At 34.8% G+C, this 71,163-nt stretch overlaps 1 protein-coding gene and 1 long non-coding RNA gene across 2 annotated transcripts; one reads left to right on the forward strand and one right to left on the reverse strand.

The window, feature by feature from the left end:
* Nucleotides 1-9,174: 9,174 nt before the first annotated feature.
* LOC131805902 (monocarboxylate transporter 14-like) lies at nucleotides 9,175-60,030 on the forward strand. The gene is made up of 7 exons (XM_059129666.1): nucleotides 9,175-9,793; nucleotides 46,562-47,026; nucleotides 58,446-58,565; nucleotides 58,706-58,809; nucleotides 58,881-59,333; nucleotides 59,403-59,582; nucleotides 59,643-60,030. Exons 2-7 carry the CDS (start codon nucleotides 46,864-46,866, stop codon nucleotides 59,787-59,789), a joined length of 1,167 nt encoding a protein of 388 aa, XP_058985649.1. The 5' UTR covers nucleotides 9,175-9,793; nucleotides 46,562-46,863; the 3' UTR covers nucleotides 59,790-60,030.
* On the reverse strand, nucleotides 59,335-59,772 carry LOC131805903 (uncharacterized). The gene is made up of 2 exons (XR_009343874.1): nucleotides 59,662-59,772; nucleotides 59,335-59,603 (listed from the first exon to the last, which is right to left on the reverse strand). It is a non-coding gene; the product is annotated as an uncharacterized LOC131805903 (long non-coding RNA).
* Nucleotides 60,031-71,163: the final 11,133 nt, after the last annotated feature.

Consider the following 71,163-nt stretch of genomic DNA (forward strand, 5'->3'; position numbering starts at 1 on the left):
TTGGGTGAAGGGATAGAGCTGGAATCCTCAAATTTAATATTGGGATCTCTGTTGGTGTCTGGAATTAAGATATAGAGGTGGTTTTGGAAATATGTACTACAAGTGAACTAAATAGTACTATAATTGGTACAATTTGACATTAGGTGAACATATAGAGCTTGAAATCTGAAATTTAGTATTAGAGTCGCTGTTCATGTTTAGCCTGGACACATGGAGATGGTTCCGTAAATGTGTACTATAATTGTACGAAAAGTACCGAATGGTAAAAAAAATGTTTTTGTTTGAAGAGATAGAGTAATTCGCTATTTTCATTAGTGACGGTATCTTTGATCGAGATTTGGTTGTGGTTTGGAAATGTGTCCTATGTTTGTACCAAAATGTACTAAATGATACTAAATTTGGCACTGGGTGAAGGGATGGGACTGAAATCCTGATATTTGATATCATTGTGGGTGTCTATGTTATTGGAAATGTGTACTATTATTGTTCGAAAAGTATTAAGTGGTACTAAATTGTTTATTGGGTGAGAGGGTATAGTTGGCATCCCGAAATTTGATGTTGAGGTCTCTGCTGGTATCTGGGATTGAGATATGGAGTTGGTTTTGGAAATGTGTACTTTAATTGTGCAATAAAGTACTAAATTTGGTACTGGGTGAAGGGATAGGTCTGAGATCATCAAATTTGATATTGAGCTGTCTGCTGGTATCTGACAACGAGGTAAGGAGGTGGTTTTGGAAATATGTACTAGGGTTGTACGAAAAGTACTAAATGGAACTAAAATTTGATGCAGAAGTCATTATTGTTGTCGGTGGTTAAGAATTACAGCAGGTTTCGGAAATGTGTACAATAATTGTACAAAAAGTACTAACTTGGTACAAATTTTAGAACAATTTGGTTTAGGGTGAACGGATGAAGCTAGAATTTTGATATTATATATTGGGGTTCCTCTTGGTGGTATATATGTAATAAACAGGTGGTTCTGCAAATGTGTACTACAAGTGCATGAAAAGTACTAAATTGAAATAAAATTTGGAATGGGATGAAGGAATATATATAATATATGATATCCTTATAGTATAATTGGGTATTGGGTGAACAGATAGTGCTTGAAATCTGAAATTTGGTGTAAGAGTCAATGTTAATGTGGAGCCTGGACATATGGAGGCCGTTTAGCAATGTGTACTATAATGGTACGAAAAGTACGGAATAGTACTTAATTTGGTATTGAATAGGGATAAAACTCTAAAATTTGATATTCAAATGACTGTTAGTATCTGAGGTTGCAATTTGGAAGTGGTTGAGGAAATGCGTACTATAATTATACGAAAAGTACTAAATTGAACTAAATTAATTATTTGGTGAAGGGATAGAGTTAAGACCGTGAAATTTTCGGTTGGGATAACTGTTGGTGCCAAGGATTGAGATGTGGAACGGTTTTGCAAATGTGTACTAAAATCGTATAAAAAGCGCCGGAAGATAATTTTGTGATATTAACTCAAACAGATAAATATGGCCAAAAAATTTTAACAGAAAAGTTCAACTATAGCGAAACTCTCTTTCATTTTTTATACCCTTCACCATTTTATGGAGGGAATATTAGCTTTGTCATTCCATTTATAACTCCTCGAAATATTCATAATAGATCCTGCAGATTCTATATATCCTTGATCAGCGTAAAATTCTAAGGCGATCTAGCGATGTCCGTCTGTCTGTGTATCCGCCTGTCTGTATGTTATGGCTAAAATTTTCATGATTTTAGCGGTATTATTTACCCGAATTATTTTAAATTTCATATTTGAAGTTCGTAATTGGTACTATGACAAAAAATGTATGCAGGTCCACGTCTTGGTATAGCCCTCATGAAACGGAACCTCCCGATATTCGGTATTTTGATGATTTTAGCAACATCATTTCCCGGATTCGTTTCAAATTTCGCATTGGAAGATCCTAATGGGTACTACAACCTATGGCAAAAAATTTCGTATGCAGGTGCATGTCTTCGTATAGACCCCATATGGCGGTACCTCCCTTCCAAATGGTGGAGGGTATTACAATTTCGGCCCGGCCGAACATACCTGCTTTTTTGACTTCTTTGTTACTGACTTATTGCTCTCTAAAATTGAAATAAATATTGTCAAATTCTATGATTGTGGCGCCCAATTAAAATTTATTTTTAAATCGGACTTCATTATTTACTTTACTTTATTAATATATGTATTACGATCGCATTATTTATATCACTTGTTGTAAAAATAAATTAATCATCTCAAAACCTCCTGCCCTTAGTTCTCATCATAATTTAGTTTTAACTTGTGAAATCGCTAACAAGCGTCTGCTTCTAAAAATAACGCAATAAAAAAAACTATAAAGACAAATCTTGTCCTGGTGGCATGCTATTCGTTCAAAGTTCAGTGCAGGCACTGGGCATGAAACTTCAATCGCCAAGAAATAGCGAAATCAAATCAAGAATTAATTGAAATAGAAAAAAGAGCGAAATGAAATTTATATATTGAATAATTCAATTAGATTAGATTAAATTGTTGCGCACATTTATTTATGTTCAATAACGTCGGAGTAATAAATTCGGTGAATATGTGTCGTTCAGATCACCATCTTGGATTGCGAGGGTAGTCATGGAAGTTATTGTGATTTTGAGATTAAATTCAGATTAATCATCTTAAAAATGAAGTCCAACTAGAGAAATTCTATTATTACTTAATCCAGTAACAGTGTAAATGTACTATTACTTTTTTGGTTCCCACCATATGCTACAGTTAGGAACTATCAGTCAATTTAATATTTCACCACTAATGACCACCAGCAGAGTGCTCTGCCAATTCTATCGAATCTATGATGATAAGACCCACAAGCACATGTGTGCATGTAGCTCAAAAAAATATGAAAACATATTGATGAACTGCGATGAACTTTAATTTGACTACAATCGCTGATATCACAAGAATATAAACACTATATGGGTGCCATATACTAAAGTGTCGGTAAATTTTGGCAGAGAGGCATATAGAGAGATTGACAACAATTCATAGAGCAAACAACTAAATGCATGAATGTATGTAGGTATGTACGAATAAAGATACGTCGCAGATACCAAATTCTAAGTAAAATATTAACCCTCAAATCACATACGAAAAACAATTGAAAATAAGTCAGATAGTCGGTTAGTAGTACTAAATAAAAGTTGAAAATTGAATGAAATCGCCGTTTATTAATCTGATAGACTTCGAAAAATGTTCTTAAAAAACGCGTTTATTAGTCTGATAATCCTTTAAAAAATATAATTTAAAAATCCAGGTTTATGGCTCTTTTGGTCCTTGGAAAAATATTCTTAAAAAAAATCGAGTTTATTAGACTGATTGTCCTTGAAAAAATATTCTTGAAAAAAATCGAGTTTATTGCTCTGATAGTCCTTGGAAAAATATTCTTAAAAAAAATCGAGTTTATTAGACTGATTGTCCTTGAAAAAATATTCTTGAAAAAAATCGAGTTTATTGCTCTGATAGTCCTTGAAAAATAATCTTTGAAAAATCCATGTTTATTGCTCTGATAGTCCTTGAAAAATATTCTTTAAAAAAATCGAGTTTATTGCTCTGATAGTCCTTGAAAAATATTCTTTAAAAAATCCACGTTTATTGCTCTGATAGTCCTTGAAAATTATTCTTTAAAAAATCCACGTTTAGTGCTCTGATAGTCCTTGAAAAATATTCTTTAAAAAATCCACGTTTATTGCTCTGATAGTCCTTGAAAAATATTCTTTAAAAATCCACGTTTATTGCTCTGATAGTCCTTGAAAAATATTCTTTAAAAAATCCACGTTTATTGCTCTGATAGTCCTTGAAAAAATATTCTTTAAAAAATCCACGTTTATTGCTCTGATAGTCCTTGAAAAATATTCTTTAAAAAATCCACGTTTATTGCTCTGATAGTCCTTGAAAATTATTCTTTAAAAAATCCACGTTTAGTACTCTGATAGTCCTTGAAAAATATTCTTTAAAAAATCCACGTTTATTGCTCTGATAGTCCTTGAAAAATATTCTTTGAAAAATCCACGTTTATTGCTCTGATAGTCCTTGAAAAATATTCTCTAAAAAATCTACGTTTATTGCTTTGATAGTCCTTGAAAAATATTCTTTAAAAAATCCACGTTTATTGCTCTGATAGTCCTTGAAAAATATTCTTTAAAAAATCCTGGTCTATTGCTCTGATATTTCATTATATCAGATTTCTGGTTAAGAGAAATATTTAGATATAGCAAGTTGTAAAGAATCGCCGACTTGTTTCACAAGTTATGACGGATATAAATATTGGAAATTCTGACCCTTTGTGGCGAGGTACCAGAAGGGCTTGGCAGATATCTTCATAACAGATCTTGTGTTATATGATGTATGTTCGAATTTGAGGAGATTGATCGCTTTCTTTGAGCATTTTGTTTTTCAAAATCTTGAACCCTATGTGGGGCAGATAGCAAAAGAAACGATTCGAACTCTACCATCTTTATAAAAGATCTTGTGTTGATGGAAATATTGATATGTACCATGTCAGGAATGGAATCGTATGTTAATTTCGCATTTTATGAGCTCCATGTGTTCAAAATTTAGAGCCTTTGTGGGGAGGAGAGGACCGATATATTCCATCTTCGCAACAGATCTTGTGTTAGTAGAAATAATGGGATGTGTGAAATATAAAGAGAACCTGATGCTTATTTCGGATTTGAGGTCGTTTTGGTTATTCAAAACTTTGACCCTTGTGGGGGAGGTACCAGAAGGAATGGTCGAATCTCTACCGTTTTTATAAAACATCTTGTGTTGATAGAAATTTTCAGATGTGCCAAGTCTAAATTGAATCGGATATTAATTTCGTGTTTTATGAGCTTAATGGGTATTCAAAATTTCGACTTTCTGTGGCGTGCCAGAAGGTGTGGACCGATATATACCATCTTAACACCAGATCTTGGGTTTATAAAAATATTGGGATGTGTGAAATTTGAAGACATTCGGGCTCTTACATCACATTTTATAAGAGTTGTAATTATTCAAAATTTTGACCCTTTGTGGGGGAGGTACTTGATGGAGTGGACAGATATTGACCATTTTCACACCTAGCCTAGCATTGATGCAAATATTAGGGATTGCATAGTTAGAACAAAATTGGATTATCGTTTCTCTTTCTGTGCAGAAAATATATTTTTTGAAAATTTCGACCTTTTGTGGGGGAGGTACCAGAAGGAATGGACCGATATATTCTATTTTCACATCAAACCTTGGATTAATAAAAATATTGTGATGTGTGTAAACTGAGGACAATCGGACTCTTACGTAACATTTTATAAGAGTTACAATTATTCCAAATTTTGACCGTTTGTGTTGGAGCCAAATCGGATTATCCTTTCTCTTTTTGTGTAGTAAAATATTTTTTGTGGGGAGGTACCAGAAGGTGTGGACCGATATTGTCCATATCCGAACTCGATCTAACAATATTACGATGTACCATGTTTGAACCATGTCGGATACTCCCATCAAGAGTCATCGTGTGTACTAGCCAGACAGACGCTCGGACATCGCTAGATCGACTCCAAATGTCCTGATTTGGTCCAAAGAGATGTAGGGTATAAAATAGTTATTTCGATGAGACACGTTTTGGCCGTATAAAATGATATATACCCTCTTTAGCCATATGGCTGAGGGTATAACAAATTTTTGTGATATTCACATAATATTCTCGAAATCATAAACTTAAATATAATTTCCCTATTACTGGGTACTGTTGATTAAACACTATTTATTGAATTGCGGATTTTCACCTAGTTTCTAGGTCAATTAAGGGTTAATATGTAATACACATGTTAAATACCCATACTATGTATCTTCGATATTGATTTAGCACCTACAAGCGCCTCCGGCTTTACCACAAAGACTATAGCAAACCAAAAAAACACATACAAAATATCTTTTTGAGACGATAAACCCAGCATTTATTTATCTTTCGGTTACTTGTTGGCCCCGTTGATAAAACAACAAAGCAAAGCCAAGCGGTCGGTTGGTCGGTCGTACGCAGTGCAAACAATGAACGGCACCATATACCCACCCAGCTGATGCGAGACAACAAAGACAGCGGAGTGTCATCGCTGCAACAAAACAAAGTGTTAACAATAACAACAATAGGCGCTGAGGTGGCTAAATAACAACTATTGACTGCACCAAAGGCGAAGAGTAAAAAAAAACAAAAAACTAAAAAATGCATTTCATTAAAATGCATTTCTGTCAACAAAATAACAACAACAGCAACAAAAACATCATTAACTCATAACAAAAACAAAGAGAGCGGGCAAGCGAGCGAATGAGTTCGGCGGCAAAGTATCTGAGAAATATACAAAGAAATTAAATATCAAGAATAGCAACAACAAGAACTGCGGCGTCAACGTAGCAAATGAAGAGCGAAAGTGCTCATACACGTAGCCATGTGTGTTCGCTGCCCATATTTCTCGAAGTGATAAGAAAATGTGTTTTGCTGTTTTTGTTGTAGGTACTGGTACTGTAGAGTTTAGTAATCGGTAGGAGTCGAATCGAATTTGTGGTCTTGTTATCATATTTTGTGGGACCTTCGACAGAGTGAGAGAGTTTGCAATTGAATGAACATATAATACATATGCTTAAATAGACAGCTGTGTTCGAGTTGGTAGCATTGAAATATACCGCTGCCGATAGTAGTACCCTCGGAAGACCTATTGGGCATCTATTGGTCTTTTGTGAGAATAATTTGTTAAATTATGTATAAGAGGACCTTTTGCTCCTTTATAAGAGGACCTTTTGTTCCTTTATAAGAGGACCTTTTGCTCCTCTATAAGAGGACCTTTAGCTCCTCTATAAGAGGACCTTTTGCTCCTCTATAAGATGACCTTTTGCTCCTCTATAAGAAGACCTTTCGCTCCTCTATAAGAGGACCTTTAGCTCCTCTATAAAAGGTCCTTTTGCTCCTCTATAAAAGGACCTTTTGCTCCTCTATAAAAGGACCTTTTGCTCCTCTATGGGAGGACCATTTGCTCCTCTATGGGAGGACCATTTGCTCCTCTATGGGAGGACCATTTGCTCCTCTATGGGAGGACCATTTGCTCCTCTATGGGAGGACCATTTGCTCCTCTATGGGAGGACCATTTGCTCCTCTATGGGAGGACCATTTGCTCCTCTATGGGAGGACCATTTGCTCCTCTATGGGAGGACCATTTGCTCCTCTATGGGGGGACCATTTGCTCCTCTATGGGGGACCATTTGCTCCTCTATGGGAGGACCATTTGCTCCTCTATGGGAGGACCATTTGCTCCTCTATGGGAGGACCATTTGCTCCTCTATGGGAGGACCATTTGCTCCTCTATGGGAGGACCATTTGCTCCTCTATGGGAGGACCATTTGCTCCTCTATGGGAGGACCATTTGCTCCTCTATGGGGGGACCATTTGCTCCTCTATGGGAGGACCATTGGCTCCTCTATGGGAGGACCATTTGCTCCTCTGTGAGTGGACCTTTTGCTTCGCTATTAGAAATCCTTCGGCTCTTCTATGAGAAGACCTTTACCTCTTCTCTGAGAAGACTTTCTACTCTTCTCTGACAACGCTTTTTTATTAGAGAAGACCTCCGGCTCCTCTATGAGCGAAGACCTTCCGTTCTTCTATGAGAAGACCTTCGGTTCTTCTGTGAGGGAAGATCTTCGGCTCTTCTGTGAGAGAAGACCATTGGCTCTTCTGTGAGAGAAGACCTTCGACTCTCCTATGAAAACACCTTCGGCACTTTATGAGAAGACCTTCGGCTCTTCTATGAGAAGACCTATCGCTCTTATTTGGAAAGAACTATACTTCGTTGCTGAAAAGACCATAAGCTCTTCTCTGAGAAGACCTTCTGCTCTTCTATGAGAAGACCTCCAGCTATTTTATGAAGAAGACCTCCTGGTCTTCTATGAAAAAAGACCTCCTGGTCTTCTATGGAAGAAGACCTCCTGGTCTTTTATGAAAGAAGACCTTCTGCTCTTCTATGAGAGAAGACATTCGTATCTTCTTTGAGAAGACCTTCGTATCTTCTTTGAGAAGACCTTCGTCTCTTCTCTGAGAAGATCTTTGGCTCTTCTATGAAAAGATTTTCGAATCTTCGATGAGTAGACTTTCGGCTCTTCTATGGGAACACCTTCAGCTCTTCTATGAGAAGACCTTCGGCTCTTCTATGAGCGAAGACCTTCTGTTTTTCTATGAGGGAAGACCTTCGGCTCTTCTCTGTCAAGACCTTAAGCTCTGCTCTGAGAAAACTTTCTACTCTTCTGAGAAGACTTTCTACTATTCTCTGAGAAGACTTTCTATTCTTCTCTGAGAAGACTTTCTGCTCTTTAATGAGAGAGGACCTTCTACTCTTCTCAGAGTAGACTTTCTCCTCTTATATTAGAGAAGACCTTCGCCTTTTCTATGAGAGAAAATCTTCGGCTCTTCTATGAGAAGTATTTTCGCTTTTCTATGAGAAAACCTATCACTCTTCTTTGAGAAGATCTTATTCTCTTTTTTTTTTTGCTTCTTTAATTTTTTAAGATCATATATTTCTATTTTATTCTCCACGACTGTATTTCCTAATCAAACAACTTGTTATCAACATAATGAGTATTAATTCGACATGACCACTTATGGGAGTAAATAATTATTGTTACCGATAATCGTGTTAGAGGAAAAACTTTCTGGGGGCATACATTGAGTTGCTGTTTGGATACATGTGTGCTTGGCTCTTCCTCAGTTAACAAATATCGAAAAGTTGTTGTTGAAGATCACGTTGGAAGTTCAATACGATTCCTAATGGATTAGTGGTAGCATGTCGATCGATAGGAATGACAAGTCATGAGACACACGTAAATCTTCATATCATCGCGAGAGAGAAAGAGAGAATTTGGGCATGACTGTGTGTGTTTGGCAATGCGTGAGAGAGAGCGAATGAGTGATTGGTCTCATCATTGCTCTCCAAAGAAATCCAACTCATACATCGAAACGCTTTACAAACAAAACAACAATTGAAATAAAGAATAATTCCTTTTTTCATCGATTCAAAATATTGCCCTGTATTCAGTTCTTAATCAGCGTTTAATCGCGCTGCACATGACAGGAAAAAATACTATTTAAAAATTTATTCATTTTCTTTGAATAAAGAAAAAAAATGTTTTGTTTATTCTTTTTAAAAAAAACGCGTGAATAAAATCGAAAAGCAAAAGAACAATCAAGTGTTAAACTTACATTATCAATACAAATAGCCTACTTAAAGTTTGAAATTTTGATCCACATTGGATTTGTGTTACACATTGTGGTAAAGTGTTAATTTATTAAATCATTGTTAAGTGTTAACTATTAAAAAATATTCAATGGAAAAAAATAAATTCGATTTATAAATGTGGCATTTATTTTTAATAAATGTTAGTTTATGGAAAAAGTGGGTTGAAAATAAATTTTTATGTTAATATTTGCTCAACTAATTAACGTGGATTTCGAAAAATATAATTAAAGAAAAAAATTTAATGTGTTATAAACTAATGTGATTTGAAATGATATTATGTCAATATTGAAAATACGAAAATACAATAAATTAAAAAAAGCCAATATAATATTAAATAATATTAAGAAAACAAAACAATAACAAAACGTCACACAACCAAGATAACCCCGCCACAGAAAAGGTCCACAACAGCAACAACAACACCTACTAAATATTTGTTGTTTTCAATAACTGTTGCTGGTGTTTTTTCCTCATTAATGCAAAAAGGTACGTTTTTTTTTTATCAAATTAAACGGTATGTTATTAAAAATATACAAAATGTGCATTCTTTAATTGTAGCTGCCTATGGATTTATGTAAATATTTGTGGAAGTAAAAATTACACTATGTTTTTTTTGTTTTAACGGAACCTGGTGTTAAAATTTCGTAGGGTCATAAATAAATAACATGGGTAGGGGTAGATTATATGCAAATTGACAAAACTTTAAATAATTCTAAAACACTTTGTCCCATTTGATATAAAGGAAGATTTTTTAACAAAAAAAAAAAAAAAACAAGTAAGCAAAGGCTACAGTCGAGCGGGGCCGACCGTTGAATACCCTACAACACTATAATAAACCATACAGTTTATATAGGCGAGATACTCGAAAGAATTCCACAAGATATTGTGACAAATAATAAAAGAAAACCATCAGGTTCCGTTCTCTAATTTTCGAATAATAGCAACTTAAACTAATTTGCTCATTTCCAATTTATTGGTAGATGTTCCACGTAAATAGTCTTCCTAGATCTGGAACCAATATTTCCCAAAGACCTATAATCTCTCAGAAGTGGCAAAAGATTAACATTTATTATTGGTTTTTGACTGAAACGCATCTATATGAGATACAGACATTTGACTATATTCTTCAACGAAGTCAGCGTTAACGATAGTCAGAAGTGCGTCTTTCCTGTATTTGTGAATTCTCCAAAAAGTCACTGTATTTTGTCTATAAAAGTTGGCAAACTATTTCACACATTGAATATTTTTGGATGGCCATCCAAAACTGCTTGGCTTTTGTAATGTCCGGTAACCCCCATTCAAATGTGCTAGAGAATCGGGCGATAATTACGACCTGCAGACAATTTTGCAGTTTTTTGGTCCATTTTAACCCCTAAATATATGGCGATCATCTCCAAAAAGAGTAAGCTTCTATTCTGACCCTCATCTTATCTCCATGCAAAATTTCGTAAGGATCGAACCATAAATGCGATCTGTATATGATATCCTGATATCCTAACTACTTAGTTTTGTTAGCTGTAGAAATATTACCAAATGTTTAATTCAAAATGAAAATATGCCAAAAATATGACAAAATTGAAAAATTATGAGAAAATTTTACAAAATCCATATTTTCATCTTTAGAGAGATATTTTTATGCGATTTTTTTAGACGTTTTTTCTTTCCTGTCAAGAGGCCATTCGGAATTAATGAGAACTGTGGAAATCAGTTCAGCCGTTCTCGACATATAAGAGATTTTCCAAGCATATCTTCTTTGATAAACGTATATATCGCACATATTTTGCCATATATCCGTTTTGTTGGATGTTAACATCAATGTAAAGATCAGAAGTAACCTTGTCATGGCTTTGTGATTTCGCCGGGATTTAAAATATTCGCGGTTTAATGAAAAATTTTGAATTTTTTCAACACAAAAGATATGGTCTATTTTACCCGCTAAATATTATCCGATGACCACCCAAATTGGTCTCTTCCCCGCCCTAAACTCTAGCTACATGCGAAATTCCGCGTCGATTGGTCTATAATTGCGACCTGTATAGCTACTGCAAAATCCGAAATTTTTTCAGTATTTGGTCCATTTCAACCCCTAAACATTTGACGATCATCTCCAAAAGAAATAGGGTTCTATTCTGACCCCAGACCCACCTCCATTCTAAATTTCGTGAAGATCGGGCCATAATTGCGACCTGTAGAGTGATTACAAATTAACATGGACAGACGGACAGACGGACAGACGGACGGACGGACATACATAGCTAGATCGACTCAGCTCGGCGAGCTAGGAAGATCCATATATACTTTCCTATGTGGGAAACCAATATTTCGAGGTGTTACATAATTTTTGGGCCAATCAAACTTATAATACCCCCAACACATAGTGTTGTAGGGTATAAAAAAATCAGTAAGTTCGACCGGACCGAACTTTGAATACTCTCCACCATTTGGTACGAATTTGGAAATTTAAAAAAAAAAAAATCAAATTCGTTAAAAATTCTGTTAAAATCTTAAAAATACTGTCGCCGTTATATTGAGGTTTATACGGAGACGTGGATTAGCAGAGGCAACTTTTGTCATAGGCTATTACAATATTCAAATACGAAACAAAAAACAAAAAAAAAGAAATTAATAAATAATAAATAAAATCATCAAAATACCGAATATAGGGAGGTATCGTTATAATTTGTGCCGTAATTGTTTCAAATTTGGTATTTGAAGTTCGTAATGGATACTACAGCCTATGACAAAAAATTTTGTAAGCAGGCCCATGTGTTCGTATAGTCTCCATATAACAGTTTTCATTTAAGTGGTAGTTTCCGGAAGTTTTTTGAAATAGTTCAAGTTCTTTCCAAATGGTGGAGGGCATTAGAAGTTCAAAATTTGAAACAATTACGGTGAATAATGTCCCTAAAATCATCAAAATACCAAATAGCGAGGGTGCCGTTGTATGGGGGCTATATGATAGCGTGGGCCGATATAGCCCATCTTCGAACTTGACCTGTCTGCAGACAAAGGACTGATCTGTGCAAGATTTTAGCTTCCTATGTTTATTCGTTTTAACTCTAGCGTGATTACAACAGACGGAAAGACGGGCGGAATGACAGGGCTAAATCGCTGGTCACGAAAATATATACTTTTTTAGGTCTAAAATTATTATTTGCGGAATGACGAACTTAATATACCCTCCATACCATGTATGGTGGAGGGTATAAAAAACAGCAAAGAAAGGTCAATATCCGGGAGGGCTACACCACTATGGTTTTTTAGTTAAGAGTAGATCGAAGCTCCTACTGTGAAATGGTCCATTAAATTAAATGGCGAACAATAGAATTTGAATCGGACGAATATATATATGGAAGCAATATCCCAATCTGAACCGATCTCGATTAAATTTGGCGAAGGCATTTCTGTGTTTGATGAGATATCTGGTACCAAATTTGAAATACATACTTCTTGACTGAATTTGGTCGAAGGTGTCTAAATTCACTTCTATTGGATTGATATTAACACAATAAGGTTAACACAATCGAAGGCTGATATGGAAGCTATTATATGGGTGTTATACAAATCTGAACCAATATTGATAAAATTTAAAACAGGTATTGCTGGCCTATATCTGATGTCTGGTGCCAAATATCATTCTTGTGGAGTGCATATTACCAGATCGGATGAAGCATATACATGGGAGCTAAAGCTATATCGAAACCGATTTTTATCAAATTTTAAATACATGCTTCCAGGCTGAATTTGGTTGAAAGTGCCAAAATTCACTCTATTTGAACTGATATGAATCATCTGGTGCACAAACAATACCTGAAATCGGTCGAAGATATAAAATAGAGCCATGTTGGACCATAAATGTTCTTTGGAAAAATTGGATCACGAATTTATCTTTATTTGAATTGAAAATTTAAAATTACTTCACGCAAATATTGACCGCGACTGCACCTCAAATGGTCCATCCGCTTAGCACAATTTTGGCATAGCTTTCCCAATATTTCGTCTAGTATTTCGTGAATAAATGTTTCAATGTTGCCTTCCAATATATAAGCTTTAACATGAGCTTTATCATAACTCGCCAAAATAGCCTAATGTCGTTAAATCTCACTAACTAGGCGGAAAATTGTCCGGCTCCGAACGTGAAATAAAAAGTTCAAGGGACTCTCCTTCTTCTCTCCTTCTTCTAGAAGGATCTCATGACAATATTTTTAATAAAGGACCAAAAAGACAAATTTGTTGACTCGTATGAGGGTTAAAATTTGGGACCGAAATATTCTTCGTATTTTGGTCTGCAGTATTGCCGAGGAATTAGTACCTGGTACACATTGATTCCCAGGAACTTTAATCTGAAAATTTCCAAAAGTTTGGAAGAGGGGGGAAATTTTGGGTTCATTTCCGATGCAAACTTTCAAAACGCTAATACATGTGTCGTCATTTTTAGCTCTACTTTCATAATCTGCAGGATATCATTAAAAAAAATTAAATTTGTCGCTCAGACCAAGCTGAAGTTGTTTGACAGTGAAACAAAACACGAGGATGTTTGGTGGTCAAAGGGCGGCTAATGTTACTTGATTATAATTCTTTATATACGGTTCTTGTTGTTGTAATTTATTGTGTGTGAGGCACACTCAAACATTTACCAAATAAATTTTAACAATGAAGTGTATTGCACATTATATCTGAAAAACATTACAAAACGTTTTAAGAAATATATTCTAACGATTGATGGAAAAGGTCATGCACTAATTTTCAAATATAAACAATAACACATCAAATAGTTCTCAACGAAATGTAAAACATAATTTGTTGAAATGAAAAAATGATTTTCATTTTGAAAATAAATGAGTATTTTTTAGTATTAATATACTGAATGAATAAAAAATATGTGATTTTTTCTGAGAGTGTTTTTAAAATCCACTCATTTCATGTTATCTCAATGTTTTCTGTTGCATTAAGTCGTTGAACCCAAATGGAAATGTTCTTAAAAATTTTTCTCGTTAACTTCCATGTTAAAATAATGATGCAATAATGTTAAATGCCATACAACAATTCAATGGAAATTAATTTAAATTTGCGGGAATACCAAATTTTATGTCAGTTATTGTTGGTGGAAATTTCTTTGATTTATAGTCCATCAATCTTCGTTGATATGAAGACCAAGATAAGGTTATAAGCCGTATTTTTAATTCCCTTATATACTACACTTAAGCGGGAAGTAAACTTTATAAAAGGATGAATAGGAAAGTTAAATTTAAATCAAGAATTTGGACTCGAATAAAAAATTCTTTTTTGTCTCTCTGGTTGGAGTGCGATAACTCTTTAGAGGGAAAATCCAATAAAGTAATAATCCTTGTCACATCTCAATATTTTAGATAAAGTTTATTTAAAAAAGTTTAACATTTTTAAACAAATATGAATACTTGTCTGGCTAGTTTGAAATCTGTTTTAATTTTTCTTTACTAGCCCACTAATGTTCAAAAATTAGAAAAAAAAAAACTGCAGAAAATCCCAAACATCGAATATCCCACTATTTCGAATCGAATTGGATGCGTTGTAATACTAGAATGTATACGTACTGCAAAGATGCTAAATTTGTCCAATTAAGTTGTTTCGCCCGATTTTATATTAAAGTATTCTGAAAATCATAATAATAACAATTCACTCCATAGCAATGATATTTGGTTCGAAAGGTCACATAAATCCAAAATTTGCTTCAGTCAAATGAAACTCGAGTTAGATATAGCTTTCATAGATTACTTTCAGCCGATCAGCAGGTGACTCTAAAAAATACTTATAATGGTGTTGGGTATCATAAAGTCGGCATCGCCCGATGTTTGTCTTTCCATACTGGGTATCAATGGCTTCTGGTTCAAGAATTGTGAGTTAGAAAACATTTTTCAACGTCTTCCCGGCTATAATAATTTAGATTTTTTTAAATTTTCAATTATCTTCCGGCTTCTATAATTTTGATATTTTTAATAATATTTTTAAAAAGTTTTATTTGGGCAAAAATGTCATGAATCGAGAATTTTTTATAAAATATTGTAAAGGTCAAAAATCTTTGGTTTTTTTCTATTTTATTTCTTTTTGTTTGGTCAAGAATCGGCTTAAACTATTGAATTTGAGTATTAGTAAGAAAACATCTTGTTTAAAATTTTTGGATTTTGGAAAAAATCGAAGATGATTCGTTGATTTCTAAAAAAATTCAAAAGCTTAGAAGAATCTTGTTTTTATAATATTTTTCACAAACTTCTGAAGGCATTTTTTGGCTTAAAAACTAAAAAAAGTGGATATTTTAAAAATATTTTTCAGAAACTATATAATAAATTGGGGACTTTTAAAATATATTTTTTGCTTGCTATTAATAAATTTTTGAATTTTTAAATATATTGTAACTATGTCTTCCTGTATAAAATTGTTGATTTCTTGAAAAAAATCGTATAAGATATGCTAAGGATGATTTAATTTTTTTTAAGAAAATTATTGAAAGGACCTCCTAAGCAAAAATTTTGGAACTTTCAGAAGTATGCTGAAGTATATTTCAATAACAAAACGTCGATTGGAAAAAATATAAAAAAGTTGGATTTATTAAGAACAACAATTTTTTTAGCAATGGTTCCTATTGGCTAAAATCGTGGATTTTCGAAGAAAAAAATATCAAGGACCTCCTGACTAAAAATCGTGGATTTTTTAATAAAATAAATTGTTAGGATCGTGGATTTTCTAAAAAAATAAATTTTTAGGATCGTGGATTTTCTAAAAAAAAAATTTAGGATCGTGGATTTTCTAAAAAAAAAAAATGTAGGATCGTGGATTTTCTAAGAAAATAAATTGTTAGGATCGTGAATTTTCTAAAAAATAATGTTCTACGATCGTGGATTTTCTAAAAAAAAATTTAGGATCGTGGATTTTCTAAGAAAATAAATTGTTAGGATCGTGAATTTTCTAAAAAAATAATGTTCTACGATCGTGGATTTTCTAAAAAAAAATTAGGATCGTGGATTTTCTAAAAAAAATTTAGGATCGTGGATTTTCTAAGAAAATAAATTGTTAGGATCGTGAATTTTCTAAAAAATAATGTTCTACGATCGTGGATTTTCTAAAAAATTATGTTTTACGATCGTGGATTTTCTAAAAAAAAGTTAAGGAAATGTTAGGATTTTCAAAAAAATAAGGACCTCCTGACAAAAGACCATGGATGTGTTAAGAAAATACATTTTAAGGACCTCAAGAATAAAAATCATGGATTTTTTAGGAAAAGAAAATTTAAGGCCTCTTGATAAAAAAATCATGGATTGTTTAAGAATATAAAATGTAAAGACCTCCATAATAAAAATCATGAATTTTAAATATAAATAAAAAAAATAAATATTAAGGACCTTCTGACTAAAGTTTGATGGGAACTTCTGATAAAAAAATCGTAGATTTTCTATGAAAAAGATTTTAAGAATCTCTTGATTAAAAATATCATTTTCTTTAGGAGTTATATAAAAATCTGAACCGATCACGATAAAATCTCGATATTTTCGAGCCGTATCTGATGCCAGGTATTAACTACCATTGTTGTGGAGTGCATGTTACGAATGTGGGGGACTTAAAACCCCAAATCGGATGAAACGTATATATAGGAGCTATAGCTATATCTTAACCAAATTTGATGTACTTGCTTCTAGACTGAATTCGGTCGGATGTGCCAAAATTCAGTCCATTTGGGCTGATATTGGCCATTTGATTCACAATTAACCCGAAATCGGTTGAAGATATATATGGAAGCTGTATTTGAATTTGGGCCGACTCTTACCAATTTCAATAGGTTTCGTTCTTGGGTCAAAAAAATATTTATGGGCCAAAAAATTATTCATCTCAGTCGGGTAATAAATGCGTATTTTGTTCACAAAAATACGTGAAGAGACGGACTGTCGTGCAGTCGAACAGACATGAATAAATCGACACAGAAAGTGATTCTATGAAGTTCCTCAAAAGTAACTGGGTCTATCTCGTTTGCTTAGCGTTATACCGCTAAGATTTCTTTCAATAGCTGTTTTATATGATTACGGTTATGGCATGTTTAATTAAAAGTTAAACTATTAATGATTCCCATTGAAACTTCCCTTGGTCTTATATACAATGCACTAATATTTACAATTGAAAATATTAAAACAACAGCAACTTTATTCCTCCCAAAAATGATTAATATATTTTTTTTTCTATTTTTTATCATCACAACATTTTTTCCTTATTTTTATTTTTATCTTTTTTTGTTATTATCATTACAATTTAAAATGTGCATTCTAATTTCTTTGTTGCACTTTGTTCTTTGTTGTTATTCTTCCGTTTTCAAAGTTTCTGTTGTTGTTAATACGTTTTGTTATGGAATGAGATGACGTTAATATGACTCAAATAATTATCGAAACATTTTATTATTTATGCATTTTAAATCTTTGGTGTTATTCAAACCCAAATTCGAAAAACAAGCGCATGGACATATTTAATTTTTTAATTTTTCTTTATTGAAATGTAATCAATGAAACGAGGCCACTGACCCCAAAAAAAGATCTGTACACAATATTTATAAATTTCAAATCAGTACTGAATTGAAGTAAAAAGTCACAGCAAACAAGAAAGAAATGAAATGAAATCGTTTTGCACTTTTAAGAAACGTGACACCTGTTGATTGTTGGGTTGGGTTCTCTGTTTTTCAGTGTCAATATACCGATAATTGCAAACATGGACAATAAAAATATAAAGTAGAGCTCCCAGCTGAGTGCAATTTTTTTTCTAAGTGTGCCCGACTTCTGCCAATTTTGTGTAAAATAAATGATTGGCAGAAACCTAAATTGCGGGGCACGCATTAATAATATTAACCAGATTTGCCATGGAATTGAAGGATTGAACAATTAGGATCATTTTTTGAGAGAACAACCAGGCATTCCATTCATCTTTCGCGCTATTTGACTCATTTTAGAAATGAACAAAAAATATCAAATGAATGAAAACAACTTGTTGCCTATAATTTTGAATAATACTGACAGGAAGCGGGCATAGCCTCAGGGTTGTATTTCTGTAGTTTTGCGACCTCTTTATTGTACCATGATTCCAAGTACCTTTAAATGGTATATTATCTATAGATGTCCGGGGAATGGTTTTTAACGATACATGATCTGTAAAATAACTTGTGAGAGGTCTTCTACCAATAAAAGATTTCTACCCTTAAAAGACCTCTAAGAGGTCATAGTAAACCTGAAATGTTTTTCATTCCATAGCTGGACTGCCAGAAATTGTGACTTCCAAAGTATCATACATACGTCAAAAAGTTGTAAACTTTGGCAATTAATAAGAATTTTTGGCAGAATTAAGCTTCTATCAATTGAAGGTGTCTCCCTTATGTCCAAAAAATTTGTTTAATTCAAAAAATATATTTATCCATAAACAAGTAAAAAAGCAGTAAGTTCGGCTAAGCCGAACTTTGAATACCCTCCACCATTTAGAACGAGTTTGAAAATTTTCGAAAAAGATAACATTTGCCAAAAATTCTGTTAACATTTTAAAAATACCGAATATAGCCGTTATATTAGGGCCTGTACGAATTCGAAATTTGAAATAAACGGTGAAGCTAAAATCATTAAAATATGGTATATAGGGAGGTACCGTTATATCGGAACTGTGCGAAGACCTGGACCTGCATAGAAAATTTTCTGTCTTAGGCTGTAGTATCCATTGCGAACTTCAAATACCAAATTTGACACAATTCCGGTTAATAATGTACCTTAAATCATCAAAATATCGAATATCGGAAGGTACCGATATATGGTGGCTATACGAAGATGTGGACCTGTACAGACAATTTTCTGTCATAAGCTGTAGTATTCATTACGAATTTCAAGTACCACATCTCAAACAAAATCGTCAAAATACCGAATATAGGGAGGTACTGATATATGGGGCCTAAACGAAGATCTGGACCTGCATAGACAATTTTCTGTGACAGACTGTACTTCCCATAACGAAACCTAAATACGTAATTTGAAACAATTCTGGTGAATAATGACGCTAAAGTCATCAAAATACCGAATATTGGGAGATACCGTTATACGGGGGCTATACGAAGACGTGGACCTGCACAGACAATTTTCTGTCTTGGGCTGTAGTATCAATTTTGAACTTGAAATGCCAAATTTAAACAAACAATTCCGGTGAATAATGTCGCTCAAATCATCAAAATACCAAATATCGGGAGATACCGTTATATGGGGGCTATACGAAAACGTGGACCTACATGGCCCATTTACGGACTTAACCTGCCTACTGGAAAAATAAACATTTGTGCAAAATTTTAGCCTTATATCTCAATTCGTTCGAAAGATAGCGTGATTACAACAGGCAGACAGACGGACGGACATGGCTAAATCGTCTTAGAATTTTCATTGATCAAGAATATATATACTTTATATATACTATACTCATTATTTCAATGGGTTACAAACGGAATGACAAACTTAATATACCCTCCATAGTATGGTGGAGGTTATAAAAACCAGCAGTTAAGACATTTAACTATATATTGGAATAGGTCAACACCTTCCAAAGTGTTTTTTTAAATGTTTGTTTCTATTTTCTGTGTATATGTATGTGTACACTCAAAGCATGTCACTGTCAAACTGTTCACAACAGCGTCTAGCGTCTATTATTTTCTTTGTATACAAAAAATACGCAATTTTCATGCCACCTTCCGAGATGTCTGTCCGGCTGTCTTTTTGTTTGTTTACATTTTATTTTGCGTTTTTGTTTTAATTCTATTCGTCTTTTCGATGTAAACAACGGTGTTTTTTGTTTTCATTCAACAAACGGCTTCCGTTACTACATGTAAGCGCAAAGAAATTGTTTACAGTATAGGTCGCATAAATGATACACCAATGAGTCAAATGAGTTTTTGAAAGGAAAAAAACTTGGTCCATGTTTCCAAACGTTTTATTTCCCCTATAAAATGGAAATTTGAATAATTCAAAAAATTTGGTATTTTTATACTTTACACCACACTGTGGTCAGGGTATTATGTCTTTGTGCATCTGTTTGTAACTTCCGGAAGGAAGCAAGATAGACCCATAGTTGCTTCTGATGATCTGCATAGAATCACAATCTGAATCGTATTTTTGTAAACAAAGTACACATCACATCAATTGCCCCATCGAGATGAAAGCATTTGTTTGGCCTAAGGACGAAATGGAGATAATCGGTCAAAATGTATATATAGCTCCCATATATATCTCCGTGCCATTTTTTTTGCACCAAATGTGTAATATTAGTCTAAATAGTAAGAAATTTGGCATATACGTCCAAATTCATCATAGAAACAAGAAATAGAAATTTAGTGGAAATCGGTTTAGATGTAGGTATAAATCTCATATATATATTTATACCCTCCACCTTGAAAAGGAGGGTATATTAATTTTGTCATTCTGTTTGTAACGTCCCTAAATATTCGTCGTGGACCCCATAAAGTATATATATTCATAATTAGCATAAAATTCTACGTCGATTTAAAGATGTCGGTCTGTCTGTCCGTCTGTTGAAATCACGATACAGCCCACATTATTTGACGTACAGCTTCAAAATTTGGCAGAACAGTTTGTATTGTGCCTAGGATGGTTGGTATTGAAAATGAGATATACCGTTTTGGTATAGCCGCCATATAATCCGATATTCGGATGATTTGGATGATTTTTTCAACATATTTCTACGGATTTTTGTAAAAATTGATATTTTGTAGTTCATAATGGGCTCTAGGACCGGTGGTGATACATTGTATGTATAGGTCCACGTTTTTGTATATATACGGTACCTACGGATATTCGGTATTTTGGCGATTTTCGCCACATTTTTTTTTATAGATTTCTCTAAAAAATTGTTATTTGTAAGTCATAATGGGTTCTAGGTCCGGTGGCAAAATATTGAATGTATAGGCCCCGTTGTTGTATAGCCCTCGTATAACTTTACCTTCCGATATTCCGTATTTTGAAAATTTATGCCATATTTTTTATGGCAATTTTGTCCAAAAATGGGTTCTAGCTCCGGGGGCGGAACATTGTATGTATAGGTCTACGTTTTTGTACAGCCCCATATAACGGTATCTCATGATATTCCGTTTTTTGATAAATTTTGTCACATTTTTACACGGATTTTTCAAAAAATTGCTATATGTGGGTCATAATGGCTTCTAGCTCCGTTGGTGAAACATTGTATGTATAGGTCCACGTTTTCATAAAGTCCCCATAACACGGTACTTTCCGATATTCGGTATATCGATGATTTATGCCACAATTTTCCACGGATTTGTCTAAAAAGTGGTATTTGTGGTTCATAATGGGTTCTAGCTCCGGTGGCTAGAATATACCTTCCGATATTCGGTATTTTGATTGTTTCAAATTTGGTATTTAAGAAGATTTGGTAGATGACAATCCTTGGAATATTAAATTGTCTATGGAGGTACCCGTTTTTGTATGCCCCCGTATAACTGCCTCACCCACTTTATGTTTTTTTTTTTTTTTTTTTTTTTTTTTGAAAAGCTTAAAAGCATTATCCAACGTTTGAACTCAGATTCTTTTATATAAAAATGTTTTCATTAGCCAATGGTGGAAGGTATTGAAAGTTTGTCCCGGCCGAACTTAATGTTTTTTAATTGTTTTATATGATATTCTATTTTGTTTGTTCACAGCCGTAATATGTACTTCGTAACAACGATATTCGGGGAAATATATCAAATACAGCTCAAAAATATTTTCTCCAAATTTTATTAAGATCGGTTCAGATTTGTAAATAACTCACATTTATATTTTTTTCGATTTACCGATTTCAGATTTATTCATGGTACAATAAAATGGTAGTGTAGAGATATAAGGTGATAACAATTTTTTTCTAAGTGTGCCCGACTTCTGCCAATTTTGTGTATGTATTTGTTGTTTTGAAAAATAAAAACAAAATATTTTCAAAATCAATGATTGAAAGAAACTTAAATTATGGGGCGCGCATTTATGATGAACACTTAGGATCATATTTTTGAGAGAAAATTCGGTATTTCATTATTCGCGCTTCTTGACTCATTTTAAAAATGGACAAAAAATATTAAATAAATGAAAACAATTTGTTGCCTATAATTTAAAATAATTCTGACAGGAAGCGGGCATAGCCTCAGGGCTGCAATTCTGTAGTTTTACGAAGCTGTTCTTCCTCCTTATTGTACCATGGGTTTATTGTACTCCAAACGTCTAATATCATGCCAAATGGAGTGAATTGTGGCACTTCCGTTTGGAAGCAAGTATTTCAAATTTGGTTAAAATCGGTTCATCCGATTGGTGTTTAAATACCTCACCTACATACTATGCACTGCACAACATTGATTTTTGGTATCAGATATTTGATATTTGGTACAAGATATTAAATACAGCCCTGAAATGCCACTGCCAAATTTTATCGAAATCGGATCAAATTTGGATATAGCTTCCATATATATCTTCATTCGATGATCTATTGGATGGATTGTTCTGTATTCAACATAATTTTTCCATTTGATGAATCTGATAAATATGGTTTTATAGTTATTCCTACTCCAAGTGATAACATGCACTTTATAGCAATGTTATTTGGTATGAGAAGTATAAATGACTCAGTCAAATTTGGTGGAAATCGGTCCGTCCATATATTGTAATTCCAAATCATAACAGATATAAAGCCATGATACACATTCAAATAAGGTTCGCAGTTGGTATGATCTAAATTCGAAATATACCTATATTTTTTTGTTACGAGAGCTCGACTAAATATGCACAGTGGTGGGGGGTATCATATAGTCGGCATTGCTCGACTTTTAAACTTTCTTTACTGGTTTTTATTTACAATTTTTGGGTTTTCTACTACTCTATGTATTGCCCTTACTTTACATAATTACATTTATGGCGGCGAATATTACAAAAAAACATCCTACGAAAAATTCTAATTTCCCTCAAATATTTTAACAATTTTTGCAAACTTTTTTTGTGAATTATTAAAAAAACACCATAACATCGTGTTTTTCATCTGCTTCTTATCTAAAAACAAATACTATCCAAATTAGCCGGCACAAATTGTGTGTTTGCAGTAGATATATCTCTGCGGGTACACATGCCGCCACCACCTGTCTGTGCGTCTTTTTTTTCTTTTGATATCATTGTTTTTCCGTCGCACCAAAATAAAATAGCCCAACAAGAAAATAAAGAAGAACAAATAAAGAATTAAGAGTTCATTGGCAGCGATGTGCGGTGAAACGTTTTCTGGGGCAAGTTCAATGTCGTCGATATGAGATAACAAAATCGAATCTAGGTGAATCAGCAAAATATATCTTTCTTTATCGAAGAGTTCATTAAATTAAAATTGTTATTCTGCATGTGAGTGAAATATTGAAAAGGCCCTATTTAGCTTGTCAACGAAAATGTCGCTCGATTTTTCAAAGAGTTTCATATATTCAAAATGTTAATTCTGCAAAAAACTCATTTTTAGCTGGATTGGAAACCCGAGATTTTGCGTTAAAAAGGAAAATATCTCATAAACTATTTAATGATCTTGTTTTAAATTTTGCACTGAGACTTCAAAATATACAAAAGATTAAACATTATAAAAAAATATGTATAGTCATTCAAAAATGTTGAATGTAATTTTCATAAGAACTATTCTACCTAAATATATGGTTTGAGAGTTATAGTTAAATTTTGTGTAAAATATTTCTCTTTTAACACCTTCCGCCTAAAACGAAGTTGTGTGTTATTTTCAGGCGTCATCTTGAAAGATGTCCGAGAAAAAAGTATTGAAAACCCAAAACGTGTAGGCCAATATCTATCATTTTCACACCGAAACTGGCGTCAGTAAATATATTGGGATACTTGAAATGTGAAGAGAATCTGATGCTTATTTCGCATTTTATGAGAGATATAATTATTCAAAATTTTAGCCCGTGTTGGGAGCAGTTGACCGATATATCCTACATTCATACCAGATCTTGTGTTAATAAAAAGATTGGGATGTGTGAAATTCAAAGACAATCGGACATTTTATAAGAGTTAAAAATATTCCAAATGTTGAACATTTATGGTGGAGGTACCAGAAGGAGTGGACTGATATATTCCGTCTTTACGCCAGATCTGGACTTGGCAGAAATATTTAGATGTACGAAAATTAAAGACAATCGGACTCTTATTTCACATTTTAAAAGGGTTTAAAATATTTCACATTTTTACCCTTTGTGGGGGAGGTACTTGATGGATGGGCCGATCTTAGTCATTTTCGCACCTGCTCAAGCTCTGACAAAAATGTGAGGATTTGCAAAGTTTGCACAAAATGGAATGATGCTTTCTCTTTCCATTAAGTGAATTAGATTCTTTGAAAATTTTGATTTTTGAGAGAAATGTACTAGAAGGAGTGGACCAGTGCTGCCCATCTTCGAACTCGATCTAAGTTTGGCATTAATATTACTATGTACCAAGTTTGGACCAAATCGGAACGGACGGGTGGACCCCGAGTCCAACTGTCCTGAAACGGATTTGGTTCGCGCTTTGGCCGTATGAAATGATATATACCATCTGTAGTTAATGACTGAGGGTTTAAAAAAGGACCAGACAGCTTTAATGACTCGCATGGGGGTAACATTTTTGAACAAAATATTCCTCGTATTTTTGTCTGCAATATTGCCGAAGACAGAATATACTTTAAAGTCACGGATTCCAAACAATCTTAATCCGAATATTTCCAAAGAGTTTTGGTTACTTTTCGTTGTAAACTTTCGAAACATCATTTTTATAACCTTCATATTATGGCGTAGAGCTTTAAAATTTGGCACAGTAGTTTGCACTGTGTCTAGGATGCTCTTTATTGAAAATGATTTGTCGGTCCAAGTTTTGGGATAGCCCCCATATAACGGTACCTCCCGGTATTTGGTTAGTTTTATCCACATAATTCCTCCAATTTGTCTAAAAATTGGTATCAGTACTACGTAATGGGTTCTAGCTCCATATTGTACATATGGGTCCATGTTCTCGTATAGCCACCGTATAGAATTACCTCCCGATATTCGGTATTTTGATGATTTTTGCCACATTTGTCCACGGGTTTGTATAAAAAATGGTAATTGTTGTTTGTAATGGGTTTCATCTTCGGCGACAAAACAATGTTTATATGGGTCCACGTTTTCGGATAGCCCCAATATAACTGTACCTCCCAATATTCGGTATTTTTATAGTTTTAGCCACATATTACCACCAATTTGTCTAAAAATTGGTATTTGTAGTTCGTAATGGGTGCTAGCTCCAGTGGCAGAATATTGTACATATAGGTCAGCAGTTCCGTATAACCCCCGTACAAGGGTACCTCCCGATATTCCGTATTTTGATGATTTTTGCCACATTTTTTTCAAGGGTTTGTCCAAAAAATGGTATTTGTTATTTGTATTGCTTCGATTACAGAACATTGGTGATGTAGGTCCATATTTTCGTATAGCCCCAATATAATTGTACCTCCCGATATTTGGTATATCGATGATTTTTGCCACATTTTTCAACAAATTTATACAAAAATTGGTATTTGTATTCCGTAGCTCTGGTGGTAGAATATTGAACATCTAGGTCCACATTTTCCCATAGCACACATATAACGAACGGTTATTCGGTATTTTGTAGATTTAAGCCACATTTTCTAATAGATTTGTGTAAAATTTAGTATTTGTACTTCATAATGGGTTCTACAAGCGGTGTCTAAACATAGTCCTTGTTGGTCCAAATTATCCTAGTTACATTTACTTACGAAATTATGTAAAATTTGGTTTTTAAGACTCACAATAGATAACAATCGTTGTAGCATAAAATGTTCTACATAGGCTCCCGTTTTAGTATGGCCCACATATAACAGCTCCAACCATTCTCCTACCGATCTCACTGGAGTTTGTAGTTTAAAGAGGAAAATTTTGAAATTCATATACGTTTGCATAAATATTTTTTCTTTACCCAATGGTGGAAGGTATTAGAAGTTCGGCCCTGCCAAACTTAATGTCTTTTTACTTGTTAGCCTTACTTTCATAATTTTTTGAGTATTTCCTTTAATTATTTTATGTGTTGTATAGTATTATTGTTAGGTCCATTAATTTTGGAACTATATTGAAAATGAGAAAAAAAAAATTTTCTGATGAGATCCTTCAGTTCATTAATAATTCGAAGTGTCAAAGTCCAGTTATTTAGTTTTGTTCAAGTTTCTAAATGAGGTGGTACTTTATAGGGCTGTGCCAAAGCCTTGTCCAACTTGAATATTTTTATCCACTAAGAAGTAAAGATGACAAATGGAATACAATTCGGTAAAAAAAAATAATCTGAATCGGGCGATTCCATTGTATGGCAATCCCGTGAACTCAAGTTTTTCGTGTCTACAATAATGGATCTAATCGATCTTAAATTTTGCGTATTAAAATATATATTCTCATTTTTGTATATGAGTCTGTAAAAATATCACTAGTTTGAAAAATTGACATCAAGTCTCCAATTTTTGAGGGCACATAAAGCAGGGGATTCGCAAAAATTGAGAGACACGGTATAGGTATAAAAATTATATTCGAATAGAACCTGTTCTTTTCAAGGTTCATCGTATTAAAAAACTGAAGAGTTTTAAGAATTTTATCAAACCACAAAACAATTTTGCAACCCAGTGGTTCATTGACCTACATTTTATGGCACTGCAAAGTACTTAATTTTTACTTAACGATGTGGTTAATTTCCATTGACGTTTGTCACATGACCAAGCACTCATTTATTCGAGGTCTCACTGATTAGAGTTACGTTGAAGTGCATTTTTCAAATGAAAATTTCACTAGTCTTTATTCCCCAAACTACTGTCTTTTTATAAATTTTTATTATTTTATTTTTAAATACCCAATATATATCTTTCAATATTTCATCGATTCAATCAGTTTGTTATCATAGCAGTAGAAGAAAAATGTGAAGTGTGTACAAAAACTGGTAAAAAAATTTTTACGAATTATCATTAAGTAATAATAACAATAAAGACATTATCTAAAATTATCAGAGAGAAAAAAATGGTATTTAAAATTAAATTGAGATAAAGATAATATTCGTTGTATGTTGAGCTTAGTTCTATTTATGTAATTAGATAAGAAATATTTTGAAGTGTTATTGTTTTTCTTCTTCTTCAAATGGAATGAATGTCAATTGTTTCTTTATGGAATGGAAAATAAAATAAAAAAAATTAAACAATAACTGTCGATTCTGGAGAAAAATAAGGCAATAAAGACTATTGCCAAAAACTATCAAGGTATGGGGACAGAAACATTTAAAATAAATAAAAGCATACAGAAATATTCTTTGGATTTTTATCTCAAGATTTTCTAAGACACAGCATATCTACGATACACGGATCCCGAGGAATCTTAATTCGAAAATTTCCTAAAAATGTAGAAGAGGTTATTTTTGGTTACTTTTCGATGTAAACTATCAAAACGCCGATACACGTGCCGTCTTTTTTGTAGCTCTACTTTCATAATCTGCTCGGCTTTCCCCTTGATTATTTTTTGTGTTGCACAGTGTAATCCATGTACTATTATCAGTAATTTTGCCGAAGACACCATAACTAAAGTACACGGATATCAAGCATCTTAATTCGAATATTTCAAAAAATGTGGAAAAGTGAAGAATATGGCCCCTCAATGTGGGTTAGGATGCGATGCAAACTTTCAAAACGCCGATATACGTGTCTATTGCTAGCTCTACTTTTATAAACTACTGGACTTTTTTTAAATTATTGAATAGATTGAATTCGTGATTTCACCAGACAGACGAAAATGGTGGAATCGACATTGATTTAAAGGCTGGTCGTAAATATATACAGGGTGAGACGAAAAAACTGCAACCAATTTCAGACTGCTGTCATTTCTAAGCCACTCGTCCGACAGCTGTTAAAATTATTCTAGCGACAGCTCATTATATTGTTTAGAAGCGTAAAAAAGCATTTTGATGAGAATTTTCCAGAAAAAAAGTTATTCGTGATGGAATTCAAGCGTGACAGTGTGATTTCTTTATATTTGGCTGGAAAACCACAAATGGCTATCGGTAGAGCACTCCAGCATTTTAATGTGAATAAATCTTTTGTATTTCGTGCCATCGCTCGTTACCATGATACTGGTAGCGTAGCCCGACGTCAAGGAAGTGGACGGAAGAAAATAGCAACATTAGCAGAAATGGTTCGAAAAGTAAAGAAGCGACTTGATCGAAAGCCACTTCGCAGTTACAGTGTCGCAGTTGGCTCGGGAGCTCGGGTAAAGCCAATGTAATTCCAAAAAGTGCAAGAACTTACACCGCAACAGAAAGAAAATAGACTCAAATGAGCTAAAGAATTTTTTCGCTTGGTCGAAAGTGGTGAACTGCCGAATTTCGTTTTCTCCGATGAGTAAACATTCGTTGTCCTGCAGTTTGAAAACAAATAAAATGATCGTGTTTACTTGCCAAAGAGGTTAGCTGAAAATGTGCACCTTCGGTTGGCCACCAGAACTCAAGCGCCGGCCATGATGATTGTGGTGTTCACCATAGCAGCCGATGCTCACTCTCCGCTCGTATTAATCGTTCGTGGCATCAAAATAAATTCCGAATATCATCAAAATATTCTGGAGGGTGTATTAGAGCCTTGGGCACGCAAACATTTTAGCCGCAGACATTGGACACTCTAACAGGACTTAGCACCATCGCACTCAACACTCGCCACTCAAGAATGGTTACAAAATCAGGTTCCTCGCTTCATTTCCAGCGCACAATATCCATCAAAATCTCCGTATACCAATCCGTTGGACTATTGTGTCTGGATTATTTTGGAAAGCAAGGTTGGCACTAAAAAATACTATAGTGTCGATCACCTCAAGCAAGCGCTTCGACGGGAATGGGCCAAAATACCGCAGAGCAACATTCGGGCAGCGCGTGACGATTTCATAGGCGGTTTTAAAGCCATAATTCGTGCCAAAAGTGACCAATTCGAACAAATCTAAACTTATTCTAAAATTTGGTGCTATTTCCGACAGTTTTGCTTTCATTCAATAAAATTGAAAATCCCCCATATAATGGCTTAGCAATGAGTGGTATTTTTCGAGGGAATTAATTTTTGGAAGTTTTTCATGTTCTTTCAAAATGGTGGAGGGTATTAAAAGTTCTGTCCGGTCCAATCTAGCTGCTTTTTTAATGTTTTTTTTTTTTTTAATCTCTAGTTTAGCATTCTGCAGTTAATTCTCAATCATTGTTGCTTAACAATCGCGTGTTTATTCCGGTGCGGCATTTTCTTTTAAACCACATAATTTAATTGCCAGTCGGCACATTAAATGATAATTAAGATGTCGATTATCCGAACTAGTTCTTACACAACATGCGCAATGCTACATAAAAAAACATGAATCATACAATCGAATAAAAATTCCAGACTTTATGTCGACCATGACTGGAGTCTTCTTAAAAAAAAGATAAAAGACATATATCACTGATTTATTCAAAGAGTGTCACATCTCAAAAAATTCAATGCCGAGAAAAACGCATTCTTGGTTATGGATTGCAATTTGTCTTTCTGAGTTCAAAATATTATAACAGTAAAAACAAAGTTAAATGGAATCAGTCGGTATTGCCGACAGATGCATACCTTCAGCCAATGTTCGGTTCCTCAAATATATTTTGACTTACCTTATGATTATTCAAACTGTTGAACCGTCATAGGCATAGGTTCCAAAATGGAGAATATTGCCATTTTCTATTTGACATAATTCTGATAAAAATATTAAAAAAATATCGGAATTTATATCCATTACTTCCTTCATTTTATACGAGATATTTGAGCATTATTCGAAAAGTTCGCGTTTTATAAGAGTTATAATTATTAAAAATTTTGATCCGATATGGGGGAGGTACCAGAAGGAATAGTCCGATATTGTCCATCTTCACAACAGATCTTGATCTTGATAAATATCTGCCATAGGCTGTAAAAACGATTGTTAACTTCAAATACAAAATTTGAAGCAATTCCGGTGAATAATGTCGCTAATATCATCAAAATACAAAAAAAAAAGTTAAAAAGCAGTAAGTTCGCTTGGCCGAACTTTGAATACCCACCATTTGGAACGAATTTAGCAATTTCAAAAAAAAAAGAAAAAAAAATCCGTTAAAAAATCTGTTAAATTGGGGTCTATTACCATATTCAAATTCGAAACTTGAAATAAATGTAGCTAAAATCATGAAAATACAGAATATAGGGAGGTACTGATATATGGGGCCTATACGAAGACCTGGACCTGCATAGACAATTTTCTGTCGCAGGCTGTAGCGTCCATTACGAACTTCAAATACGACATCTCAAACAATTTCGGGGAGTATTGTTCCTAAAATCGTCAAAATACCGAATATAGGGTGGTATTGATATATAGGGCCTATACGAAGACCTGGACCATCATAGACAATTTTCTGTCACAGACTGTAGTTCCCATTACGAACTCTAAATACGTAATTTGAAACTACTCCAGTAAATAGCGACCCTAAAATCGTTAAAATGCCGAATATTGGGACCTGCACAGAAAATTTTCTGCCTTAGGCTGTAATATCCATTACAAACTGCAAATACTAAATTTGAAACAATTCCGGCGAATAATGTCGCTAAAATTATCAAAATACCAAATATCGGGAGGTAGCTTTATATGGGGGCTATACGAAGACGTGGACCTGCATAGAAAATTTTCTGCCTTAGGCTGTAGTATCCATTTCCGGCAATAATGTCGTTAAAATCATAATAATATCGAATTAAAGGGAGGTACTGTTATATGGGGGCTATGCGAAGACGTGGACCTGTATCGACATTTTTTTATTGTCGTAGGTTGTAGAACCCTTTACGAACTTCAAATACGAAATTTGATGCAATCCCGTTGAGTAATGTCGCCTAAATCATCAAAATGCCGAATATAGCGTTAAATTTACGAACTTAACCTGCCAACTGGTCCTCTATCTCAATTTTTTTGAAAGATAGCGTGATTACAATAGACAGGCGGACAGACCGATAGATCGATTGATCGTTAGAGAATTTTAGGCTGATCCAGAATATATATACTTTGTAGGGTCGAACATGGGTATTTCGAGTATTTACAAACGGAATGACGAAATTAATATACCCTCCATTGTATGGTGGAGTGTAATTTTATGAGTTATACCACTCTTTAGGTAACGAGAAATATGTGAAATTTTTTGAAGATTTTGAAAAGTTTTGGAAATTCTGCATACTAATGTAGCAATAATAATATAACGCAATAACACAATCCAATTTAATCCGCGTTACAGCTCAAGCTAATTAATGAAGATTAAGAGTGAGTGAAATGTTGTGTAATAAAATAGAAATATTTTAATAATCGTTTACGTCATAAAATCAACATTTTTTCTATTCATCATTCCGAACGTGTTTAAAATACGCACATTTCCGCTATTTAACATTTAATTGCTGGATGTTGGCCCCTTTTTGATAATCTACATACATACACACGCACGAGAACATATTTACGCACTCCCTACGTCTTGCTCAAGTGATGAGCTAACACTATCTTTAATCACTCAAAAGTTTCGCCTGGGGGTGTGTCACATTAGATAGTGATTTCATGTGACATGTGATAATCTTTGATTTTTAAAAAAAAAATTTAGAAAAATAAAGTAAATAAAAACTAACTCAAAATATATAAAAATTAATAAATGTATAAAAATATAGTGATGGCCTAGAAATCAAGGCCATGAAGACAACTACAAATTCTATGACTACTTAGCCTGATATTTGTACCCTAGTTCGTAATTTAAGTAAAATAGGTGTCCGGTCGTTGTGCAATATTTTCAATTTTTTTTTTTTTAAGTTTGTGAAATAATTTCTACAAATTTTCATATTCATTTTGAGGGTTCATTTCACTGGGAAGGTCCGCTATTTCGAATCTTTTGAAATATAAATAATCTTTGGATGCCATATAAAAGGTTATCACAGCATTTTGCTAAAAAATATTTCAAATCGTTGTGCTCTATTTTTTTTTTATGGCAACATAATTTGGAATATTTTGCTGAGAGTACTTTTTATTCCCCCCAGAGACAGAACCAACAATTTTCGAGGCATCAATACACCTTATTCTACCTGCATTTCACAAGTTAATCTTTTTTCAGGGTATATTTATTTCGATACCAAATGAGATCTCAAGAGTCGCAAAACATTGTGGGAAGAATTTGGTTTGGTTAAAGTTAATTTAAAATTAAATTTAGCCCTTGAAACCAAGAGTGGCCCAATATAAAATTTTAGGAAGAGATTTAGTAACATTTAGTATGCATATCCATCTTAAATACTAACAGTGATACAAAAATTAATACTTTAGTAATTTTCGTACATTTGAAGACCACCACCAGATCTATCACCAAAAAAATGTCTCGGGTTCAGCTTTATCCCATTATCCAACATAAAATTTAGTTCAATTTAGTACTTTTCGAAAAACTGTAGTACAAATTTCTAAATCCACCTCCATATCCCAATACCAGTTATGAACCTCAATATCAAATTTCGGGATTCCAACTCTACCCCTTTCACCAAGTTCCTTATTTAGTTTCCCTTAGTGTTTTCGAACATTTATAGTACACATTTCCAAACCACCTCCATATCCACCTCTCCCACCAACAGTAACATCTATATCAAAGGATTTCCGTTATATTCCCTCGCCCAATACCAAATTTGGCACTATTTAGTACTTTTCGTACAATTATAGTACACATTTGAGAAACTACCTTCATATCTCAATTTCAGGTACAAACAGAGTACTCAACATAATATTTAAGAATGTCACCCCTATACCTTTAGCCAATAACCAATTTAGTACCACTTAGTACTTTTTGAAAAATTATAGTACACATTTCCAAAACCACCACCATATCCTAACCACAGACAACAACAGTGACATTAATATGAAATTTCAGTTCTATCGGTTCACTCAAATCAAAGTTGTACCAAATTTAGTACACACAAGAACGAAACTAAAAAACTATTACTCAAAACACCTCCTACTTCCACTCTACTTCGCAACTTCGATTCCCATTCCAAATATCAAATTTTAAGCGCTATCCGTTCGCATAATAGGATATGGTACCACTTTTAGTACATTTTAGTACTTTTGGTACACTTACAGTACGAATTTAGTACTTTTCGTAAAAATAGTAACCCATACCTAAAATACTTTGATTAATTATGAATTTTATGGTAATTGCGTATGTATGCTCCCGTCGAGTATTGCAAACGGCATGAAAAAATAAATATACCCTTCATTATAGGGTATAGACATTAATTTATGCAAAAATGGTAAGAGGTCAAATCTAGGAGAATATAAAATAACCTTCTGCTCCAGGAAAACCTTTAAGAAATTTAACATTTTTATGCCGCCCAACTTCAGACTGCTGTCATTTCTAAGCCACTCGTCCGACAGCTGTTAAAAATATTCCAGTGACAACCTATTATATTTAAAGCGTAGAAACGCATTTTGGTGAGAATTTTCGAGAAAAACAGTTATTCGTGATGGAATTCAAGCGTGATGGTGTGATTTCTTTAAATTTGGCTGGAAAACCACAAATGGCTATCGGTAGAGCACTCCAGCATTTTAATGTGAATAAATCTTTTGTATTTCGTGCCATCGCTCGTTACCATGATACTGGTAGCGTAGCCCGACGTCAAGGAAGTGGACGGAAGAAAACAGCAACATCAGCAGAAATGGTTCGAAAATTAAAGAAGCGACTTGATCGAAACCCGCGTCGCAATGTCCGTAATATTCCATTCGGCAAATATTGAAAAATGAGCTCGGGGTAGGCCATTGAAATTTCAAAAAGTGCAAGAACTTACACCGCAACAGAATTCTTTCTAATTCTCTTTCTCTCTCTCTCTTTAGTCTCAAAAGAGCTAAAGAGTTGCTTCGCTTGGCCGAAATTGGTGAATTGTCGAATTTGGTTTTCTCCGATCAGAAAACATTCGTTGTCCAGCAGTTTGTAAACAAACATAATTATCGTGTTTACTTGCCAAAGAGGTCAGCTGAAAATGTGCACCTTCGGTTGGCCAACAGAACTCAAGCACCGGCCATGGTGATGGTGTGGGCCGCCATAATAGTCGATGGTCGCTCTACGCTCGTATAACTCGACCGTGGCATCAGAATAAATGCCGAATATTATCTGGTGGGTGTATTAAAGCCTTGGGCACGCAAACATTTTAGCCGTAGACCTTGGACATTCCAACAGGACTAGCACCATCTCACTCTGCACGCGCAACCCAAGAATGGTTACAAAATGAGGTTCCTCTCTTCATTTCCAGCGCAAAATGGCCACCAAAATCTCCGGATACCTATCCGTTGGACTATTGTGTCTGGAGTATTTTGGAAAGCAATGTTGGCACTAAAAAATACCAAAGTGTCGATGACCTCAAGCAATCATTCGGACAGAGCAACATTCGGGCAGCGTGTGACGGTTTCATTTGCCGTTTGAAGGCCATAATTCGTGCCAAATTTAATGCTATTTCCGAAAGTTTTTTTTTTCATTCAATAAAATTTAAAAAAATGTAAAAATTATGGCGTTTGACTTTGTTGCAGTTTTTTAATCTCACCCTGTACTTTGTTGGGTCTAAAATTATTATTTCGATGAGTTACAAACGGAATGACGAACTTAATATACCCTCCGTGCTATGTATCGTGGAGGGTAAAAAAAAAATAAAATAAAATAAAAAATATGGAAAAATGTTTTAGGGCAGATCGAGGAGGAAATAAGATTAATTTTGCTCGAGGGAAAACTTAAATAGCACGCCAAGAAATTTAAGATTTGTATCCCCTCCAGTACATCAAGGATGCTTTTTTATAAATTTTTTTCGAATTCGTGCGAGTGCTAAAAAAATCGAGCAAACTCTATTTTCGACGTCGCTCGAATATGTGTGAGCATATTTTTCTTGTTATTGAGTGCGAGCAAAATTCGTTCGAAATCGAGCAGATTATACTCTTGCCGATCACTCCGTTGTAGTTATCGGTAGTTTTTTAAACCATTGTTGTATTTTTATGTGTGTGTGTTTTTTCTGTGGAAGGTAGACTCACCCCTCTTCCCACATCTTCCTCCTGCGCAAATCTGTGATCTGAAAATATATTAATTTGGACGGAATAGGATACTTCGGTGAAAAAAAAACCAAAATTTGAAGGCAATAGTAAGAGATTCACATGATCGGTCCCGCCCAACTTTAGCCTTTGCTTACTGGCTTTTGTAACAACGTTGTAATCTCGAAGAATTCTACAAAAAATTATTGCAATTTAGCCATCTCCCTAATCCCGAAAGATTTCTGTTATTTACAACATTCGTTTATTATATGGCGGCCAACTGTTTATTACCCCTGAGCCTGATTTCATAATTTCACTTGAAGAGTCCGACAGTGATAACTGGTAGATTGCATACACATGCGATATAAACTATAGTCGACGACGAGACATGCTTGAATGAATGCTCAAATCGGAATGGGAGTAGCCGTGTGAATTATAGTTGGCGACGACGATTAATCCAGATAAAATTTACGATCACATGAAATTTGCTGCGACCCTGGCTGGCAACAGTGCAGAAGGGATGGTGCCTCGACGATTATTTCTTCATAATTGATTCGATTATTTTACTGATTGCTGCACTGGAGAGTCATAAAAAGCACGAAATAAAAACACGACATTGTTACTAAAATATTTGCGATAAGAATTGTAAAAACGACACAAACGACAAAAACAAAACGCAACACTTATTTATGATCTTTTCTGATAACTCTTAACTCTCGTAGCCTACCCGTGGGCTGTGCTGGCCAATTGTGAACCAGTTCCAATAAGCAATCTATTGGAATTATTTAGATTGAACAGAATAATTTTTATGATCACTTCTATTATTTACCTTTAGCTGTGTGTTCGAAAATTGTTATTTATGCTGCGCGCTTATCGGAGGAAAAATACACGTTTCTTTTTCTTTGAAGGACAAAATTAATTTCGCCTCATTTTTTGACCATGTGCTATATTTTAGAAATTAGTTGCTAGTATTTCGTGTGTTAATGCGTGACGGATTTTAATTGTAACTTGGGTAACGGAAAATTGTTAAAGATTTCGGGTCAGTTCCTTCAAAAAAGTTGCTGATATAAAAAAATAATATAAAATTATGCTATAAAAAATTGCGAAGATCATGTGAATATTAAAAAAAGATAGCCTCATGTCGGTAATAACTCGAAGTGTTCCAAATGACATTTCCACAAGTAGTGGAGATTATCAAAAATTATATAAAATCTAAAAATACGGAATTTAAGAAAGATGTCGTATTTCAAAGGAATCAAAATATGTGTATATTTGTTATAACCTTGATATGATCAATATTTTGATACTTAAAAAGAACTTTGATCTCAACTTTTTATTAACGCTCACGCATAAACTCAAACTATTACCAATGGATAAATTATGTAGTCAGAATCTTCAATAAATTTTGAATGTGGTCAAAGTGTAGTGTAAAATCTGGGAATACGTAGCGGAAGTCAAAAGTAGACTTTGAAACTCTTCAACTAATCCTATCTTAAGATAGTGGCAATATTTATACCCTACACCACAAGGTGGTCAGGGTATTATGTCTTTGTGCATTTGTTTGTAACAGGCAAAAGGAAACGAGATAGACCCATAGTTCCTTTTGATGATCTGCATAGAATCACTTTCTGAGTTGATTTATGCATGTCAGTCCGTCTGTCCATGTATTCTTGTGAACAAAATGCAGGTCGCATTTATTATCCGATTGAGATGAAATTTTCCAAACAACATTTGTTTGGCCCAAGGACGAACCCTATTGAAATTTGAGATAATCGGTAAAAATTTAGATATAGCTCCCATATATATCTTCGTCCGATTTGCCTTTTCTTGTGCACCAAACGTGTAATATCAGCCCGAATAGTATGGAATTTTGCACATACAACCAAATAAGTGTGCCAAATTTGATCGAAATCGGTTCAGATATATCCGATTTGTTATTTTTGTCCTCCGCAGCCGTAATATGCACTCTGTAACAGCATTATTTGGGGAAATATATCAAATGCTGCTCAGAAATACCTTTGCTAAATTTTATCGAGATCGGTTCAGATTTGGATATAGCTCCCATATATAACTTCGTCCGATTTACCATTTATTGTGCACCAAACGTCTAATATTTGCCCAAATGCGATGAAATTTGGCACTTACGACCGAATTGAGTCTAGAAGGTAGTATGCCAAATTTGGTGAAGATCGGTTCAGATATAGCTATAGCTCCCATATACATTGTTCATCCGATTTGTTGTATTTGTTACCCACAGCCGTAATATGCACTCCGTAACAACGATATTCAGGGAAATAAATCAAATACAGCTCAGAAATATCTTTACTAAATTTTATCGAGATCGGTTGAGATTTGGATATATCTCCCATATATATCTTTATCTGATTTCAAATTAATTTTGCACCAAATGGGCAATACAAGTCCGAATTTAAAAGACACAAATGCTTCGGCATATTTATTACTTTGAATTTTAAATAATAATTATAATCATAGCGTGTATGATTGAATTCTCCCATAAAAAGCTTTTAATTGTTATGCGCAGCTCTACTAAATTAGTAAAGTGGTGTAGGGTATCATAAAATCGGCCCCGCCCGACTTTAGGACTTTCTTTACTGGTTTTTCATTGAATTTGTCAAACATTATTGAAAGAGAAAGAACTGAAAAAAACGAAATTTTTATACCTTTGCACCATTATTATATGGGAGCTATACAAACTAGTGCAACTGTAGTGAATATTTTTGTTTCAGAAAGATAATATACCTACCAAGAACCCCAATTGTCGAGTTTCATCTAATTTGGTTGGAAATTATGGTAGAAACCTACAAAATACAGAAAATCGGAAGGTGCGTTATATGGGGATATACCAATTAATAGACCTGTAGCGAATATTTTTTGCAGGGAGAGCAGGCCTGCCTAGAACCCCACATTTAAAGTTTCAGCTGATTTGACTGGAAATTGTGGCAGATACTTTCAAAATACCAGAAAATCAGGAGGTGGCGTTTTATGGAGGCTGTGCCAACTATCGCGTCTGTAGCGAAAATTTAAAAAGTTTCAACTAATTAGCTTGGAAATTGTGGCTGAAACTTTCAAAATACTGAAGATCGGAAGGTACCGCTATATAGGGGCTATACAAATTATTGGACTTGTAGCGAAATTTTTTTTGTGTATGGAGAGAACCCTAATTGTCAATTTTCATCAAATTTGGTTGGAAATTGTGGCAGAAGACTTCAATATACCGACAACGGGGAGATACCGTTGTATGAGGGCTAATAGGTATAGCCCTCCACTATATTATAGTGGACCTTTAGCGAATATTTCTTTGCAGAGAGAGAACAAACATAACGAAAACCGCAGTTGTCAAGTTTCAGCTAATATGATTTGAAATTGTGGCAGAAAACTTCAAAATAACAAAAAAAAAACGGGAGGTACCGTTACAAACTTAGACCAATATATCCCATTTTCAATTCTGCATATAGCATAAAAATTTGTGCCAAATTTAAAAGCCCTAGATTAAAAATTGTAGACTCTATCGGGATTTCAACAGACTGGCAGACGGATATCCGTAAAACACTTCCAATCGGTGATCAAGAACATATAGGTGGAGGGTATAAATATTGACCCAGAATCTATTACCACTAACAACTTTCAAGAACTGAAGACTGGGACGTAAGCAGGTTGAGGCCCAAGTTTTCTCGGAAATGTCTATTTTTCAGAATTTTTTATACCCTCCACCATACATAGTATGAAGGGTATACTAAGTTCATCATTCCGTTTGTAACTCATCGAAATAATAATTTTAGACCCTACAGGGTATATATATACATATTATAGATCAGCGTAAAATTCTAGGACGATTCAGCCCTGACAGCCCAACCCAGACAAAACGAGTTAAGATAAGAAGCTACAATTTTGCACATAGAAGTCTTTTATCTGCAGGCATGTTCGAAAATGGGCTGTATCGGTCCACGATATCGGTCAGCCCCCATATAACTTCCAAAACCCACATAAGAAGACCCCTGGAAGAGTATTGTCTATACAGGTTTACGATATCGTATATTCCCCATATAACGGTACCTCCCTACATATTCGATATTTTGATGATTTTGGCGACGTTATTCACCGAAATGTTTTAAATTTCGTATTTGAAGTTCCTTATGAGTACTACAGTCTATGACAGAAAATTGTTTGGGCAAGTACAGGTTTTCGTATAGCCCCCATATATCGGTACCTCCCTATATTCGGTATTTTGACGATTTTAGTTACTATATTTGCCGGAATTGTTTCAAATTTTTTATCTGAAATTATTAATGTGTACTGTAGTACACAGGAAAAAACCTGTGACAGGAAATTGCTCATGCAAGTCCACGTCTTCGTATGGCCCCCATACGGTATTAGGTATTTTGTGGATTTTAGCGACATCATTTTTCACAATTGTTTCAAGTTTCGTATTTAGCCTATGTCAAAAGTTGCCTAACGTCGACTTCCTATATTCTGTATTTTTAAGATTTTAAGAGAATTTTTAACGGATTTTATTTTTTTGAAATTTTACAAATTCTCTCCAAATGGCGAAGGGAATTCAGAGTTCGGCCCGGCCGAACTTACATCTTTTTCAGTTGTTTTTTTTTTTTGTACATTTTACATAGTTTGCTCTTAAAACCAAAAATTTCGAAATGGGGAAAAATCCCCAATGCAAGAGATATATGATTGTCAACAATGTTTATCTTTGGTTCCACAAGGAGTAGATCAACATATTTAAAAAATAAATAACCAAAAGTACCTCCTTCTTTGCTCGCTTGAGGGTTACAATTTTCAACTAAAATATTCCCCGTATTTTTTATCTCGAATATTGCAGAAGACATTAAGATGCCTAAAAAACCTGGATTTTGTATCCGAATTTTCGGGTCGATCGAAGCGGGTATTTCCCCACGAAAAAATACCTTTTCGTAATCAAGTTAAAAATACGTTTCCCATAATGAGGATTATGTCCTCAACGTTTTGAGCATAGTCCCAATTTTTATGGGGTTTCGGTTCACTACTTTCTGGGGATAATGACAGATTTTTTTTGGACATTATCCCCATTCCATTATCATAGCACTGTGCCAAATCATTTAATTGTATGAGGTGTTACACTGTGTATACGTCATGACTTCCTATGAAAAATTAATAATTCTTAAAAAAAGATGATATATGTTGTATGTGTAACCCCAGCTACTGATCTTTCTATTAATTTGATAGGGTAGTAAATTATTTTTTGTAATCATCAAAATAAACAACATCAACTATGCCCCACATAGAGTTCAACAAATCGACCACATCATCATCACGCTTTATGTGAATGAAATAAAACGACAAATGAAATAATCTTGTGTCTTCTCGGTGATGCCTATAAAGAAATCGGCCGACCGGCCGCATGGTACATCATGGAATGACAGAAAGCAAAACAATAAAACCAAATGACAATAACAAATGTTATTTATTAATAAGCATTTATTCCAACATAAACATGGGTGATAAGATTTATACTTTATGAAGGCAGATCATCACTTTTTCCTAGCTCAAAGTTTAAATAGTGGAGGAAAAATTCCCCTTCCTTAACTCCAAAGAGAAAACATCATTTTAAAAAGTTCTTCTTGTGATGGCTATTGAATTGCTCTACACTTGTTTGAACATCGAAATTGAAAAATCTGCTTTTGACAGTTCGATGATTTTTATTTCATTTGACACTTGGCCTTTTTCACTCAGTTATTGGCAAAACCACTGCAAACCAGCATGCCATGACTGATGGACGGGGACAGCTATCCCCTCTAGTGTGAGCTGTGAATTGACAGCAATTGGAAGAAAATTTATGACTTTTTCATTCAATATTCCAACTGTGAACCGGATTTGTTTGGTGAACCAAATTAGCACTTTTTCTGCAGGTTGGAATTTTTCAAAAAAAAAAAAACTTTTTTGACAGATTTGAAAAACATACACGTGAACTTAAATGAAAGAGAGGGAGAGTCTCTCATATTTTCTATCTCTTGTGTATTTCATATGTGTTTCTGCCACATTATCAGTGTCCATGGCATTATCTTCATAGTGACCCCCAACGATCATCACGGTAAAACGACTATTTATTGTCGAAAATTGAAGACCATTGAACTTCTCGAAAGTGAAATCACCTAATTGCTTCGTGTCTTCTTTTATTTTTTGACTGTCAAATCACTCGAAATTTAATTGTTTGTCCAGTGACTTTTATTATCACTTGAATTCTGATTGTTTCGCATAATAAAATTCCGAGATTGCAGTTCATCCGAATGTCACAACAAACGAATTAATAAATTTGAAAGATTCAAAGCTTTACAAGTATGGGGTGGCTCTTGTATGGGATACAAAATAAAAATTCAAGGAAAAATTTAGATTCTTAATAAAAATATTTAAAAAAATTCTCAATATTATTATATTATATCTTTCGGCTATTGTAAACTATATTATTCCGAAAATTTTACTAAATGTTAGTAATCTCTTAAGAAGTCATGATAGTACACTAAAAACATTTTCCAGATGATACACCCTAAACTATATTTGTATGGTATATCCCAATATGTCGGTATCTTTTGTACTGCAAATTAAGGGGCGTATTCATATGACGCCATTTAAATGCTCACATTATGTGATTTATTTTAATTTAAAGACGAAATGATTTAAAGACGAAATGTCACAACATACAAAAAAAAAATGAAATTTAATTATCGGGACAAATAAATAAATCATAATAAGTAATATTAATTATCGGCAAAAAGCGATTCTTGTGTTACGAGCGAGATGAGATGCACAACACAAAAAAATAACTACAGGGAAAACTCAATAGATTATGACTTTGAATTTTGACCCCTTATGGAGGAGGTATCAGAAGGAGTAGTTCGGCTTACTTCAACTTTAAACTTGGTTTTGTAATGATAACAAGTTGAAAAGCAGTAAGTTCGGCCGGGCCGAACTTTTAATACCCTCCAACATTTGCAACGAATTTGGAAATTTTTAAAAAATAAACTCCTTAAAAAATTCTGTTAACATTTAAAAAATACCGAATATAGCCATTATATTGGGGTCTATACGACGTGGAGATACACAGGCATTGTTTGTCATAAGCCATTACCATATTTAAATTCGAAACTTGAAATAAACGGTGAAAAATGTAGCTAAAATCATCGAAATATCGTATATAAGGAGGTGCCGTTAAATTGGAGCTGTGCGAAGACCTGGACCAGCATAGACAATTTTCTGTCACAGGCTGTAGCATCCATTACGAACTTCAAATACCACATCTCAAACAATTTCGGTGGGTATTGTACCTAAAATCGTCAAAATGCCGAATATAGGGAGGTATTAATATATGGGGCCTATACGAAAACCTGGACCCGCACAGACAATTTTCTGTCACAGACTTTAGTTCCCATAACGAACTTCAAATACCAATTTTGAAACAATTCCGGTGAATAATGTCGCTGAAATCATCAAAATACCGAATATAGGGAGGTACCGTTATATGGGGGCTATATGAAGACGTGGACCTGCACAGACAATTTCCTGTCTTAGGGTGTAGTATCCATTTTGAACTTTAAATACCAAATTTGAAACAATTCCCGTGAATAATGTCGCTAAATTCATCAAAATACCGAATATAGGGAGGTACCGTTATATGGGGGCTATATGAAAACGTGGACCTACATGGCCCATTTACGAACTTAACCTGCCTACTGGAAAAATAAACATGTGTGCAAAATTTTAGCAATCTATCTCAATTCATTCGAAAGATAGCGTGATTAGAACAGACAGACGGACAGACAGACTGACGGACAGACAGACTGACGGACAGACAGACAGACTAAGTCGCTAAATCGACTTAGAATTTTACGCTGATCAAGAATATATATACTTTGTTGGGTCTGACATGAGTATTTCGAGGAGTTACAAACGGAATGACAAAGTTAATATACCCTCCATAGTATGGTGGAGGGTATAAAAATTGGGATGTGTGAAAAATTTGAAGAGAATCTGATGATTATTTTCAATTTTATAAAAGGTATAATTATTCAGAATTTTGACCCGTTGTGAGGAGATACCAGAAGGAGTGGTACAAATTTCATCGTCATACCTGGTTTGAAAAAATTGCGATACCCATTTCGCGTTTTATGAACTTCATGGCTATTACAAATTTTGATCTGTTGTTGGTGGGAGGGGTAAGGAAAATTAAAAAGTCGGGCGGGACTGACTGTATGATACCCTACATCACTATGCATAATTAGTAGAGCTCCCGTAAGCAAAAAATTTATTTGTAGTAGATCATATCACCTATCAACATTTGGCTTTAGAGCAGTTACGGTTTGGTTTCAGAGGGAACTAATACATGGGAGGCATATGCAATTCTGAAACGATTTTCACTAAATTTGACGGAGACATTTTAATCCTTTATACCAAATAGCATTGCTATAGAGTGGATGATATCACTTCGAGAGGAATTATATTAAAAATATATATATCGGAGCCTCCATTTGGGCTGATATTAGCCTTTACTTACACAATAAACTTGAAATTGGATTAAGTATATATATGGAAGCTATATCCAAATCTTAACCAATCACAATACAATTTGGTAAAAGTTATTTCCGAGCTCTATGAGACATCTGGTACCAATATATAATTGTTGTCGAATGCATATTACGAATGTGGGGGGCTTAATCACTTGCGAAATTCAGATTATTTGGACTGATATTGATATCCTAATTCGATGTATTTGCTTCCAGACTGAATTCGGTTGGATGTGGCAAAATTCTGGTAATTTGGACTTACATTGGCCATTTGATGCACAATTAACTCGAAATCGGTTGAAGATATATGAGAGCTATATCTAAATCTGATCCGATTATCACCAATTTCAATAGGGTTCGTCCATGGGCCAAAGAAATATTGTTTGGAAAAATTCATCTCAATCGGATAATAAATGCGGCCTGCATTTTGTTCACATGAATACATGGATGGACGGACTGACATGCATTAATCGACTCAGAAAGTGGTATTCTATCTTCTCACAACAAATACAAATACACAAAGACATAATACCCTTACCACTATGTGGTGTAGGCTATAAATATTGGAATGTGTGAAATGCACACCAGCCATAGACATAGATAGACAGTCTACTAGATCGACTCCAAATGTCCTGAAACGGTTTTTGTCCTTTGGCCCACTTTTTTGGCACTTTTCTCACAAAGCGTGAAAACTTTGAATAACCAAAACGATCATAAAATGCGAATTAAGCATCGAAGTATCGTTAAATGGGACTATAACTATTAGTGAACCCTATCGAGAACCCTAATTGTCAAGTTTCAGCTAATTTGGTTGGAAATAGTGGCAGAAATCTTAAAAATAACGAAAATAGGGAGGAACCGTTATATCTGGGCTATACCAATTAGTGAACGCGAATCGAACATTTTTTTGGAAGGAGAGAACAGACCCACTGGGAACCCCAATTGTCAAGTTCCAGCTAATTTGGTTGAAAATAGTGGCAGAAACCTTCAAAATACCGAAAATCGGGGAGACTTGGACCTGCATACCAGATTTTTTATCATAGCTGCCGTACCCATTTAGATCTTCAAATACAAAATTTGAAACAATTCCGGTGAATACGGTTGCTAATATCATAAAAATACTGAATAAAGGGAGATACCGTTATATGGGGGCTATTCGAAGACGTGAACCAGCATACGGTTTTTTTTTCATAGGCTGTACACTAAGAACTTTAAATACAAAATTTGAAAAAAATATTCCCTCTCTGGACAAATGGCTGTGGGTATAAAATCAGTGAATAATGTGGCTAAAATCATCAAAATACCGAATATAGGGAGGTACTGTTATATGGGGTTATACGAAGACCTGGACCTACAAAAACATTTTTTGTGTCAAAGATGGTTGTATCCGTTTGGAACATCAAATTTCGGTGAATAATATCGCTAAATTCATCAAAATATCGAATATAGGAAGGGACGGTTGTATGGGGGCTACACCAAGACATAGAGAATTTTCAGCGGGTACTAGAACTTACAATACGACATTTTATAGAGTTCTGGTGAATAATGCCGCTGAAATCATCCAAATACCGAATATTGTTTTATGGGGGCCATACGAAGACGTAAACCTGCACAGACAATATTCTATCCTAGGAAGTACTATCCATTTCGAACATAAAATACGAATTTGAAAAAAATCACATGAATAATGTCGCTAAAAACATTAAAATACTGAATATTTTGAGATACCGTTTTATGGGGACTATACGAAACTGTGGTCTTACATGATGTATTTTCGAACTTATTCTGCCTACTGGAAAAATACACACGTGTGCAAAATCTTATCCCAATTCATTCGAAATATGGCGTGATTGCAACAGACAGACAGACGGACATCGCTAAATTGACTTAGAATTTTATGCTGATCAAACGGAATGACGATGTTAATATGCCCTCCATAGTATGGTGGAGGGTATAAAAAAATTTTGAATGTAAAGTTATTTAAATTGGTACGAATGAAAATTGGATCCAGGAGCATTTTTCAATATTTTTTTGGAATTTGAAAAAACCCCGGTATAGCGATAATGAAAATAACCGAGATTGTCCTCTTCCACCCCATATATAATTTTGTAACTGCCTCGACGCGTTCGTCATCAAAATTAAAACGTTTGTGCATGATATTTGTGTATAGTTAATTAAATTCAATCCCAAATATCAGATGTTGGTTGTCGTCCAAATTTATAGGCAAATTATTTTTTTTTTAATTTTATTAATAATGAATAATAAATTTTTATTTTTAATAAAAAACTAGACATAACAAAATCTAAAAATGTAAAACTAGCTGCAAAGATTGTTGGGCTTACACAATGAAAACTCTCAGTTAATTTAATATTTAGCCAAAAAAAATTGAGAATTGAGAAATACTAAAATCAAAACATGTGCAAATATTTCTGGTCCATAATTACTTAATATTTTATGTATTTTAATATTAATTTGTATAAATTTATAATCTCTAATATTATCATAATCCTTATTCTTTATTTACAGGTCACGCTCTGCAACATCAATGAAAGCACACAACCACAATTACAAAACTTAACAATGAAATCAAATTAACAAATCAAATTAGAAATCAAAGAAGACACAAATGGAATTGAGTGGAATTGAAACCTGAAAACCAATTATTGTGATATAACTATTCTCCCCTAAGTTAAACTAGTTGCAGTTTTTTTTTTTTCTACTCTTTATTTTCGTCACAACTCAAACTACCTCAGCAAACATATCCTCTGGGAACTTTTCACACGTCTACACGCCTAGAAGTCGAGAACTCACAATAAAACTCTATCAAAATGGTACATGGAGCCCCTGCCAAGAAGAAGACCAATGGTGCAACCAACAACAATGACACACAACAATACGAAATGGAATTGGAGGAGACACAACAACCCGTGCCACCCGATGGTGGTTGGGGTTGGATGGTGGTGTTCGGTTCCTTTATGATACACATTATCAGTGAGTAGAGCAAGTATTGTGCATTTTTTTGTGTTGTTGTTTTTATTTAAAAATGCATTAGAGTATTGTTTTTTTATTTTTTTTATAATTCTTAGAAAAACAAAGTTTTTCTATTTTTATACAATAAATAAGCTGGAGAAATGAAAACAAAAGTATTGGAAATCACTATTGTTTTGCATTTCCATTTCGATGCATTCCATAATCAGCCTGTCCAGCGATGCATGAGCTATTTACATAAGCAGCTATTTCTGCTGTAAGATGTCAGGTCTTATCTGTCTTAAAGGAGGGTAATTTACAAACTTTTGTGTAGGAAGTGTATTTTTGTAGTATTTGTATTGTTCAACACGTGTAAATCAAACATGTGCTGGATTAGACTTCTTCAGACTGACATTTTGATAATGTGAATTATGGGGGCTTACTTGTCTGAAAGCTTAAGCCAAGTGAATAATATTTTTTACACGTCCCTTACTTAACAATTATAAAAACACGTAAAATAGTATCAGTCGGTTTTTCCGACAGATGTATACCCTCAGCCTATGCTCGATTACTTACATATATTTTGTCTTGTGTTTTAATTATTCAAACTGTTGACCATGTATGGGCTAATATTGTCCATTTCGTATGCGACCTAAATCAATGTGATATAAGTATTGAGACGTGCCAGGTGAGGACTATATCTGCTACTTCCTTCACTTTATATGAGTTATCGCTGACTTGTTTCTCAAGTTATGAGAGAAAATTGTATATTTGTATGTGTGAAATTTAAAGAGAGAGTTGGATGCTTATTTCGTTTTCTTTTGAGCGTTTTGCCTTTCAAAAAGTTGAACCCTATGTGGGGGAGGTACTAGAAAAAATGGTCCGATCCCTACCATTTTTATACCTTCCACCTTGAAAAGGAGGGCATATTAACTTTGTCATTCCGTAACATCCTTAAACATAACATCCTTGAATATTCGTCGCAGACCCCATAAAGTATATATTTCATAATCAGCATAAAATTCTAAGTCGATTTAACGATGTCCGTCTGTCTGTCCGTCTGTCTGTCTGTTGAAATCACGATACAGCCCACATTATTTGACGTAGAGCGCCAAAATTTAGCAGAGTTATTTGTATTATGTCTAGGATGGTTGGTATTGAAAATGAGATATATCGGTCTACGTTCTGGTATAGTCCCCATATAACGGTACCTCCCGATATTCGGTATTTTGCTGATTTTTGCCACATTTTTTTCACGGATTTGTCTAAAAATTGGTATTTGTTGGTCAGAATAAGTTCCAGATCCGGTGGAGAAACATTGCATGTATGGGTCCATGATTTGGTATAGCCCCCCATATAACGGTACCTTCCGATATTCGGTATTTTGATGGTTTTTGCCACATTTTTCACTGATTTGTCTAAAAATTGGTATTTGTAGGTCGTAATGGGTTCTGGCTCCTTTGACGAAACATTGCATTTGTAGGTCCACGATTTGGTATAGCCCCCATATGACGGTACCTCCCGATATTCGGCATTTTAATGGTTTTTGCCACATTTTTTCTAATGTGGAGGGTATTAAAAGTTTGGCCCGGCCGAACTTAATGTTTTTTATTTGTTATAACAGATCTTGTGTTGATGAAAATATTGACATGTCCCAAGTCTGAATGGAAACGGATGTTAATTTCGCGACTTATGAGCTTCATGGATATTGAAAATTTTGAGCCTTTGTGGTGGAGGTACCAGAAGGAGTGAACCGATATATCCCATTTTTACATCATATCTTAAGTCAGTAGAAGTAGTGGGATATGTGAAATATAAAGGGAATCAGATTTTATAAACGTTTTGCTTACTCAAAACTTTGACCCTTTGTGGGCGAGGTACCAGAAGGAATGGTCCGATCTCTATCATCTTTATAAGAGATCCTGTGTTGATAGAAATATTCAGATGTACCAAGTCTGAATGGAAACGGATGTTAATTTCGCGTTTTAAGAGATTCACGGATATTCAAAATTTTGAGGTATTGTGGGGCAGGTACCTGAAGGAGTGGGCATATATATTTTATCTTAACACCAGACCTAGGATTAATAAAAATATTGAGATTTCTGTAATTTGAAAATAATCGGACTCTTACATCACATTTTAGGAGAGTTATACTTATTCCAAATTTTGACCCTTTGTGGGGGAGGTACATGATGGAGTAGACCAATATTATCCATTTTGGCACCTGACCTAGAACTGACACAAATATTACGATTTGCAAAATTAGATTATTGCTTCCCTTTCTGTGCAAAAAAAAAATATGTCTTTTTGAAATTTTCGACCATTTGTGAGGGAGGTACCGGAAGGAGTGGACCATCTAAACACCAGACCTTGGGTCAATAAAAATATTGGGATGTGTGAAATTGGAAGACAGTGGACATCCATTGTCCTTCTCCGAACTTGATCTAAGTTTGACAAAAATATTACGATGTACCAAGTTTGGACCAAATCGGATACTCCCTTCGAGAGTTATCGTGCGCACCAGCCCGAGAGACAGACAGATGGACGGAACGACGGACATCGCTAGATCGACTCCAAATGTCCTGAAACGGATTTGGTCCAAAGAAACCTAGGGTCTAAAACCTTTATTTCGATGAGGCACGTTTTGACCGTATCAAGTGATATATACCCTCTCTAGCCATAAATCTGAGAGTATAAAAACATTTCATTTCAAAGTTGTTAAATAAATTAATGTACGGTTGAAGGTGTGCGTAATTTTAACCAAAAAACCAGATACAAATGAGTTAAACTCCAACTTCTAATATCCCACTTTGAATATATCTAATAGCAATATTATATTAACCCTCAACAGGTATTCCAGTAAAGAATAGGTTAACATGTATTTATTTTATTTCTTAATTTTCCAAAAATGTCCATTCCGCCTTCGTTTAATGCTTCATGCGAAAATTGTATGACAAAACTGAACTTTTCGATGGACAAAGTTCAATATGAAATTATAATTTTTTTCATTGACAGTAGCAGTGGACAACAGCAATGCATAGGTCTGCGACGATAATTGGCAAACAAGTTCACCACGAATTAACATCATAAAATCAAGAGAAGATTGTGAAGCTATGATTCCGATCGGCCGGAATATACGCACATACGTACATTTATCGGCAATCAACGAATGAGTCAATGATTTATGTTTTTTTTCGTTCATTGTATTGTGGCCACAGACAATGTGTTAAATGCTGCGTTCAATGAATATCACGAACACGTGGACATTGCCCAGCATGAGGGAAATGAAAACACTTACCGTTGTACGCCTACAATTTAAATGAATATAGTCCAGTCAAAATAGACATTTCAAATTTCGCAAAAGTTGTATTTTGGTGCAGACCTAATTTTTGCCGTTATAAAAAGTTCCCATGCAAAAAGAAAATATTTGGAGGTCAAAGTTCAATATTTTGATTTTATCTACGAAAATGGCTATATTGATATTCTTCCCTTAAGCTATAATTTCTAAGATATCGTTGCTATTCAAAATTTTGAAAAAAATTTTTGGGGTCAAACCTTAGACTTATGCAAATGTTACGAATTGCGAAGTTTTTACCAGGCCGGTTATTCTTTTCGCTTTCTATGCCAAATATTCATAAAGGCGATTAAATGACAGGAATGGTAACTCTAAAAGCCGATTTTTTAGAGTATTTGAGATTTTAACACTTGTTACCCTAATAACAGCAAAATTGGATTGATGGGAACTTTAACATTAAAAAAAAAAAAAAAACAAAAACAGCAAGTCAAAAGCAGTACCCTCCACCAATTGGTAGGAACTTGAAAAATTATAAAAAAAATTATTTGAGAAATGCAGTGCATACGGAACATAGCCTGTTACTTGGGCCTGTATAGCTTATTATATGCCAGAAAAGACGGTGTCTATTGCGAGCTCCAAATATCAATTTTGAGATAAATTCTCTAATTTCTTAAAAATAGCTCGTGAACTGAACATATCGCAATATTCCATTCGACAAAAAATGAGCTAGCGGTAAAGCCATTGAAATTCCCAAAAGTGCAAGAACTTACACCGCAACAGAAAAAAGTAGACTCAAAAGAGCTAAAGAGTTGCTTCGCTTGGTCGGAAGTGGTGAACTGCCGAATTTGATTTTCTCCGATGAGAAAACATTTGTTGTCCAGCAGTTTGTAAACCAACAAAATGATTGTGGTTACTCGCCAAAGAAGTCAGCTGAAATTGTGCACCTTCGGTTGGCCGCCAGAACTGAAGAGCCGGCCATGGTGATGGTGTGGGCCGTCATAACAGCTGATGGTCGCTCTCCGCTCGTATTAATTGACCGTGGCATCAGAATAAATGCCGAATATTATCGGGAAAATATTCTGGTGGGTGTATTAAAGTCTTGGGCACGCAAACATTTTGGTCGCAGAACTTGGACATTCCAACCGGACATTCCAAAATAAGGTTCCTCGATTCATTTCCAGCTCACAGTGGCCACCAAAATCTACGGATACCAATCCGTTGGCCTATTGTGTCTGGGGTATTTTAGAAAGCAAGGTTGGCACTAAAAAATACCAAAGTGTCGATCACCTCAAGCAAGCGCATCGCCGGGAATGGGACAAAATACCGCAGAGAAACATTCGGGCAGCGTGTGATGGTTTCATTGGCCGTTTGAAGGCCATTATTGGTGCCAGAGGTGACCAATTCGAACCTATATATAACCCAGTTTAGACCAAATCAGATACTTCTCTCAGACAGACGAAGGGACGGACTCCCTCAGATAGACTCCAAAAGTCCTGAAACTAATTTCGTCCATAGAGACTTAGGCTCCTAAACCATTATTTCCTTTGTCAGGTTTTGGCCGTATCACATAACATATACCCTCTGTAGCCATATGAAAAAAGCTCTCCAGCAAACTTCACAAATTGACGAAAACACCGACATAAGCAACTCCTTAATATAATGTCAAAATTAAATGTTATGTGTCATAATAACCATTGTTATACAAAATATATATTCAGTATAGGCGTTATTCCAGAGTTTATGTTTTTATAAAAGCCTCAGTCGCAATTTCCAACCAAATCAGTTGTAATTCGAAATTTGATGTTCTCAGTTTAACTACTCGCAAAAAATATTCGATGTAGGTCCACATCGGACTTAGACGACAACTAGTTTGGGCATAATAAAAGTTTTCAAACGATGGGAGCTGTGCTGAGTCCGATAGACTCACGGACTCATGCAAATTAAAGGTAAAAGGGGATTTTACCTTCAAGAGTTATCTCGCTAAACTGTCATGCAGCTCCAAATGTCTAGATATGGATTTCATCACCTATTTCGTTGAGGTAAATATTTACCATATGTACGGTCCACAATTTAGTAAAGTCTGATGCCCTGCATTAAATGTGGCATTTGCAATAAAGGAATTTTCCTATCAATGAGTAGCACATTTGACATTTATCACTCAAAACTTATATATGCAATTCAAAATAAACTCTTAGTTGCTTGTATTCCGAAGATTAATAACTTGTTGTTTAGAGTTGATTAATTGTTTTTCTTTGCTTTTGAAATCACTGAAATTATCGTTAGTCATTAAAATTGAATAAATCTCCATCAAACATGTTTAATGCGGAACTGTAAAGAAACAAAAACTTTGATAAATGTAAAACTTGTAATGCAGCTTTTGCTTGTGGAATTTGTAAACTTTGAGAAAATGAAAATTATTTGTTGATTGTGATGAATGAATCACAAATACAATTAAATACACACACATTTTTAAAATATCACAAATAGGTCATTGGTCGCCCGCCTAGACACCACGTTTCATTATCGTGTTTACAAATGTAGTTCGTTCCCGGGTCATTTAACAATCAAACATTGTTGTCTTTGTTTCTCCATAATATTTATCAATATGAGAGAAAATATTCCATGATTCCAAAAAAAAAAAAAAAAAAATAATAATAATAATAAATAAATAAATAAACATTTGTAGCACTGCCTTAACATCAGAAATATTTTTAATCAATAGCCTCCCGTTAATATTTTCTAAGATTTTTCAAAATTTTCATTATTGTAGTAGCTGTAGTAGTAGTTTATAATCCATCCCTTTTTATACTCTACACCACATAGTGGTAAGGGTATTATGTCTTTGTGCATTTTTTGTGACATGGAGAAGGAAGCGAGAAAGACCCATAGTTACTTTTGAGCATCTCCATAGAATCACTTTCTGAGTTGATTAATGCATGTCAATCCGTCTGTCCATCCGTCCGTCCGTCTGTCCATGTATTCTTGTGAACAAAATGCAGGTCGCATTTATTATCCGATTGAGATGAAATTTTCCAAACTACATTTGTTTGGCTCAAGGACGAACCCTATTCAAATTGGAGATAATCGGTAAAAATTTAGATATAGCTTCCATATATACCTTCGTGAGATTTGCCTTTTATTGTGCACAAAACGTGTAATATCAGCCCGAATAGTATGGAATTTTGCACATACAACTAAATTAGGCCTGAAAATAAGTATGCCAAATTTGATCGAAATCGGTTCAGATATAGCTATAGCTCCAATATATATTGTTCATCCGATTTGTTATTTTAGTCCTTCGCAGCCGTAATATGCACTCTGTAACAACAATATTTGGGGAAATATATCAAATACAGCTCAGAAATACCTTTGCTTAATTTTATCGAGATCGGTTCGGATTTGGATATATCTCCCATATATAACTTCGTCCGATTTATCTTTTATTGTGCACCAAACGTCTAATATTTGCCCAAATGGGATGGAATTTGACACATACGACCGAATGCATTAACATGCAAGCAAGAATTGAGTCTAGAAGGTAGTGTGCCAAATTTGGTGAAGATCGGTTCAGATATAGCTCCCATATATATTGTTCATCCGATTTGTTATATTTGTTACACACAGCCATAATATGCACTCTGTAACAACGCTTTTCAGGGAAATATATCAAATACAGCTCAGAAATATCTTTGTCAAATTTTATCAAGATCGGTTCAGATTTGGATGTAGCTCCGATATATATCAAATGGGCAATACAAATCCGAATTTAAATGATACAAATGCTGCGGCATATTTAGTCTTTTGAACTTTAAATTATAATTATAATCATAGCGTGTATGATCGAATTCTCCCATAAAAACTTTTAATTGTTATGTGCAGCTCTACTAAATTAGCAAATTGGTGTAAGGTATCGTAAAGTCGGCCCCGCCCGACTTTAAGACTTTCTTTACTGGTTACTTTTTACCTTTGCTTACTTGATTATTTTCTCCTTCAAATTTATTGATTTATTTCAACATTTTATTTACGAAACATGTCCAATACGCATTGTCCAAAACTAATCTTATCAATTATTAATTGTTTACACAGAATTGATTGGAAACAGTTTTAAAAAATAACAAAATACAAACTTGTCGATAACTCGCCGCCAAGTCAAGTGGTGGTTTTTTCGACCAATAGTCTGACATTTAATATGAACTAATTATGATAAGAAAGTAATACCAACACTTCTCTATAATGATAAATCTTTCTTTAAACTATTTTGTAGTTAAGTAAAAGTGAACAATATCTCAATTGATTTTATCTAACTTTCACCGTTAAATATCAATTTATTTGCTTGGCAACCAGCTTTGAGGAAAAAAAATCATGGATAGAAGAACGGGTGGAAATTTTATTTTTAGTGTCGCAAAAGTTTAAAATACATAACATTTATTATGTATACGAAAATTAAGATTTCCAAAAATTAAATATTATTCTATATGGTATAAACCATAGTTATAACCAAATCGGTTGAACACCATAAATATGCTTAAAATATTAGGTTATTGGAATATAAGAAATATGCCTTAACCTATGACCAGCAAACGACAACAAACAAAACGAATAACGTACTGCTCACACGAAGTGACAAACTTTCATTTTTTTTAATCGTTTTGTACTCCAAACAAAACAAAACCACAAACATTTCAATGCCAGAAATACACAAACAATACGATTGCTTTAATGTTTTTCGGCTATGAGTTACCAAGCTGTATCGTTTGCGAACGAATCGCCGGGAAACGTTTGTAAACGTTTTCTGTGCGAAATGATGACTGCTATATATAGAGTTGCAATTCAAAGCATTGTTTTGCACATTTTTCCATTGAATGATGGATATAATAAATAAATAAAAGGGCTTAAATTTACGTTAATATTATATAATAATATAGGGAAACGTTTGTAAACGTTTCCAATGAGTTTTGAACTGTTTCGTTTTCAATGATGCGTCATCCAGTCGAGTACATTTCAGTATTGTTTTTGTTTTCATTCATCTACACAAACAGTACAAAATTAAAAACAAGTCCCGTTATCTTAATATCGGTTTTGTTTAGTTTCGTACTTTGGGAAAGTACAGAACGAAACTATTGCAAACCTTTGATATTGTTTATTTTTTATTTATATTTAAATTGGTGATAATTGGGTAAGATTTGGATGTAGCTCCCATATATCTTCAACCGATTTCGGGTTAATTGTCCAACAAATGACCAATATAAGTCCAAATGACCTGAATTTTGGCACATCCAACCGAATTCAGTCTAGAAACAACACATTAAATCGGTTCAAATCTAGCTATAGCTCCCATAAACAGGATGAGATGAAAATACTGCAACCAACTTCAGACTGCTGTTATTTCTAAGCCACTCGTCCGATAGCTGTTGAAATTATACCAGTGACAGCTCATCTAATTGCCTACAAGCGTACAAAAGCATTTTGGTGAGAATATTCCAGAAAAACAGTTATTCGTGATGGAATTCAAGCGTGATAGCGTGATTTCTTTATATTTGGCTGGTAAACCACAAGTGGCTATCGTTAGAGCACTCTAGCATTTAAATGTGAATAAATATTTTACGTCTCGTACCATCGCCCGTTACCGTGTTACTGGTGGCGAAGCCCGACGTTATGGAAGTGGATGGAAGAAAACAGCAAAGCAATATCAGCAGAAATGGTTCGAAAAGTTAAGAAGCGACTTGATCGAAATCCGCATCGCAGTGGCCGAAAAATGGCTCGTGAGCTGAACATATCGCAATATTCCATTCGGCAAATATTGAAAAATGAGCTCGGGGTAAAGCATTTGAAATTCCAAAAAGTGCAAGAACTTACACCGCAATTGAAAGAAAATAGACTCAAAAGAGCTAAAGAGTTGCTTCGCTTGACCGAAAGTGGTGAACTGTCGAATTTGGTTATCTCCGCTCCGATGAGAAAACATTCGTTGTCCAGCAGTTTGTAAACAAACAAACTGATCGTGTTTACTTGCCAAAGAAGTCAGCTGAAAATGTGCACCTTCGGTTGGCCATCAGAACTCAAGCGCCGGACATGGTGATGGTGTGGGCCGTCATAACAGTCGATGGTCGCTTTCCGCTTGTATAAATCGACCGTGGCATCAAAATAAATGCCGAATATTATCACGAAAATATTCTGGAGGGTTTATTAAAGCCTTGCGCACGCAATCATTTTGACCGCAGACCTTGGACATTCCAACAGGACTCAGCACCATCGCACTTAGCACGCGCCACCCAAGAATGGTTACAAAATGAGGTTCCTCGCTTCATTTCCAGCGTTCAATGACTACAAAAATCTCCGGATACTAAATGTGTCTGGAATATTTTGGAAAGCAAGGTTGTCACTAAACAATACCAAAGTGTCGATCACCTCAAGCAAGCGCTTCGCTGGGAATTGTCCAAAACACCGCAGAGCAATATTCAGGCAGCGTGTGACGGTTTCACTGGCCGTTTGAAGGCCATAATTCGTGCCAAATCGAACAAATCTAAACTTGTTCTAAAATAAGATGCTGTTTCCGACATTTTTTGCTTTCAGTCAACAAAATTTAAAAAAAATGTAAAAATTATGGCGTTTGACTTTATTGCATTTTTTTATCTGACCCTGTATAAGTCCAAATGACCTGAATTTTGGCACATCCAACCGAATTCAGTGTAGAAGTAGGTACATCAATTTTGGTGAATGTCGGTTCAGATATAGCTATAGCTATAGCTCCCATATATATGTTTTATGGGATTTTGTGTTTAAGTCCCCAACATTTGTAATATGCACCCCACCCTGCCTCACATATCAGATACAGTCCAAAATACCTCTCATATATATTCAACCGATTTCGGGTTAATTGTCCACCAAATGGCCAATATAAGTCCAAATGACCTGAATTTTGGCACATCCAACGAATTCAGTCAAGAAGCAAATTTGAAGAAAATCGGTTCAGATATAGCTATATCTCCCATATATGGTGTTTAAGTCCCCATTATTCGTAATATGCACCCTACAAGAATGATGTTCGTTATCAGATACATCCCAGAAATACCAATGCCAAATGTTATCATAATCGGTTAGGATTGGGATATAGTTCCCATATATCTTCGTATCTTCAACTTCTTCAACCGAATTCGGGTTAATTGTGCACCAATATAAGTCAAAATTGCCTGAATTTGGGTGCATCCGACCGAATTCAGTATAAAAGCAAGTACATCAACGTTGGTGAAAATCTGTTCAGATAGCTATATCTCTCCCATATATGTGTTTTCTCCGATTTGGTGTTGAAGTCCCTCACATTCGTAATATGCATTCGAAAACAATGATATTTGGTTCCAGATATCTTATAGAGCTCGGAAATACCTTTGCCAAATTTTATCGAGATTGGCTAAAATTTGGATATAGCTCCCATATATATCCTTAATCAGGTTTATTATGCAAATAATGGCTAATATCAGCCCAAATTGAGTGAATTTTGGCACATCCAACCGAATTTGGCCTAGAAGCAAGTACAATTTGCTAAAAATCAATTCAGGATTGGATATCCCTCCCATATATAAGCTCCCTCTGAAACCAAATTATCACTGCTCTAAAGCCAAAGGATGATAGGTGGTATTATCTACTTCACATAAATTCCCAATTTAAATTCTTTTGTTACGGGAGCTCTACTAAATATGCATGGTGGTGTAGGGTATCATATAATCGGCCCGCCGGACTTTTGACTTTTGCTTACTGGGTTTTCTTTGAGGTGGAACAAATGATTTGAAGATATGTATATGATTTCCATATTATCTTCATAAAGTTCGGATTTATACTTGACGCAAATTTTTATGGTTCTCTTTTAAACTTACTCCTTGCAATTATTTTCAGAAGTTTTCTTTTTCGTCATAGACTTTTATGTAATTTTTATTCATATTTTTGTATAAAAATATGAACACAAAAAAAAATTGCCAGTACGACCAATTTTTTCCCATTTTCCTTACCCCTCTCTCCTACAATTAAAGAATTGTAGCCAGATAATTTACCATGACATGCTATATAAAATTTCACAGAATTTCCCTTTTAAAAATTCTCAAAAAAATATATATTTTTTATTCCCTGTATTAAGAAATTTCGTATTTGTCATTGCAGCCGATGGCATGACATATTCCTTTGGTCTGTTCTACGATGAATTTTTGGTGTATTTCAATGAGGGCAAAGGCTATACGGCATGGATTGTCTCAATTATGGTTGGTGTGACATTTGCATCGGGTATGTATTCAAAATTCATAGTTGAACAATAAAAAAAAATATATTTGAAAAATAAATTTGTCCCCTAGTGTGAAAAATAAAGGAATTGTTTAAAATGTAAAGCATACTTTTAGGCAAAAATTAATTTCTTTACATTTCAGGCCCAATTTCATCGTCATTTGTTAATCGCTATGGTTGTCGAGCTGTTACAATAGCGGGAGCTATTTTAACCGCAATATGCATTATTATTAGTACCTATGCTCAGGTAAGGAGGGTTGAATATGAAAATGTGAATGATTAGTCAAAAATAATTTTCTATATTTTCCATTTCCACAGAATGTCCTCACATTGATTATCACCATTGGTTTTGGTACCGGTCTTGGTTTGGGTCTAATCTATTTACCCGCCATTGTCAGTGTTAGTACGTATTTCGAGGCCAAACGTTCTCTGGCCACTGGTATTGCAGTATGTGGTTCTGGTTTTGGTACCTTTGTATTTGCTCCTTTGATGGAGTCACTGCTGGGTACATATGGTTGGCGTGGTGCTTTACTAATTGTTGGAGGCATTGTATTGAATTGTATAATATTCGGTGCCATGTTCCGACCATTGGAACCACCACAACCTACCAAGGCGAAAAAGAAGAACATTATCGATCAACATGCTACACCAGCGGAGCTGGAACCCTTAAAGGCCAATGTTAAGCAAGCAGATCAATATTTGCAGTTGCCCAAGAGTGAAACAAATGGTTTGTGTCGCTCGAACAGTGTGGGTCATTCATTTAAAAATAAGGTAAGCGGGAAATATAAGACATTTATTTTTTATAAAAATAAAATACATACATTTTTGTTGTTGTTGTAGTTAAATGGTTCCAATGGTGCTGTCAATCAAAAAATGGAAATTTCCGTAGTCTCAAAATGCACCAGCAATGAAGATATTATCAAATCGGCCATGAGTCAACCGCATTTGGCCCAATTGAAGGAGCATCATCGTGAAAAGTCGGGCAGCGGTACCATGTATAGGCCGGATATTTTGTATCAGGTAATATTTTGAAAAATCAAACTGAAATTGAATTTTTAATAACAATTTGCTTTTATTTAGGGTTCTTTGCTCAACATACCCGAATATGCCAGATCACGTCAGGATTTGTCGGGTTCAGGTGTCATACAACGTTATGGTTCAGTTAAACATTCCCAATTGGATTTGAATGAGGAGGAGGTGAGTAATTTGTTTTCTTTTTTTAATTGATTATTGGTTTCTTGTCATCACAGCACCATTGTAGCTTTCATTGACATATAGCAGAAACATTTGATGCATTGCCACCATTAGGACTATTGCTCCACTTATTAGAAATAATAATTTTTCATGGTCACCAAAAAACCGTAAAATTGTGTCGTACAAATTTTCTAAATATTCGAGAATAGACATTTTTGGAATTAGACTTTTTAATTTTTCTTAAAAAAAATAATTTTTAAAAATTTTAGTTTTGAAGTTTTTAGCAGAGATGGAGGAGACATAAATAGGTTCCAAAGAAATAAAACATGTATAAGTATGCAGTAAATATATCATTGTGGTATTTAAAAAATCGCTAATTTTTAGAGATATTTTTAAAGGACTGGATAATTCTGAACTTTTTATAAATATTGTTTCCAAGGGCAAACTCTTGGAGTACCCAATAGTTTTTAATCTAAAAGGCTTGGAATTTTTTGAAACATTTTTTTTAACTGGAGTATAATTTTTTCAATAGTCTAATAAACGCAGATTATTTTTTTAATTTACCGAGTATTTGAATGTTTTTTTATTTTATATGCGTTGATTTTTTGTATTAATTTTTTTAACTTCAAATTTTGAATTTTAACAAATTTTGCTGTTATGTTTTTATTATAATAATTGGGAAGAATAATAGGAAAAAATTTACCTTTTATACCAAAAAGTCTTAAAAATCTTTAATTTTGAAGCTAACAGAGGAGGATATTAGTAAGATCATTACACAATGGACCCACATACAATTTTTCTATCCAAAACTCCTTCGACTCCATATGTAAACCAAGAGTGAACGCATTACCAATCTTCAGAATTTCAGCTCTATCCCTTTACCCAATATCAAATTTAGTAACATTTAGTGCGCATATCCAAAATACTCTGCATTTCCACATCCTTTGCATCAACTTTAATTCAAAATTGGCACCATTTAGTACTATTTCGAACAATTATAGTACACATTTGTAAAACCACCACCAGTTACCAATAGAGACCTCAACATGAAGTTTTGGGATTCTAGCTCTACATATTTACTCAATACCAAATTTAGTAACTGTTTTTTACCTTACCTGGGATGCCTTTTTTTATTAACAAGAGGGTTTTTTTATTGTTTAAAATTCAATTAAAAAATAAATTCTTTATTCACTTGATTTGTTTTAAGTTTTTGTGGTTTCCAGTGGTTTTTTGTGGCAAATTCAAATTTTGTGATCGTGTTGTTGAAATACAATAATTAGTGTGATTTTTGTTGTATTTTTTGTGTAACAATTCATGTAAATTTTATGTATGATTTTTTGTGTAACAATTCATGTAAATTTATGTATGATTTTTTGTGTTGAATTCATGTAAATTTTGTGTATGATTTTTTGTGTAAAAATTATTATATTTTTGTAAATTTTGTAAATTTTGTATTGACTTGTGATCGTGTTGTATATTTGTTGATTAAGTAATTTTATGATGTTTGTTGTGTGTAGTATGAAAATGTTCTGAAATTATGTTTGTTAATTTAAATGTTCACTTTATTTTCTTTAATTTTCACTTGTCACTGGGGAGCACTTTTAACTTTCGCGGGCGCGATTTCAAAACGAACTGTGTCGATGCCTAATTTGCATCAGCTCAGCAACCAAATTTGCAAATCAATTTGTTGCTTATTTACTTCCAGTCAGTTGGAAGTTACCGGTGACTGCGTATTTGTATTGGTGCAACATATATTACATATATTTACAATTTTGCCGCAGTGGCCGTTAACTCCAACTGACAGTGGAGATCAAAAGTTTACGCATTCGTAAACATTTCTGGGCCCCCGAGTGACAAGTGTAAATCTTCAATTCCGCTTGCTCCATACAATTTTCAGCAGCAGGCATGTTCCGGATCGGTCCAGCGAACACATATCCCAGTTGTGTGTTGAACGCCCGTACATCCCCTAATCCAACCGCCACACACCCACTTTTGCGAATCGCGTTGTATGTATCCGCCCCTAATTCCACATCTATGGGCGTGTTCCCCCTAGGATCTGGGTCGGCGATGGCGTAATTAGTGAAGCCCCGGGTGGGGTCTTCCAACAGAGCCTCCGAATAAAGTCGCCTGGGTAGTTTGTCGCTCACCACCGCATTTACTTGCAGAGACCAGCTGCTGCTTATTCTTCTGGGTCGTATAGTGAATGTGGTTATGCGTTGCCCCTTATATATACGGTGCTGCAGCCCAAACCGCCTATATGCCGCATATGAAATGGTGGTCATTGTTGCCGACTGGCTCATCAGTGCCCGCACCATCACGAACCCTTCCATCCCTTCGGCCATTAATCTGATCATTACGGTGGGCACCAACACCAAATCCCATGCAAAGGCTGGTGCGTTTATAGCTTCCATATTCAGAGGCACCTCATCCAGCTGCGATGCCCCGTGCAGGGTCGTATGGTGCCTGCTGTCGCAACGTCTGCAGCCATCCAAACTGGGGCAATCGGGGGCAAGATGGCTCCTTGCCAGACAGTTCCGACAATAACCACGTCTTTCCACCGTCTCATACCTCTGAAACGGGGTCTGTCGCCGGAACACCGGGCAGGAGTAAAGGCTGTGGTCCTGTTGGCACAGTCCACAGGAGTACTGCCAGTTGCTGGGTCTCTCGCTTACAAGGCGTCTGTTGGGCCTTGCCTCACGTCTGCTCCTCGGTGGCTGGTTGGGACTGCGGGCTCTTCGATTAGGTTGTGGGGCTTGGCGGTTGGGGCTCCGGGCTGAGTTACTGGGGCTGCGGCTCCGGTCTTCCAGGCGCCAGTCTTGATTTGGTAGATAAGCAGCCATATCTGTAAAAAACAAGAAGCGAGTACTATGTTCTTTTAGGAGGAAATATCCGGCTAGTCAGTCGGAGAATAGTTTAACAATTTTGGTAATGGGTCTGCTTATATTGCCACCAGAAGTCCGTATATCCACTACCCGGGTATTTTGATCCGTGCCCTGATAAGATTTTTGAACGCGACCCAACTTCCACTCGTTTGGAGCGAGTCTGTCATCCTTAACCACTACTAAATCTCCCTCTTTAACGTTGTCTTTTTGGTATTTCCATTTGGTTCTTCGATGGAGTTCATGCAAATATTCTAACTTCCATCTGTTACAAAAATATTGGGAAATCACTCTGAGTCGTTTCCACCTATTTACTAAATTTATGTCTGTGTCTGAAACATCGGGCTCCGCTGGAGCAAGCATTGATGTCCCTATAAGAAAATGACCGGGAGTCAAGGGTGACAAATCATTAGGATCGTCGCTAGATGGACTTAATGGTCGCGAATTGAGACAAGCTTCTATTCGGGCTAAAATTGTTGTAAATTCCTCAAACGTGAAGTTCATTTTCGGTATACTTTTCTTTAAATGAAGTTTAAATGACTTAACTCCTGCTTCCCACAAGCCACCCATGTGCGGTGCACCAGGTGGGATGAATTTCCAACTAAGATTTTGGTAAAAATTGCTATCAATCGTACTTGTTTGAAGGCTTTTGATAAGCGCAATTCTATCTCTTTTTATTAAATCGACAGCTCCAACGAAATTGGTTCCATTGTCGGAATAAATACAAGACGGACACCCTCGGCGGCTAACGAATCTTGAAAACGCGGCAAGAAATGCGTGGGTTGAGAGGTCGCTTGTAGGCTCTAAATGTATTGCCTTGGTCGCAAAGCAGACAAAAAGACACACATAACCTTTTGTGATGAAACAAGCTCTTCCAGAATAACTTTTGATGTTGAAGGGTCCCGCAAAATCAACACCAGTATTTGTGAAGGGTCTGGACAGAAAAGTTCGTTCGGGTGGAAGTGATGCCATTATTTGTTCCTGCGTCCTTTTTTTATGTATAATGCATATTTTACAGTGACGAAGAATTTTCTTGACCAGCGACTTTAGTCCAAATATCCAGAATTCGGACCTTATTATTCGAGTCATCAACTGATTTCCGCCATGCAAAGTGAGTTTATGAACAAAGTCCACCAACAACTGGCTAAAGATTGCTCCATGTGGCAAAATTATAGGATGACGTTCATTGTAGGTTAAGGCAGTAGATTGTACCAATCTTCCATTGGCTCTCACGATGCCTTTCGAATCTAAAACGGATTTAAGGTCAAAAGTGGACTTGTTGATGAAATTCGAGTCTTTTTCCTCAATGCTTCATATTCGTTCATGTAGAAGAACCTTTGAGTCTGTATTATGCTTGCTCGTTTTCCATCTTGAATTTCGGCAGCTGTAAGCTCGTTTGACGTCATCCTAAGTTGTCTGTCTGATCCAGTGTTTTTCCTGAACCTCAAAGCATATGCGTATGAACGATAAACTTTGGCTAACGATGAGAAATTCTTTAAGGGGTCATCTTTTTCCTCAAGCAGCGTAAGAGTTTTGACTGCTTTTGCCTCTAAATTAGTATCGCTTTCAATTGTATTTGATGGCCAACGGTCCTTGGGCCATGTGAGCCAGTGAGGTCCATGCCACCAGAGTTGTAGATTATGCAATTCGAGAGGTGAACATCCTCGGCTGGCTATATCAGCTGGATTGTTTTCAGAGTCAATGTGCCTCCAGTTCTCTTGACCCACACCCTCAGAAATCTCCGAAACTCGGTTTCCTACAAATGTGCTCCAATGACAAGGTGGCTTTTTAACCAAGCCAACACAATCGTGGAATCTGTCCAAAATTGGGTCGTATAGTGAGAAATTTGTAGATTATTCGTTATCGATACGGCCAGTTTGGACAACAGAACTGCGCCACATAATTCGAGTCTAGGAATAGAGAGCTTTTTGATCGGAGCTACCCGAGTCTTTGCAGCTAACAAGAATGTATGTGCGCTTTTGTCAGTATTTTCGACTCGAATGTATATGGCTGCTCCATATGCGTTTTCCGAAGCATCACAAAAGCCATGAATTTCCACCGTACTGTCTGCGGTGTATTGAATCCATCTTGGTACTTTAAGTTTTTCTATATTTTGGCTATTTTTCACGAAATTATTCCAGTTTATTTGGGTCAAAGGCTTCAACGTTTCATCCCAATCAATTTTGTCCAGCCAGATTTGCTGCATTATAAGTTTTGCTACAACCACCACTGGCGCCAGCCATCCACAAGGGTCAAACAATTTGGCTATTGTTGATAGGACTTCTCTTTTTGTATGTCTTTCTTGATTTTCCATTTGTGGTGGCGTAAAAGAGAAAAAATCTGCGGAAATATTCCATCGAATCCCCAATGTTTTTGTGGAAGCATCCTCAGAAATATCTAACCAATTCAGTGGCAGTAAATTTTCTTCCGGAATATCTTTGATTACATTGTGTTCATTTGAGGCCCATTTCATTAGAGTAAATCCAGCTGAGTCCAAAGCAGCTACTAATTCCTTTCTGGCCATGATTGATTCCTCCAATGTATGGCCCCCAGCCAGTACATCATCAACGTATAAATTATTCAATATTATATCCGCTGCTCTAGGGTGCGAATCTTTAACATCCTCTGCTAACTTAATGAGAGTTCTCAATGCCAAAAACGGCGCGCAATTTACTCCAAAGGTCACTGTTAGTAGTTCGTAATCCTCTATAGGGTCTGATGGTGATTTCCTGAATAAAATCCTTTGATATTTTGTTTGACTTGGGTCTAAAGTATTTGCCGATACATCTTTGTAATGTCGGCGTTAAATGCGTATTTGAAAAATCTCCATTTTAAAATTTGTAGTACCAAGTCCTGTTGTAATATGGGTCCAGGAAATAGTATGTCGTTTAGACTTGTTTTATTCGATGAAGGGCATGAAGCGTTGAATACGACTCTTAACTTTGTTGTAATACGGTCTGGCTTTATAACTGCGTGATGTGGCAGGTAATAATTGGGCATATCGTTAATTTCATTTGGGTTAATTTTCCTCATGTGGCCAAGTTCGAGGTACTCGAGTATCGAATTGTCGTACTGTTCCTTGATATCTGCTGTTTTCATAAGTTTCCTTTCCATTCGATAGAATTGAGCTAAAGCAATATTTCTAGAAGTCCCCAATTCCTCGCATTTTTTAAATGGGAGAGTCACAACATATCTTCCATTTTTGTTCCGTATTGTTGTGTCAATGAAATTCGATTCGCAATATTGGTCTTCTTCTGACCGTAAAACTTTTTTAGGGGTCTCTTCCACCTCCCAAAAACGTGTAAGTATTTTCTCAATGGATGTTGTGTTTAACAATGCAATTTGTTTTCGTTGGCTAGCATTTCCAGGAATGGGTCCTCCTACAATCCATCCAAATTTTGTACTTTGAGTTAAAATTGATCCATAAGTTTTCATTGGAATCCCAAGCGTAAATATCAAAGGTCCTATATCCATACCGATGAGTAAATCAATTGGTCGACTAATGTAGAATTTCGGATCAGCAAGTTCCAATGATGTTAAATCTCTAAGTTGTGATTTGTGTAAGTTTTGTGGTGGTAGATTTGATGGTAAGTTCTTTAAAACTGGAGCCCAAACTTCCAGTTTAAAGCTAGGGTCGAATTTGGATCGTAAGGTAAACAGACAAGATTTCGTTGATGTCTCTGAAACGAATTGACTTAAGCCAGTAACATGAACTAAGCTGTTTCTTGTTGGCAACTTCAGAAGATTTTAAGTTTTTCCGAAATAAATGTTGATTGTGATCCAGAGTCTATGAGCGCTCTTGCATCGTAAAGTTGTCCTCTGGTTTCTATCTGCACCATGGCTGTAAAGAGTAGTGTACCTCCAGATTGTTGCTGACTAATTGGCTTATCTTGAAGGGTCAAAGTTGTAACTGTAGCTGGTTCTAGGTTGGTGTGGACTGTATTTCTGTGTTTGAGCGGCGGCACTTGTTCTAGGTCTTGTCTCCACTCTAGCTAGGTATGTATTTGTAGATTGGGTTTCCGTTCCTTATGTAACAAAGTATGATGTCTCATTGTGCAAGTTCGACATCCAAATCGACTTTTACAATCCTTTACACCATGGTGCGCTGACAAACAGTTATAGCATAAATGAGATGTTTTCACGATATGAATTCTATCATTTACATTTTTTCTTAAAAACTCCGTGCAATCTCTGACAAAATGATTAGCCTTGCACACTTGGCATTGTTGGGCATTTTGTGTATGTTGTTGGGCGGTTCTGTTGTTGATGCTGATTAGAATTTGGCCTTCCTCCAAATTATTCGTATTCTTTGTGACATTTGTTTGAAATGTATTCGAAATCTGGGTTTGTTGTAAGTGGGTGTTTCTGTTGACAAAATTTCGAAGTCGTAGGCTTTATATTTCCAACAGATTCCATAGTTTTGAATTTGTTCGTTAAAAATGTGTCGAATTGTTCCCATTCTGGAAGTATTTGCAGTTACTCAGTGATTTCTCGAATTCCTCTAGAAAATTTTCTTGGTAATTTTGAAGAGCAAATGTATATTAGAAGAGGATCCCATCCTTTGACATCGACTTCTAGCAATTCCAATGTCTGTATACAGCTGTTGACAGTTCGTTGTAATTTTTGTATTGAATGACTTGAATCGCCAGAAACTGCAGGTAGATTAAAAAGTGTTTTATCTCCTCATTTACTTGCATCCGTTTATTTCATATCTATCAGTAAGATTTTTCCATGCAAGTTCAAATCATCATTAGTCAATGGCACGTGAATAATAATTTCCTTTGCTTCCCCAGTGGTTTTTTGTTTCAAGTGAAATAGTTTTTCTACGTTGCTTAGCTTTGAACCTTTTATATAACTTGCCGTAAATAAGTCTCTAAACGTGGGCCATTCTCGATATCCTCCTTTAAAGGTGTCCGTATCGCATGTTGGTAAGCGAGATACGGGAGCAAAATCCAAATCCTTTTTCTGCTGTGTCTCCAATGACTCTCGTTTTGTTGTTCCAACATCTGTTTTTCTCGAACATTCTGTAATTGAATGTTGACGGCACTTAAAGCCTTTTTATATGCGTCCATCGCCTCCATATAATTTTTCCTTAACTTGTTTTTATCAATAACCTTTTCTCCTTCTTTTGCTTCATGCTCTCTGCAATCGATATAAGCTCTCCTTACTTGACTCCAATTTGAATTCAATTCCAACGTGTAGTTTCCAAAGTGTCCCACAGTATCCTCTGGGTTGGTAATTGAAAAATCGAAATAAATCCAACAAGTCGTTGACGCTGTTAGCGAATTTGTCGCATAGTGATTTGTCCATCTTCTTAGTTGTGCGAGAAACCTTTCAAAAATTTGGTTTATTGTCCAAAATCCAAAAGAAGCCCAACGAGAAGGACTTACTCTGTTTAGAAATTCAACTTTTCTTCAACTTTTTGTGTTTCAAAAGCGAGAAAGTATCTTCCTTTATTTTGCAACGAATTACCTATTGGGTCAATATTTCCAAAAACTACCGAGAAAATTTGAAAATAATAATTTTGGTGAACGCTTCGACTGTTATACAGTTTTTCAATCCAAAATCTGGAGAAAATAATTTCCAAAATTCGTCCTTAAACGTATTTGAATATAGTGGATGAGCGAAAGGTCAACTGAGAGAAGCTTTATCCGATTATAAAAGAGAAAAAATATTCCGCTTCAAGAAAACGAATGAAGAAAAAAAAATTATATACAAAAAATTCAGTGAAATTGTATAAAAAAAATGAGTCAGAAAATTGTAGAGTGATTATTGGACAGCTCCGTCTATCCACCAAGTGAGATGTATGCCAAAGTAGGAAATGTTTGCTGGGTTGTCGTAAAATTCCGAAAAATCCAAATTCCAAAATTGCATATAATCTCTTACGATATCCTTTGTTAGGAAGCCTTTATGGCTTTTCCAATTTAAACTTTTCTCCAAAAGTAAGTTTCTTTAAAGTAGGGTCTGAATATTTCTCTGAAGTGACAAATATTCTAAGAGCGCTACGATGTTATTCAGCAACGAATAAAAATTTCGATGCACAAAATATTTTTGGGTCAAAACCCCCAGATATTGTTTCCAAAAAGTTCCTCAAAAAGTAAAAAATTCCGAAAATATTCCAAAAAATTAATAATTTCTGGGTCAAAAAGCAGCCTTTTCATCAAAAGAATTAAAAAGTTGCACAATTCCCAAATTATTGCAAAAGATTAGAATATTTTAGATCAAGCAAGATAAAACAAAAAGCTGAAAATTTTAAAAATTAATTAAATTAATTAGAAATATATGAAGATAATCTTGTTGTTTAAATTCCGTCTGTCCACCAGGCACTGATAAAAATGTTTCAAAAATGTTAATTTTGTCTGGTCCATCAGACTTCAACAATTGCGTAGAAAACTTTAATAAATCACAAGGGTTTAGGATTTATTGCATAAGTCTATGTCACCAGACTTTGGTTATTTAATTCGCTATGTATTTGCTTTTAAATATGCGCTATGTAGTTGACGGCGTTATGTTTTCCAATATGTATATGTGTAATTGAGATATAAAGTTATGTATTCGTAGTGACGCCACTTTCAAAAATTTCCATATAGAAGACTGTATGTACAAATATGGCGAAGTTAAAGCCTGAACTCCACGTTCAGCTAATTTCCAAGAATAAAATGGCGTTATATATTTGTAATGACGCCAAATTTCCAAAAATTTCCACTTTTTTATATAGAAGCCGCAAACTATGTTTGTGTGCGTCTTTTTTATATTAATGTCCGTCGACCAAAAGATCACAAATCTAATTTTTTTGCCAATTTTTAGGTTAATATTCCCGAAATTGCGCAAAAATGTCAATGGGGCAAGCAGCAGATTCAAAAAAGTGTCAAAGAAATTTGCTTATATGGCTCCGAACAAATATTAATGATCTGCAGAGCCAATATGCTTTTTTTGTCTTTAAAAATACGAAAACTTTCCACAAGTACTCACTTTGACGAATTTCTGGGTCTTTCTGGGCCTTTTTTCGGGTCTCCCTCCTGGAATATGCTGGGTTCTCCTTTCTGTTTTTTGTAAAAATGTTCTTTTAATTGTTTGTCGGTATTTTGTAGTTTGTAGTTTTGTACCACTTTGCACTGTTCACTGTTTGTACGTATTTGTAATTTTCTGTAAAAAATGATAATTTTTATTTTTTTGTAATTTTAAATATATTTTGTATTTTTCCAATTGTGTTCCATATGCAAGGTCCTTTTTTGCACCACTGTGAAACGACAATTCGGTTTGTAGGGTCACATTTAGCAATCACACTAATTTTCCAGTTTTTTTTGTTGTTTTGTAATTTTTTCACTTGGCACCATGTTTTCTTTTTTATATTTTGTGCCCGATTAAATTTTTTCACAGTTAAATTTTTACCACTGTTCAATTTTATCACTGTTCAATTTTTTCCCTGTTCAATTTTTTTTTTTTTTTTTTTTTTTGAATTTGTTATGCAAACATTTTTTTGTTACACTGTTAATGAACCCTTTGGTCATATTCTCTTTTGTTCCGCTTTGTATTTATTGTTCAATTTTTTTTTCACTAAGCGGTTCCTTTTATTTCTTCTTTCTTCTTTTTTTCTTTGTACTTCTGTTAAATATGTAACATATGTACTCACGGTTCTTGTTGCTTGTTTCAAATCTTTTAACTTCTTTTTTTTATATGTTCGATGAACTTTGTTTGTCACGCACTAATGTGTATATATGTAACCGCATTTTTTTTTGTTTTTTTTTTTTTCGTTTTTAGTTATTTAAAAAACTGCACTTTAATCCGGCGTTGAAGGATCAAATGTTTTTACTTACCTGGGATGCCTTTTTTTATTAACAAGAGGGTTTTTTTATGTTTAAATTCAATTAAAAAATAAATTCTTTATTCACTGATTTGTTTTAAGTTTGTGGTTTCCAGTGGTTTTTTTGTGGCAAAATTCAAATTTTGTGATCGTGTGTGTTGAAATACAATAATTAGTGTGATTTTTGTTGTATTTTTGTGTAACAATTCATGTAAATTTTATGTATGATTTTTTGTGTAACAATTCATGTAATTTTATGTATGATTTTTTGTGTTGAATTCATGTAATTTTGTGTATGATTTTTTGTGTAAAAATTATTATATTTTGTAAATTTTGTAAATTTGTATTGACTTGTGATCGTGTTGTATATTGTTGATTAAGTATTTTATGATGTTTGTTGTGTGTAGTATGAAAATGTTCTGAAATTATGTTGTGTTAATTTAAATGTTCACTTATTTTCTTTAATTTCACTTGTCACTGGGGAGCACTTTTAACTTTCGCGGGCGCGATTCAAAACGAACTGTGGCGATGCCTAATTTGCATCAGCTCAGCAACCAAATTTGCAAATCAATTTGTTGCTTATTACTTCAGTCAGTTGGAAGTTACCGGTGACTGCGTATTTGTAATTGGTGAAACATATATACATATATTTACAATTTTGCCGCAGTGGCCGTTAACTCCAACTGACAGTGGAGATCAAAAGTTTACGCATTCGTAAACAGTT

Source organism: Musca domestica, unplaced genomic scaffold, assembly GCF_030504385.1.
Source record: "Musca domestica strain aabys unplaced genomic scaffold, Musca_domestica.polishedcontigs.V.1.1 64, whole genome shotgun sequence".
Lineage (NCBI taxonomy): Eukaryota > Metazoa > Arthropoda > Insecta > Diptera > Muscidae > Musca > Musca domestica.

Excerpts from the sequence above, each read along its gene's own strand:
- LOC131805902 (XM_059129666.1), top strand. The coding sequence starts at position 46,864 with ATGGTACATGGAGCCCCTGCCAAGAAGAAGACCAATGGTGCAACCAAC. Across the intron at positions 58,810-58,880 it reads TTATTAGTACCTATGCTCAG|AATGTCCTCACATTGATTAT; the intron begins GTAAGGAGGGTT and ends CCATTTCCACAG. Across the intron at positions 59,334-59,402 it reads GTCATTCATTTAAAAATAAG|TTAAATGGTTCCAATGGTGC; the intron begins GTAAGCGGGAAA and ends TTGTTGTTGTAG.